General features: G+C 37.9%; 1 protein-coding gene across 1 annotated transcript; it reads left to right on the forward strand.

Moving 5' to 3' along the window:
* The first annotated feature begins 21782 nt into the window (after positions 1-21782).
* On the forward strand, positions 21783-55000 carry LOC127660367 (rab11 family-interacting protein 2). Its single transcript, XM_052150504.1, has 6 exons — positions 21783-21926; positions 22264-22899; positions 29183-29580; positions 30859-31189; positions 33034-33133; positions 50359-55000. Exons 2-6 carry the CDS (start codon positions 22547-22549, stop codon positions 50587-50589), a joined length of 1413 nt encoding a protein of 470 aa, XP_052006464.1. The 5' UTR covers positions 21783-21926; positions 22264-22546; the 3' UTR covers positions 50590-55000.
* The last annotated feature ends 17089 nt before the right edge of the window (positions 55001-72089 follow it).

Below are 72089 nucleotides of genomic sequence, written 5' to 3' on the forward strand. Positions count from 1 at the left end.
AAAACAGGAAGTAATTTGCCTAATACTGACCTCAAGCATACCTGGTTCTTCTCATCATAGGAGCTATGTTTCCCATTACAGTTCGGTACAGGCGTCGGAAATGCCGTTAGCCGTCCTTGCAGCCTATCTTCATTTGTGTGTGCAACGGAGGAATTCCTGGAGCTGTTTTGACTCCTTTTCACATTTTATTGGCTCTTCGTTTGTTCTCATCTGGTAAAAATAACACCATATATACATATAAATATGACAAGCGCATTTCACCCAGCAGCCAGCATTGTTTTGTTTTTCCATCAGAAAATACGATGCACTTGGTTAAGTTCTGTGTTAAAAATACCAGTTTGAACTATAAGCGAACCAGGACTAAATGTATAATTTTCTTTTTTGGTCCGGAACAAGAGGACCAAGAGAACCAATCTACAAGTGTGAACACACCCTAAATCACTGACATACATTTTTTTCCCCATTCTGACCCGTTGACCTGTATCTGCCTGATGTTATACATTGCACTGCTGCCACATGATTGGTTAATTAGATAATAATGACAAAGAAAAAACTTTGCAAATGTATTAAAAAGAAAACAAAAATTAAAGATCACATTGACATAAGTATTCAGAACTTAGTTGAAGCCCCTTTGGTAGCAATTACAGCCTCAAGTCTTATGGGTATGATGCAAAAAAAGAATTCACACCTGCATTTGGGGATTTTCTGCCATTCTTCTCTGCATATCCTCTCAAGCTCTGTCAGGTTGAATGGGGACCATTGGTGGACAGCCATTTTCAGGTCTCCTCAGAGATGTTCGATTGGGTTCATGTCCGGGCTCTTGCTGGGCCACTCAAGGACATTCACAGAGTTGTCCCTAAGCCACTCTTGCGTTGTCTTGGCTGTGTGCTTAGGGTCATTGTCCTGTTGGAAGGTGAACCTTCAGCCCAGACTGAGGTCCTGAGTGCTCTGGACCAGGTTTTCATGAAGGATATCTCTGTATATTGTTGTGTTCAGCTTTCCTTCAACCCTGACCAGTCCCCCAGTCCCTGCTACTAAAAAACTCCCCCACAGCATGATGCTACCACCATGCTTCTCCGTTGGGATGGTATTGCACAGGTGATAAGTGGTGCCTGATTTCCTTCAGACCTGACGCTTGGAATTGAAGCCAAACAGTTCAATCTTTGATTCAACAGACCAGAGAATCAGGTGTCTTGCACTGAGGAGAGGCTTCCGTCTAGCCACTCTGCCATAAAGCCCTGATCTGTGGAGTGTTGCAGTGATGGCTGTCCTTCTGCAAGTTTCTCCCATCTCCACACATGATCTCTGGAGCCCTACCAGAGTGACCATAGGGTTCCTTGTCACCTCTCTTACCAAGGCCCTTTCCCCCCAATTGCTCAGTTTGGCTGGGCAGCCAGCACTAGGAAGAGTCCTAGTTGTTCAAAACTTCTTCCATTTAAGAATTATGAAGGCCACTGTGCTCTTGGGAACCTTCAATGCAGCCGAAATTCTTTGTAGCCTTCCCCAGATCTGTGCCTCAACACAATCTTGTGTCTGAGCTCTGCTGGCAATTCCTTTGACCACATGGCTCGGTTTTTGCTCTGATATGCATTTTCAGCTATGATACCTTATATAGACAGTTGTGTGCCTTTCCAAATAATGTCCAATCAATTTAATTTGTCACATTTGGACTCCAATCAAAGTGTAGAAACATCTCAAAGATGATCCAGAGAAATGGGATGCACCTGAACTAAATTTCAAGTGTCATAGCAAAGGGTCTGAATACTTATGTCAATGTGATATTTCAGTTTTTCTTTTTAATAAATTTGCAAAGTTATTAATTATCTGTTTTTTGTTTTTTCATTATGGAGTATGGAGTGTAGATTAATGTGAAAAAATAATATCTAAAGCATATTAGCACAATGCTGCTATATAATAAATGTGTAAAAATGAAGGGGTATGAATACTTTCTGAATGCACTGTATGTATAGTCATATGAGATGAAGAATCCAGTCATATCATGTTGAGATCACATGACCAACCAAATAGTACTTGCTTCATCTCTGTAACCTCCCTATTATCACTTAGTGACACTTTTGCTCATAGAAAAAAATCATCATGGCTGACCAACCCGGTCTGATGACAAGAAAAATATAATTATCAAAATAGTAAGAAATTGTGGTAGCACTTAATTTTAAAGTACTGTTCTACATGTATGTACTATATAATAACAACAACAATAGTAATTACTAGGTACTAACCCTAAACCTAACCTTAACACATATTAAGTACATATACTGTAGTTACGTAATACCACTCAGTATTTTCTTGGTTAAGTACACTGTAAGTATACTGAAAGTACACATACTGTAAAATAAAGTGCAACCGAAATGGTACAAGTTGCCTCATAGAAGAAGTTACGTTTAAGTTTAACCCCTAGCCCTAACCTAAACCTAACCATAAAGTCTAACACCTTATCCAAACCCTAACCTGACCATGAGTTTAATAGGAAAACAAATTATGTGTAACACGGATGTAAGGAAACATGGTTTGGAATGGGACAAGGGCAGCATGTCATAGGTTATTCATATAGATCAGTCATTTGCATTGCATAAATAAAATATAACTAAATTTGTTTACTACCATTTTCTTTCTTAAAATAAATTGTTGGATTGGAGGCTAACATTTGATACCTGTATTGTATCCATTTGAAATTCTGTTTGTTGATTGGTTGAATAAAAGTTGTATGCTTTTGTACGTTGACAACATATCTTACACTTTGCCCGCTTGTACAAAAAAATATTTTGAGTAGTCATAAGACAGTGGCATGGGTAACTGAAAATTATTGCTTTTGATTGATGCAGCATTGTGATCACTAGGAATGAGTATAAGTCCAAGATGATGTGAACGTGAAAGTGTAGATTTATAGTCAAAAAGGACTTAAATATTGATCTCTTTCTCACCCACACTTATCAAATCACTTCTAATGGTTTGGATTTAACCACTGGAGTTTTATGGATTACTTTTGTGTAGCCTTTCTGTGATTTTTGGAGCTTCAAAGGTCTGGTCACCATTCACATGCAGTTTAAGGACCAACAGAGCTGAGATATTCTTCTAAAAATCTTAATTTGTCCTCAGCAGAAGAAAGAAACCATACACATCTAGGATGTCATAGGGGTGAGTAAATGATGAGAGAATTGTAATTTTTGGATGTAATATCCCTTTTTATTTAGTGGGTGTACAGAACTCACAAAAAATAAATCTATAAATAAATCTGAATTTAGTAATAAATAAATCTAATCCTAGTCCATTTTTTTCAGTTTGGCATGTGACAGCTACATTCTATGACTTTTTCTCCATGTTTGTTTAATGTGGGTACAGAAACTGTAATACACTGAAATTAAACAAATAAGTATAATAGCAATATATTTAAAGACTTTGAAGAATAAACTTGACATAAACTTATTTGATACAAACTTGTGAAAATATTTATTGTTTTTCAGATATTTCAAGTTTTGCATTTACTATTTCCTGTATCTATCTGATGACTAAATATTGCTCTCAACACCGATTTGTTATTAAATTCAATATAAGATATCTAGATTACATTATTTATTTGGTCTGTTTAGACTGCATAGTTTTCATTGGTGTGAAACACACAAAATGTCTACATGCACTGGAAAAAGAGATCTGGAAAGTATGCCCCACTATTGCGCTGCCAAATGCATTGCTAAAAAATTACGTCTATTTATGACCACCACATACTATTATTCTGGTGGCATTTGAATAAGGAATGTTTTATTAATGCTCTCAGTGTGAGATTTAAGTGTTGGTTTGCAGGGTAGGGTTAAGAAGCACCTCTACTCACAGGTCTGCACAGCTGCTGCGGGGTAGGAGGAGTGCCCTGGAAAAAGAGAGCATTGTGGGAGAGCTCCATCCTGTCACTCAAACCTCCTCTGATTAAATTTGTTTAAGCTGTGAAAGCACTTTGACAAGAGTTAGACTGTGTGCCTCATAAAATATTCCAAAAGCTAAACCTGAAAATTAGGGATGCTCTATTAGGGATTCACAGAGAGCAGTTTACTGGTTCAAAAGCAAGTATAACTGAGCCCACTTCATCATTCCTGGCGTTCATGTCTTTTGAAACTAATATTTTTGCCACTGTTTTTAATATAACCTCAAAACATATATACTTCTGATCATATATCAAACACAGTTTCTCATACATTATTGTTTTTTGCTGGTATTTGATTATGCTTGTGAAATTCACTAAACTACATGATCACTTTAAACCAGGACAGAGCGCAGTGGCCAGAAAGCACATGTTGGTATGTGAGTGAGATGTACACATGCTTTTATGCCCACTTAAAGCACAGAGTCTTGGATCTCCCCAGATTATTAGATTCTTTGCTGTGGGTTCAGTCTGCAAAACCACATTACAAGGGGCACCATATAGAAAATATGTGGGCCTTCAATTGAGAAAAAAAATGTCTGCTGAGGCTATGAGTGATGTCCTGGTGCATTTTTCAACACTGAGATGAGGACTGATAATCAACCTGAAATAATTTATAGGATTTCATTTTCCAACATCTGCTACTCATTTAGGGATTTGTGTGATACATGATGACCCCTTTGGACAGTCTATATATTTTAATGAAGATCTGACCGCATATGAGTATGTGTAAGGAAGGACATTAGTACAGCATCTTCAGTCAGTGACATTATTTTAACATTTGTTAAACAAGAAAATGCTTTTCTGCTTTCATTTGTCATTTTGATAATTCTTCAGTCAGTCTTTATCTCAATTTTCCAATATTATAATTGTTGTTGTTTTATTTTTTTGTTTTTTATTGTTTACATTTACAAAATATTTAGTGGGTGTACAGAACTCACAAAAAATAAATCAATAAATAAATCTGAATTTAGTAATAAATAAATCTAATCCTAGTCCATTTTTTTCAGTTTGGCATGTGACAGCTACATTCTATGACTTTTTCTCCATGTTTGTTTAATGTGGGTACAGAAACTGTAATACACTGAAATTAAACAAATAAGTATAATAGCAATATATTTAAAGACTTTGAAGAATAAACTTGACATAAACTTATTTGATACAAACTTGTGAAAATATTTATTGTTTTTCAGATATTTCAAGTTTTGCATTTACTATTTCCTGTATCTATCTGATGACTAAATATTGCTCTCAACACCGATTTGTTATTAAATTCAAATGAATAATCCACAATAGAACAGATATGAGCAGAGTTTTTTTTTTGTTTGTTTTTCTCTTTTTTTAAGGGGCTTTAAATGTTAAGAAACAGGAACAGGATTTTTTTTTTTATTAGTTTCTGACTGCCAATCTGTATGGTTTATACCTTTTAAACTCACCTATTCAAAACAAAGATAAAACGTTCTCATTTTGAGGAGAACTGGAATCAATGTAATGGTCAAAAAGCAAAACATTGGACATAACTTCATGCACAATGCACTCATAAGTCATCCACTTCCTCCCAAAATAACAGGCAGTTTCAATAACATATATATATATATATATATATATATATATATATATATATATATATATATATAAACTTGTTTAAAAACCAGCTAAGTGACAATAGTGAAAGCTATAACTTTCAATTTTAGGTTTGTCATTTTATTTACAATATCACGTTATTTTAATCTATTTTGTATCACTCCTTTAAATGTTACACATATTTTCATGTTGTTTGTCTTACTGATGTAGTATGTAAGTACTGCTGAGATTCTCAACATTGCATCAGTGAAATTCTCTGTTACGCCATTAATGCTAAGACTAACATTAGACTACCCACCTTTAATCCTTTTCCTGAGCCTCTGTCCTAAACAAGGGCCTTTTGACCCATTCATTGAGCCAATGCCCTTTGATATTGAGGACTGGTTGTAGAGGAGCATAGCCCCTTTTGCAGTGCCTTAATAAGTAGCTTCAAATGTAAGGTATGGAGATCTGCTATTAAAGGTGAAAGGTTAGCATTACTTGGGCATGAGATCAAGCACTGGTTTATCCCAGCAGGCTAGTGAAAAGCAGACCCACTTCAGACACTAACTGCCTGGACAATGTTGATCGGGTCGAAAACCGTTTCGATGAAGTAGCACCCCTTTCACATCCGCAACTAGTGACAAAAGAGCCAGAATGAGAGACTAACCTGCTGTTTAGATAAATAAAGCTATTCTATCAGCTCTCATAATTGCTCTGGCCCCCTTCTCCTCTTCAGAGTCCCAGCACCCCTATTGTCCAGCGGCGAGTGCTGCGTGGCCCCCTTAGATCCTCCTAATTGCTGACAGATTTGATTTCTCAGTGACGGCAGGAGCTCTGTTCGTGGCCTTTACATCCAGTAATTGCTTTCTCTCCCCCCAGACCCCTTCCTTCTTCACTCAGCAGTCCGTCCTCTCCCCACTCTTCTCCTAAAACGGAATTCCCCTCTCCCCGTTCCGAACCCCCCTTTTAATGGTTTCCTTCTATGTTAATAAATCCTCGCCATTTAAATCACATTTAGAGATGTTTTGAATAACTGATTCCAATTACCCCGTGCCCCTCTCGTCGAGGAGCGCAGTGAGAATGTCGGTGTAAGACCAAGCCGTAGTTGGAAAGTGGGAAAAAGTACAGTGTTTAAAGTTAAAGAGGGGTCCTGAAGTCTCTCTTCAACCCTCAATAGTGCATGAGACAGAAGTTTCCACAAGCCCTCTGAACAGAATCACTGACAATTGACTCTCCCCTTGTGAGAACATGGTAAGATTTGAGGAATAGCATTAAAATGACACAATTTTACTCACTTTTTTAAAGAGAAATTCTTCTGTTTGTTGACAAATAAATAAATAAATTATAATGAAAATAATAATAATAATTATTATTATTATTGTTATTATTATTAATACTATTTTGTTGTTGTTTTTGTTACATATCCTAAACCTAAACCTAATAAAAATAATAATATAAGTTTAGAAAATACCATTAAATTCAGCAAAACAATAAAACTAAGCTTGTAGTCGTCATACTGCAAATATCCACCTGTTTTAATGCTATTAATTGATGCAGTCTGTTCAGATTACACAGATTAGCCATTATTCTTGTCTCAAAAAATTATTTTTATCATCTCTTCTGAAACATTAGTTGAAAACTATTTTATTTCTTAGAACAGTGCATCATAACTTAGTTTTTGTTTTGTGAACCAGTTTATTTTATATAATGTCTTCAATATAAAATGATATTTGTTATAACTGAGATGTACAGCAGACTTTAGACATCTTTATATCAGAATCTCACAAAGCACATAAATAAATAAATACATTCAAAAAGCCATTTTGAGCACCTTTGCTCTGTAAAAGTGGTTTAAGCATAGACTAAAATGAAGTTATGAATGTATTTGAAAGAGGCTATTCAAAAGCAACAAAGCTATTAATGCAATTCCATTACATTATGTACAAAACCTCAAGCATAAAATCAAAATGTCTAAACAAACAAATTTGTGTGGTATATGCTGCACTACCAAGTTATTTACATCTAGAAAGCCACTTTCTCACTTATGAAACTCTTAAACACACATACAAATGTGCAAACGGCAAGTCTCATTCCCTTTAGAAAAGCTAGAGGGCCCACTTGAAAAAGAACAGGCGCCAGAACACAGCTCCCACAATCACTCCGGCAAATATTAAAAAGCTAATTATCCCGGGAACAAAAGTGCCAGTTTATTTTCACTTAACACAATTAGTCATAAACTGCATTTTGAGTTGTTAATCCAAGCCAGCTCCCATTCTCTGCCAATTATTCATAGTTGCATATTCATGCCGTATTCAAAGTTTCAAAGCAAATGTATTTTTCTTTTTCCGTGCGGTTGTGTGAGCATTAATCACCCCACCCACACATTGCATGGATTAGCCATTTAGATAGCAGGCAGTATCAGGCCTGAATGCAGCTCTGCCAAGTGCTCCCTTTAATGTATATAGTGTGTATTCTCTTACAGTGGTAAGTGGCTAGGTACTATGTTCTGTGTCAGAATCATTCTAATCCACTCTGAGAGTGGGTGGAATAATTAAATGATTAGCAAAATATAGAAATATTTAATGCCACTTGCCTTTTATTCTTTGAGCATCAATGCAGCCCCTTGAAGTGTCATAGGAGCTTGAAATGCTCAAAATCAAATTGGCTTGACATTCAGTTTCGAATGCTTGAAACTAATTCAAATGAACTCTGTCAACGCATGACCCTGACAACCACTGACTTTTCATTAAAGTCCAGAGATTTTCATGCTCACGAGTACACGTGTGGTTGTTTGCGTGCATGAGTGTGTGCACACCTACGTGAGAAACTGACCAACTGTTTTAATCTTTTCTCCCACATTTTTATACCTCTGGAAATGTTTGATTTAGATTGAAATCTTTAATCAAATGAAAAATAATGTTTAAAAATGTTCTTCATTTGACATCTATAATAACTGCTTTGATTCAAGTCAAAAAATATTATTAAAAACCACTGAATTAATCTGAATACAATCAGGTTATACAAACAAAACTAATTTTAAGGGTTAGATCAGTTAGAAAAAGCTCCATATGGTAACAATTGCAGGTTACCACTCTTTACATTGAAGTGAGAAATATACAAAATAATGAGTTTGGAGGCTATATCACTTTTCATAATTATACAATTTTGATTACCAGTCTCTATTGAACTTCCTGTTCAGAAGCTTTGACACTACTAAAGGTTATAAACCTTATTGCGTCTAAGGAGCATAATGTCATCTTGGTAACCTTTAGTTGTAAGATATAATTTTTTAATGGAAACACCCCTCTAATGAGTGATACACTGACAGCTATGACACCAGCAAATGTACAAATAATTAAAATTGTGTGGCTTGTGATCTGGCAGTCATCAATGTCATGTACCAAAAACAAAAAAAAAAATCATTTTGTCAGGCACACTAATAGATGTGTTTCATATGTAACATCTACTGTAAATTAACTATTTTAATGTGACTAAATCAATCGGATTACTTTAAGTTACACCAACAAAAAGTTAGAAATGGCTCCTTAAGGTAACACTTGCCTGGTTTACCCTCTTTGACAAGTAAAAGGAGAAAAGAAGATAATCTGCAGGACACATTCACTTACAGAGGCACAGAGAATAATAGGTGTACAAAAACATCAAACATGAGGAGCGGAACAAACTGAGTGCATAACATCTGGATAGCGCATTAGAGGTCTGGTCAGATATAATTGATTTTTTTGTAAGGTCACTAACACGTCCTGTGCAGTGTAGGATGAAGAGTGATGGTGACAGTAAAGTAGTGCTGTGACTCACTGACCTGCCTTTGCTACCACTCCTGGGACACCTGAACAGAGTTTATAACATTTCTATTGACAGTCTACTCCGAGGAGTTACTTAAAATATTTTGAAATTTAGAAACTTTCTGTAAAACTTCAAGTGTCCATGTTACACAAAGAAAAGTTACTATAATTAATTACTATTGTAATATAAATATGGAGCGACTATTTGCACTAGGTGTAAATAGCACCTGCCACACAGCATGGCTATTTGCCCCTTCAAAAGTTTGGTGTAAACAGAAAATAAAGTCTAACTGTACCTCAACTGTTGCTGCAGGGGCGTGGGGTATAACAGCGGTGAGGATATGCTTTTTTTTGTGCGTACAACCCAGGTTCGATTACACCTTTTTCCCATCTTGTTATCTTGTCTCCACTCTTAATATTTCTTTTAATACTTCTTAAAATAATAAATACACATGAATATGAATATGTTGATTTGGTTACAGTAAAGGTCAAGGAATTGAGAGAAAGTTTTGATCCAGGTAAAATTAACCATGGTTTTACTATATAGGCTAATATTGTAGTAAACATGGAAGCCAAAGTTGTAATGCAATTAACCATGGTATTACAACAGTAATATGGTGTTAAAATAGTTACCATGTTTAATTTTGTGGTTATGATTTAACTACAATATATCATGGTGATACTATGGTAATTGTTGTAAAACCAGGATTCATTTATGTATGGGAAGGTCAGGGTTAGGGGTTGGTGTAGGCTGTCTGTGGGACTATAAATGAACACAATAATCATGCTGCAGTTATACCACTATACTGTATGTTAGTATTTAATTAGGTGTGCAAATAGTATCTAACACTATTTGCATTTATTTATTTAATTATTATTATTTTTATATTTTTTGCAATACATCAGGGAAAATAGCATCTGCCATAAAAAACAATATGCTATTACAACCAGCTCCTTTAAAGTAAAGTGTGACCAAACTTTCTTTATTTTTGGTGATATCCTTATGGATTTATACATTTTAGGTGACACTTTATTTTACAGTGTTCATGTTAATGTGTATTTCCACATGCAGTTACTTTGTAATACTAATTAACGGCATTCACTTTCTGTGTAAATGTTTTGTGGTGTGATTTGTACTTACATATTGTTATTGTTGTTACTATAGTAATTAATACTTCTTTCTTTTCTTCATCACATGCAGGGACCAGATGGATCAACAAAGCTTGATTTATGACTATATGGCTTTTACAGGTACTTGCAACACCATTTGCAGAATGAATCAAACTTAAATAGATCTGACCCATCCAGTAAGTTTGTACTAGTGCTGTATCTGTCTAGTTCAGACACCAGTCCCAAAACATTAAGAGATGATTTCTAAGCTAGACGAAAGTGTGTCAAGACCCTGAGATGACTCCATCACAGCTGCAGAGTGAAGATGTGTGTACAGTGGTTTTGTACAGTGCTCACTTCTGCATCAGGGATTAGATGAGTGTGTTGCTTTTACTGGAGTAGAATTCTCCCAATGTGCAGCAGTCTACCTGCACTATTCTCCACTCTCACCATGCCCATCTAACAAAGGTAATGGATGCTTATTGCAACATGTTTATCGATATTGATATTTGGTCTATGTAGCTGATAATTAAGAATTATGTTTAGATCTAGCCATCTTGTCTGTGCAGGAAAGTATCTGTGTAGAATTGTATTTTTATTGTTTGTGCTGTAATTTCTTAAATCAGTTATCTCCAGTGAAAGTATATAAAAATATATTTGTAAAGTAGCTAATGTTGTGATAATAATTCATTCTAGCTCCAGATAGCTTTTATTACAGACTATTAGCTGACTGATGGCATATTGCCTCAGAAGGAATGATAAAGAAGATCAGGGTTGAATGAAGCAGCCATCCACAATTAAACACATTTTTAAGTATAAAAGCAGCTGAGTATATTGGTTCTGACCTGTACAACAAAAACAAAAATGCAATATTAGCATGTCAACAGAGATAATGACACAAAGAGATAAGCAGAATGTTCTTCCTTAAAAAAAACAATTTGAATTTAGATCCATCAAATGTATTTAATATATTTATTGACAATGTTACACATTAAACTTGACTATGCAATTAGATACTTTGTCATTACTTCCCCATTTAGAAAATAACAATTTATTTTTATATAAAATCTAATAAAGAAGGCTTACAAGACTGCACACGTTTTGAAACTACTCCTGCTCACAATTAACCAATATATCAGTTATGGTATCTCTCATGTTCATGGCAGGTCGAGACAACCTTTATCGGCTGAACGCATCCCTGTGGGGGAGAGCAGACTTTCACTACAATCCTAACCTTTGGCACCAGGTGCACACAAAGGGCATCAATTTAGCTAAATGTTACCAAAAAGAAGAGATGTATGTACTTATCTCATATTTTACAATAGAAGACTGCACTGACATTAGCAGCTTAGATAATATTTGATGGATAAATATCAGACTGTTCTACATCCAGGCATTTGTTGAATGGTTGTATACAGATTACCAAATGAAGGCTGTCTGTATTGTAAAACGGTATATACATTTTAATAGACCATTTTAGTATGCATTATTTGCAACTGCTATTTTTGCATTAGTGTTATTGTTTGAGAAGGACAGTTTTAGACTGACTATGGAGCAATGCTTGTACATGATTCTGTATTTAATGCATGTCACACTACAGCATTATTTCATCTGCACACTGAGTGCATTGTTGTGTATGTGTATGATTTTGATATCTGTGAATATTTTGAGTATATTCTATTGTGCGTTACTCAGTTACTGCTTAATTGACATGTATTGATTACTGTAATTGTTGTCCTTAATTAATTAAACAAATTGTATTGTTCTTATTTAGAATGTGAAACGTTTTATAACCGAATACACACCATACACTTTCAACAATAAATATGAGCACATTCTAACAAATATCTGCAAGAATTTGATTGGTCTGTTAAACAGATTGAGAAAAGCCTCGTCTTGTGTTCAAATAGATTTTGCTTATTCCGCTGGTCTTTCAATGTGGGTGTCTCTTCTTTGTATACTTGATTAACTGCATGGAGTTTGATTTATATAGATGCAATGTGTTTATTTAATTTATTCGAATATTCTGCTCAGTATGAGCTATTTTCAAGCATCTTAAATAGATAAGGCTTTATCACTAAGGAAAGACATGAAAACAGCACGCCATTTAGCAAAGAGTTGAGCTTCCCAGTGACTGTTAATAGGCTTTCACTAGACTGCTTTAGCACTTTGAAGCCGAGGAGACTTAATGATCCCACATCTGTGTATTTCCAGGCTGGGAAAAGCTGTTTCTCACACATTTTTTTTAACTCATCATTACTTTAGCTGTATATCCTTTTCTCCTGTAACAGTTCTCCTGCATGTAATACATCTTAAATATGTCCCTGGTATGCAAATAACACAGGCTCTTATACTCCTACATGGAAAAAATGGAATGCCGCAACAGATTTTTTCTCCATTTCTCCCACTTCAGGCTATTCTGTGCAATACTGTGGAAAAATAATGTAAAATGCTTATAGAGCTAAACATGTTTGACTGCCTACCTAAAAATGCAGCTCTGTATTTGCTCATTCTTATATTTATATATATATATATATAAACAACAACAAAGGAAACTCATAAAAATGTGTTTGTGATGAATGATTTGCTTTTAAATAAACAAAATATGCTGTATTGAGTGTGTATGTATGTGTTTGTGATTATTAGCTCCTTATTGTAAACCAACAAATTTTATCATGCATGAAAGGATGCATTCATCAATTGTTGAAAGACTTTATTTTCATTTATCTGTTATCATATACAGTATGTTAATTTAAATAATTTGACATATTTGTCTAATTACAAATGCAATACTTATTAATTGAAACCAGTCTGTCCTGAGGCTGTTTGTGTGCATTCTTAGAGTCAATTAATCATTAAAACTCCAAAAAGACAACATTAGCCTGAACTCTCTTCTAAATACATTTTCCGTAGGGAAGATGCCTCATTTTTGGTTCCACAGCTCATGTCATCAGTTGTCAAAATTAGTGGCATGCTATAACTTAACTCCTCAAGTACCAACAGAGAGATCTTACTGGAGATAAACTCACATGTCTCTACTGTTTACGGCCAGCTGGTGTGGATATATAAACAGCTGAGATCTTTGATATGGGCTTGACACTCATGTTTCATTTCATCGAGTATGAAACGGAGATGTGCTTGTGCTTTTTGTTGCGACACAAAAGTTAAGTGGAGTCAGTGTGTGAGAGGTGCTAAAAGTCTATTAATAATAAGCATCTCAGCACCACGACAAATGTTCAAACAGATTTTGAAAGTCAACGTTCAAAGACGAAGTGATTTATAATATGAAAAACAACAATTAACACATTTCTTTAACTGCGTACAAGGCACTAGATCAATACGCTAATCCTATTGGTTATATATTGTTTAATTCTACAGATGTCAACACTGTCAGAGCACCCTCGTAACACCTTCTGTTTGTTATTGTAACATAATTCATATCCACAAAACCTATGATGATATGCCCATAACTTTATCATTACTCTTTTTTTCTTGCAGAATGCCCTGGTGTAGTTTAACACAATACCTTCAAAGCTTCTCTCCATCTATTCCAAACTTATTTCTGCAAGCACATTAGCATGTGTCTGAACTATGGCACTGCATACCTCCACATCACTCTAATATATACATACACACAAGAAGAGAAAGTGGGGCCGCAGGGCACACACATGTGGGTCTTTTCTCTCTCCCGCTCTCTTTTCTATCTCACCAGCTCAGGCTGGGGCACAGGGGACTACCCTTAAACTACAGCAGGAGGGACACCTGTTTGCTCACCCCCTCAAGACATGAGCTCAGTATAGTTCTGTCAATCTCTCAGCATCCTGGCTGTTTAACACATGGCTGCAGCTAACCATTCACTGACTCATTGAGAATGGAATGACTGGGTAAAAACCAGAGAAGTTTGGACATGCTTTACAATTGAAAAGATACCGTGATGTGAAACCTATTTGAAATGAGAAAAGAGGTTATGGTATAATGGATAATAAGCTGAATTGCAAATTTCTGTAGAGGACAAATGATTGATATATACAGCTTTAAATGTGCTCCTTCCACATTCATTAACTGACATGTTTGAGAATGTGTGTGTTGTGTATGTGTGTGTTCATCTAACTGTAGATAACAGTGTTGAGTGTGCTGTCAATTACAAAGTAGTGTAATACATTACATTTTTAATTCTTGTAATCAAATTATAATCAGGCAGTTATTAACTTTCAATTAAGTTATTTTCTTGTAAGTACATTACTTGATTTACACATGTTTCTAAAAAAATATTATTGTTGGTAATCTTTTACATCATCGTTCCCTTTGTTAAAGTTTTATAAAGTGGATCATTATTGATGTCAGTTATTGACAGTTATAACTACATGAATAAAAAGGGCAACCTTCTTGCAATACATATATAGCAAGCATTTTAACTTAAATGTTAGAAATGTTTAATAAATACACTTATTCATACTTAAATTAATCAAATACATAAAATATCATAATTTGTGGTTTATGTCAAAATGCAGCATAAATAGACAATTACATTGAGATTAAAATGGGAAATTAAAAGGGGTTTATATTTATTACTATAATGTCTGAACTCTTGAACTGAAAGGAGCTACTCTGCATGGTTTCCCAACTTAACAGGTCCTAATTACCTTTAGTTATATATGCAAAACTTTCGTTGGTGCACATTCACAGTATATAATATATATAATAAAGCCTGATGACCATTAAACCTATACTAAACTTTATGGACATTGGTTTCTAATGTTGGTAACCATTTAATGTGTCATAATTTTTCACTTCACATAGGTATATTTTAAAATACTAATGTGGAACAAGTGATATTAAGTGTTTATAACATATACGGTAATATGGATAACCATTTTGCGGGTATTGCAAAGTCACCCTTTTATGCATGTTGAATAACAGCATATCAGTTATTTATTTGTAAATGAATTATTAGTCATTAATGAACTTCTGAATAAACCCTTAACCAAGGGAACACTATAAAGTACTACCAGTACCAGTATTATGTAGAATAGACTTTAGTAACCTGCAACCCTTTGGCCTTTACAATTAGTTTTGTTGGTATAACCTAATGTCTAAATGTTTTCATGTTGATTCAGATATGTTAATATTTTTTTACTTTAATCAAACCAATGAATTTAGATGTGACCACATGAAGCACGTGTGTTTTCAAGGTTAACTTGTTTTTCTGTGTACGTTTAAAACATGTATTATATTTACATGCATGTATGTTTTCATTTCTGTGACAGCTGTAGGACATAAGGGAGAAATTGTGGTGCTGAGTTTGACATGCATGTGACAAGATGAACAAGTTTTTAATTTTTAATTCGTTGAGTGGAAAAAAAAAAATCTTTTCTGTAAAAATGTTTTAGAAAGTTACTTTTTGGATTAACTTACCCAAAACTGAAAATTACCAATTAAAAGAAATAGCTGAATGGTAGTGCGCAGTCCTGCGCATGACTGCTCTGCATCATGTTCCAATCCCATTCACCCTCTCTCCCCCATTTTCCTGTCTATTGACTTTCCAACAACTTACAGGCAAAGAGCCCATAAATAAAACAAAGCTATAGAGGAAAATCCACAACTTTTACAAAATCATATCTAAGAAAGCAAATATACTTTGGACATGATGATCAAATCCTAATGCCTAAAAACAAACATAAATGAAGAATTCTTCTTATTACAACATTATGAAATGAAATGCCTTTTGAGCATTTCAACAGGAAAGACTCAAGACTGCAAATGATTTGCATTGGAGAGTAGATCCTTATGAAGACTTCAGCTGAATTACAGTAGGACACAGGGGATTGTATTGCTAATTTAATGTAATATAAACTGCACAGCAGAAACAGCCCACTCAAATTGATGCAACATCGAGTACCACAAAGTGATTGTATCCCATTTGCTATATTTGCATGCATTTGCCTCCAAAATTCCCCGAATTGGTCATGCCATTTGTGGATATAGCTGTTTAAATCACTCTCATTTGTTTAATTTGTCGTATCCCTGGTCTGCACATCCTCTCATGCATACCGAATAGCATCCACTGCATTCTTTTGGATAAAATGCACACAATTTTAATATTTGTGTTTTACAAAATTACAGAATATTTACTGGGCACTTTACAATGTTTGGCATCATGGAATCTGAGCACAAAACATACTACTGACCTGACCTGTTATCTATGTAATGTGATTTACGTTTCCCTTTGGAGCCATAAAAATACAAATAATTATGACTTATTGTCTTTCATTTACCGTGATTGCATCCATACATATATATGGTAAATATATATGGTAACTCTGTTCAATATAATTTTGTGATAACTCAGACAGCAATAACTATGTATACACACACACACACACACACACATGCACAGTTGTATTATGAAGAGTATTTGTGCTGACAAAAGATAAGAAATTGTGCACTCATAAAATATTTTAATGTCACCTTTGACATCGTTAACATTTGTCTTTTTCAAACCCATCACCCAGAGGTTTTCTCTAGCTCAAAGTGCGTTCTCTGTAGCTTTGTTGCTTCTGTGACAGGCATATCTTGTGCAGCCATTAAAGAGGTGAGAGGTGACAGCCTTTAGTGATATTCAAATAAACACTCTTGAAGTATTGTTCCACACAATGAACCTTTTGGCAGCCACACACCCCCTATAGCCAAGCAACACTTCCTGCTTCAGCCATCGCAAGCTGCATGCACATCTGCAGCTCTATATATCACCGTGTGCTGCACACCCTAACATTCCATAGAGCACAGCGCCAGCAGTGATTTGTGCTATTCTCTCCAACAGTTTTATTAAATCTTCATCTGTAATCTAAATGTCCTCTTGACTAAAAGCACAGCCTTTTAAATCAACCTGGCAACCCGACCATAAACCTGAAGCGCAATATGAGCCATACTAATGTCACAATGGCATCCCCCTCACCTCCTTGTGCTCCCTCCACACTTGGATCTCATATATTGTCCTCTGCTAATAGATGGGCAATCTTGCAGCCAGGGATGCTTAAAAGTGTTTAATAAATGTAATACAACCTATATAGTGTTGATAAAAGGGGCCTAAAGCAGAACCAGCTGTCTGACCGCGGTGAGAGACCTTACAGAGGATTCTGGCCCATAAAGATGATGCCTAATACAGGCCAACATGTGGGCCTTGCTGATGTGCAATACAGGGTCCTTTTGTATATTGGACAGTTTATGGGCTCCAACGTCATTCCACTGGAAAAGTGGACTGAGGCCATACGTTACTCTAGGCTTATTTATGACTTGATAGATTTTTTCCTTCATATACTCTATCAGAGGAGAACAATAAAAGGAAGCAGGTGAGGTTGGAATGTAGAGCCTTTCATGTTATTATCCCACTCCAGAGGCACAGAGGCGTATTATGGTCTTAGAAGGTAATACATGAAAGTGTCTAACAAATTGTCAAATTAAGGATTGGTGTCATGACCCATGGCAGTGTCTATTTACAGCCATGAGTCTATTCCACCGCATGAGAAGCTTTAAAACTGAACAGTACAAATGGAGAGGTAAATTTATGGAATGGAGTGGAAAGAACAAACTCTTTATTAATACAGGCAATAAGAATCAGCATCAGGGGTGTCAAGTTCTTGGATAGTTGTACTTCCTTATATCAAAAATATTATGGGGAGTCTATCCTTTACTCAAAAAAAATTTGAAATGGTTTGAAATGTAAACGTTTACTCAATGAAGTCATAGTTTAATCAGAGTTTTTACTCCAATAATTGCATTAGACTTACAAAGTCTAATGCAATTATTGCATTGCATCCAGTGAGTGGCAGTTCTGCGGATGGAAATTCCTTGTTGATGAGAGAGGTAAACAGAGAATGGCCAGACTGGTTCGAACTGACAAAGTCTATGATAACTCAGATTTTGCTCTTATGGAAAGAAATTTGTACTTTTATTCACCAAAGTGGCATTCAACTGGTCACAATTTATAGTAAGGACATTAATAACATGAAAAATTACTATTACAATTTGAAAAAAAAAACGTCAGAACTTCTTAAACTACTTTAAAGAGTTCTCATCAAAAAATCCTCCACATGTAGCAATGATAGCTTTGCAGATCCTTGATATTTTGGCTGTCAGTTTGTCCTGATACTCTGGTGACTTTTCACCCCACACTTCCTGTAGCACTTGACATAGATGTGTCTTGTCGGGCACTTCTCATGCACCTTACAGTCTAGCGGATCCCACAAAAGCTCAATGGGGTTTAGATCCATAACACTCTTTTCCAATTATCCATTGTCCAATGTCTGTGTTTCTTTGCCCACTCTAACATTTTCTTTTTGATTTTCTGTTTCAAAAGTGGCTTTATCTTTGCAATTCTTCCCGTAAGCTTCATTTAACGAACCAAATATCTTTCAGCAGTGTTTGATCAAAAATGACTTTTTTAAAATAGTGATGGTGCTGTTTTTAACATCAGTAATGTCCTGGCTATACTTTGTGATCAGTTGAATGCCACTTTGACGAATTAAAGTACCAATTTCTTTCCAAAACAGCTAAATCTGTACATTATTCCAAACTTTTGGCTGCCAGATATATACACACACACACACATATATACATATATTCAGATAATTAAAATGCATTACATTCTTGTGGCAGAAGAGTTAATCATTAATAAGACAATACAAAAAGCAGCTTTAGAATACAATGTATTGTTTACTACCATATTATTGATCATAAGTCAATCATTGGCATACATGTTCACAGCAATCTATTTCACAAGTGAATTTGTCAATCAGTTCGAGATTTACTATGAGGGCTTGTTTAAAGACCCGTCAATGTACACCTGTGTCAGACATGCTTGTGTAGTGTCTCGGGTGCGTTGCGTCATAAACATAAAATGTTTTAGGTCAAGTTAAATATTATTTAATCCTTAGAACACATCTTGAGATCCCTTAGTTCGAATTTGTGCTCCATCAAATGTTTTGAACGCAAGAAAGTAACGCATGTTTTAAAAAAAAATTGTATTGCAATTTTAACAGAGAATACAATAACACACAATTACGTAACGCATGTTTGTGTTTTACTGTCTGCTGAAGGGTTGTTTTGTTCACTGTATAAACTGCGCATTGCCCATATAGCTGAAGTTTCACTTACTGCCCTCTGGAGTAAAAAGATGGTACTACAAGCTTGCATTTCTCAGGAATCTTCCTTGTTACGGTATATATATATATATATATATATATATATATATATATATATATATATATATATATATATATATATATATACACACACACACACACACACTCACTGGCACACATTAAATCCATGTACATATTTAACATGGATTTAATTGGCTGCGTATTTGAAAGTTTAATTAAATTTAGGAGCTCAATTTCATTACCTTGTTAGATCAGTAGAGTGGACAAAATATTTGGAAGACTGGTCACACATTTTACTCCAGAGAAAGGACCATCAGCCATTTTCAGGGCTTGTATGCAGGTTCTTTCGCTCTGGTTCTCAGCTGTTTCTGGTATTTGCAATGAGGTTTAACTCGAAATGGCAGTGGGAAAGGCCCCTCCTCAGTTTAAGCTGTCTTAAATGCATTTTATATTACCTAATATTTCACCACAGCAGACCCATTTTCATTCTGCGTTACACTCAGATAAGAGTTATAATCTATGTTTGATGAATATGCCAGACTCATGCCTCTGACTCTGGTATGTACACAACACTCGACGTTTATTGCAGGCTGATGGGGAAAAGAAAGAGAGATATAGAGAGTACGAATAAAATGAGAAAGCAGGTGTGTTTGGTTTAGATGTTCCTGTCAAGTGGGGTGACATGCATGTCTGAACTCATTTAAATGAATCTCTTATCAGTACCACAATGTACCCACTTATGGAACATGGAAGACAGTATGTGAACAGGTTTGTGTGGTTTAGCTTTGTCAAGACCCCCAATAGATATTTATTGACTTTATTGGAGTGGATGTTATAAATCGGACAATTGGTCATTCAGGGCACCAGCATGGTTATGGTGAGCTAATCTTGATCTTCCTTCTGAATTCTGTTTGTTTTACTTAATTTCTTTGGACAGTTTAATGCAGAAGAGGCACTCAGTTAATCTTCTCCCTAAAAAGCTGATGCGCATTACCAGAAGATGTGCCTTCATTTGTTGGATGGAAAACAAAAGTAATAGAAATTATTGCCCAATCCAAGCTAGACATATATCCACTCAGAGAAATATCTTGGTATATTTTGTGAAATTTAATTAATCCATGTCCATCTGTATAATTAATTACTGATGACCTGCTGTTAAAAACAGTCTCTAAATGACATTTGTAGGTTTCAATTCTTCAATTATGGCACTTTTGGCCCTGCTTACTTTTAGAAAATAAACTCTTGTAAAACCCACTTTTTACACTTTCACTCGTCATTTTATTTAATTTGTCCACCAACAATGTCCAACAGTTTTTTATGTCTAACATGTGTTTAGATTCAAAGTAATTTACATTTTACATTTCTTAGTATTGAAGATCTTATGTGAAGTTACCTGGCACTGAATGTATTCGATTCAACATATGTTTTTGAGTTGAGGAAGCAAATACACTTGTTAATTCATACAAATTGATACAATGACAACTTAACATGTTAAGTTGACTCTGAAGTTTTTAAGTTATGTCAACTCAAAAAAGCACTATTGTATAATATAAAAAAAAAAATCATGTTCATGTCGTTGTCATTGGCATCAGAAAAAAACAGCTCAGATAAATTGATTGAAATAAAAACATTCCAGTAGAATTAGAGAAATCATGAAAATCATCCACCTAACACAAAACACTCATGTGATAATATGTTAGGATGCTTGTTAAAACAACATTAGGGATAACAGTGCTGAAATAACGCCATAACCATATTTTGTTCACAAGTGTTATTTACACAGAAAATAATGGATTTTGTGGTGAAGTAAATATCACAGAAAAGATTAAGTACTTCCTAAATTGAATATGTTTAAGCGTGAACTTGAAATGACACCATCCCAATGAACCAACAAAAGTGGGTCTGTGCATCCCACTGCTCATGTTTGATTGTTAATCAAATCCTTAATTTTACAAACAAGCTGTTTATCCATTTTCTTATTTCCTTTTCTTACCAAAATTGAAAACAAAATGGAACATGTATTCTATACTTGTGTAACTGTACAAACTATTTGAGCATCACATGAATTCCCAGGAAGAGCGCCGTCGCGTGCTGACCAAATCCTTTGTTTCCACGGTAACAGAGGAGGAGTTTGCACCTCGACCCGTGACCGCATCAGCGGAAATGAGGAACGAGGAAGTGGAGTAAAAGACTGATGTGGAATACCACACATTTGTTTAAGATGAATTAGTGCCGACTACAGCAATTGATCCACTTCCATTCACCACAGATGTAGAGAATTGATACCGATTTACTTAACCGATTATCTCACATCCAATGCCGTCGCCACCCGAGCTCGGAGAAGATGATTCAGAGGTAAAAACCAGTGCCGGTGCAATCTGTATATATTTGACAGAGAGCAGTAACTGTATAGTAAAATGAGCAAGTGGTTTCTGGATGATTCTTTACCTCGTCTTATTGAATGAATGTATAAAACTGGTCGGAATGAAAAACTGCCCGCCCTAGAAAAGTCATAAGATATACATATATTATGATATTATATATTATGATCTCATATATAATATATATATTTTTTATTATTAATATTTATATATTTTTTGCATTGTTAATGTTACTCAGTAGTTTAAGTTAAAATTGTAAATGTATGAATTCAGTTTGTGAGATTGTTTTGTATCTTTTTACTTTTTTACAGTTTTAGGTTACTTGAGTTGGAGAGTGATGAATGTGAGGTGCATCTGCAGTGGTGACGCCATCATTATTTGCTTTATTAATAGAGAGCAATGCCCACACTGTTATCCCTAACTTTCAATTTTATCACCATTTTGGTGACTTATTTCCAGTGATGAAAAGCTAAACAAAATTCCAAAGCCTAATTCAAGTTTAAAGTTCCAAACTTAATGATTACAAGTTATTTATGAGCTTTACACTCATAAAATATTAAGCAAAAAAATCATATTTATACACCTGAAATCATCATGTCACTGGCCGAACAGTCACAGAAGTGGTTTCCAACTCATGTTCAAGCCACTGTCCTCCAAGCAACAGACTTGCAACCAAAGGGCAAGAATGGTACCAATGATGCCTACACCATCATCCAGCTGGGGAAAGAAAAGTACTCCACATCAGTGGTAGAAAAGACCCTCAGCCCAGTCTGGAGGGAAGAGGCCTCCTTTGAACTGCCAGGACTGCTATTGGGGAGCAATCCAGAGGTTTACGAGCTGTGTCTCACGGTGATGCACAGGTCCCTAGTTGGGTTGGATAAATTTCTGGGCCAAAAACTCATAAACTTAAATGAGATATTTGACAATAAAGAACGGCGGAAAACTGAGTAAGTACATTAACTAACTCCTTGAATGTTTCAGATCCCAGATGTTTTAAAGGATTTGTTCACCCAAAAATTAAAATTCTCTCATCATTTACTCACCCTCATGCCATCTTAGGTGTTTGACTTTTCTTTCTTCAGCAGAACACATTTGAAGAAATAAATCTTTGCTCAGTAGGTCTTAAAATGCAAGTGGATTGTGATTCAACCTTTGAATCGCCAAAAAGAACAGACCGTCAGCATGAACATTATTCAAACAACTCCACTGGTTAAATGAATGTATTCAAAAGCAAAATGATTACTTTTTGTGCAAAAAAGTTAAATATTTAAGTACTTTATAACTATAGATCATCGCTGTCGGTCAGCAGCAGTCAGGCATGTGACGTAATCGTGTTGGCACGTTCACGAGAGAACAGACATGCATGCGACATGGAGAAGAGCGCCACTGTTTACAACCGAGTCGGAGAAATGCTGTACATAAGCTGTGCTGGTTTTGGTTTAGATCTATATTTGTATCTGTTTGGTTACTCACAGTGGTGCGTTTGTGTGCTCATCCAGGATGTCTTAACTGAGAAAAAAACGTGAGATTATGGCTGAACATGCCAATGCGAATACGTCACACGAGAGACCATTTGTACTCCACCCACTCATGAATGCTTATACTGCTGCTGACCATAAGTTATAAAGTGCTTCAATATTGATCTTTTTCACAGCAAAAGTGATTGTTTAGCTTTAGAAGGCATTAATTTAACCAGTGGAGTCATATGGACATTTATGCTGACTGTCTGTTCTTTTTGGTGCTTCAAAGGTTGGATCAACATCTACTTGCATTTTAAGACCTATTGAGCTAAGATATTTTTTTCCATTTTTCTCCAAATGTGTTCTTCTGAAAAAAGAAAGTCATACACACCTGCGATGGCATAAGGGTGAGTAAATGATGAGAGAATTATCTTTTTTGGGTGAACTGTCCCTTTGAGGTATGATTAAAGGGATAGTCCACCCAAAAATGAAATTCTGTCATCATGTTCTCACCCCCATGCTGTTCCAAACTCGTATGACTCGTACTTCAGTGGAACTCAAAAGATGACACTGATACTAAAAGGTCTGCTCCTCTTTTGGTTTCTAAGTGAAGTTGGTGACTATAAATTGCAGTTGAATTAGGCTTATGCAGTGGTTCTCAAAGTGTAGGGTGCGCCCTGTAGGGGGGCATTAAGGTGGGACGCGTACGACTGACCCGTTCTCAAATCACTTTCATACACTCAGCAAAAATAGTGATAATACATTCAAGATACAATGTGGTCAATTTCTACACTTCTGTTTTTTCTCCTGCTTTGTTAAAACTTTTGGTAGGCACCTCAGCGCGAACTGCACAATGCATGTAATAGTGTCAGGTGCACTCTCAGCTGCGTTTATGTAAACAAAGATGTCTCACGCTCCAGTTTCAAATGGGGGAAACGATGAATTAACACTGATATTTCGGTCGGTCCCTCCCACAACACTATCAAATGGCTTCAGAAGAATTGATATATAAGACTCAAGAGTTAAGGACGACTTGTATTGTGGTCTTGGAATTGTTATTATCTTAAAAAAAAAAACTATCCAGCGTAAATGACTCCATTGAGAGAAAATCTTTCATCTATTTAAATGCAGATGAATGGAGGATTTGGTTTGCAATGTGTTCATGCCCAATGAATTGCTTCTGCAGCAGTATCCCTTTTTTTTATATATACTTTTCCATCTGTTTTTGTATGGTTTGAACATCTATAGGCAGAATAAAAAAGTTTTATGCATTTATGTAATACAGAAATTATGCATAAAATAACAATGTTGGCATTGTGACAAATGTTCATTCATTCTGACTCTTTTTCAGTGAAGTGTAACTTTTCATTCAGTTTTCATAGTATTTTTAAATCTTTTTGACGTGATATGAAAATGCTATTAATCTTGTACATTGTGATTTCGTAAATTTTTTTTTTGTTGTTTCAAAGAGGGGGCGTGACCAAATAGATTTGAGGCTAATGCTTGGGCTAGCATGGCCTGTTTAATATGCTCATTGCCTTTGTCATAAGAGCAGACCACAAGTCTTACTTTGACATATCATCCTACCTAGGCCCTAGTGAGTGGAATGACTGGCTGCCTGCCTCCGGTGGGCTTTTTCCTCCATAACAATAAGTGATGCAGTTTTTCTTTTGAAGTTCATGGCATGCTTCTGACATGGAGCTCAGATGTAATCCTGTCAGACTCATTAGTCTTTATTTGTTTTTGACACCCATTGTGTGAGTTTCAAATGCTTAAGTACATGGTTGCTGTTCCATAGTAATGCAAAAATGAGGACAACAACTCTGACGAACATCATTGTGTTTTATTTAATAAAAGTCTGTGCTTTTGTTTTAAAGAACAGATACAAAGATTGCTCGCAACAGCTCTGTCATCTTGTCTTGTATCTCATGCGGGCCATTTTTGTTCTGGTATGAAAGTCAGATAAAGACACCTTTTACCTCTTTTTGGCCACAGTATCTATGCAGTCAACTATAGCCTTTTTGAGACACAGTCTCAAGGCAGATGAACAGGTCTAGTGAGGATAATTATTGTATTCTATTATATTTTCCTCTCACTATGGTCTGGTCCTACTGACTAATTAGTGTTTTCTTCAAAGCAACTACATCTTTTTTTAAATATTTTTTCCCAACTTGTTTTGTTAAATATGGTAGAGGCTACTTATTTAAAGGGTATTTCATGGGCATGGTCATAATAGCCAGTAGTCTACATTTTCATAATTCACCTTTTTTGGGCATGTACAGACAAGCGATAGTGTATTCGTGTACAGCAACATGAAAGAGACTAAACAAGAAGTTAAACAAGAAGTGGCAGTGTCAACATCTTGTATTTCTCATGTTAATGAATGCAGCATACAAAAATAAAATACAAAGCCTCGTTATTAGAATACTGACACCTGCTTTGTATCTCAAAGTAAAAGTATTGCAGGGCTTGGACTACAAATCTGCAGGTATTTACATTTTATGCCATAACCTCTTCTGCGCATTAGAACACTTCTTCCAAGCTGGTCATCGTTGTCCCATTATGTCACTATCAATGCCTTGCATTATTTATTCAATAATCCTTCGTTGCTGACATCATTGTTGGCACTCATGACACAAATCGCTTAACCAACCATGTGTCAATGGCAAACCTTTCCCCTGGAATGGCGGGTTAATGCTCCCCATTGACATTGTTCTGCATGCAAGGTTCCTCTAACTGACGCAAGGGCACAAGAGTCAGTTTTGACATTGGAATCGGCAGGCCCTAATTATCACACACCTGTGTTTTTTGATTGTACGGAGGTTCCCAGCGGGTCTCGCAGAGTGGGAGTATTGTGATTCCAGGCACAGGAAGATTTATCTTGGCCTTGACTCCCATGTGAATAACAGGGGTTGGCTTGCTCTCCACATGCCCAGATCAGAGCTGTCTCTCTCTCTCCTCTCTCTCTCTGGGCCTGGGACCAGGTAAACCCCCTTCCCTTGGATCTGCAAGCTCCCCGGTGTGTGGATGGTCTTGGAAAGTAACATAATCGCTGTTCACTAGCTGTGCCATGTTGGAAGAAGAGCACTCAGCGTGATGGCAGCCTGTGACTGCCCTAGAGGGAACCATGATACTGAAGGTGTGTTTATTGTAGTGTTTGCATGAAAGAACCATGTCTAGGTCAGAAGTGGGGAAACTCCATTTCTGGAGGGCTGCTTTTTGAGTATACAGGGTGTCCTTTTAGTCAGTGCTGAGGCCTAGAAATGCAGGTGTCAGGGCCCCAATATTTTTATAAACATATGAATCCTATTCTACTCAACTGATCAGGTTTTTTTAAGTAGTTTTAATAAATATCATTGCAAATCGATTCATACAGCATTGTATAAAAACAACACAAATGCATGTAGCTGTGTTCTCACAGTGCCCTCATTGCCTTTGAAAAGACGTGTGCTGGATCACCCTCTTGATTAAAGGAGTCCCCAAAGATATTTCTTTGTCTTTTGGAATATGGTTTGATACTATAGGTTTAGCAACCCAGGTATAAGGCATGATGTACAACATGAACCATTGAACACTCTGGTCCTATGTTGAATACAAGTCACATTCTAGCATTACTGCTGCATATTAGACCCCATGAAATCAAAACCTGTGTGTTGCTTATGAATGTTCATGTACCCTGAAATCAACCCCATACTGCCGAATTACTGTCAAGCGGCATCTCCTGTCAGACATTTTTGCTTCGATTTAAATTTGTTTACCTTTTCTTGTGGCATTACTGATAGCATGTTACTCAATTAACTCTGAGACATAGGTTCTGGGCCTAAAAGTAATCGTGCTTGCATAAACAATGGTGAGCATGATTCAGATGTTGCATTTTTGCTCATTTCATTAATTTTTTTTATTCCATTGACATTTATGTTTAGGGTTGGGGTGTGGGTTAGGGGGTATGGTAACTAAAATATGCATTCTTGTTGACTATGTACAAATGTGTGCAGCGTTTCTCTACAGCTTGAGATGCACAAAAGCTGGGTATCCTTCTCCAGAAGACAGCAGCGCAAGGCTGTTTTAATGCAATTTTTAAGTGAGAAATATCTTAAGGTGAGATGGGAATAACGCAGGCTGCTTTTGCAAGTGTGCGGGATAGAACTTGCTGTAGGATTTTGCGTTCATTGGGATGGTGTCATGCTTTACACTTGTGGCATCAACTAAAGGAGTTTCTGATGCTTTGTGTTGATATTTTCACTGGAGAGTGTGTCTGATAATTTTGCAATTTGTCAGATATTGGGATGTTTTGACAGTCAAAACCCAGTAATTACCTGCTAACAGAACCCTGGCACCCATACGTTCAACTAGACTTTCAGCTTTGGCCACGGGGGGCAGTGGTTCAGATTTCATAAGCACAGACCAATTTCAGCAGCTGAACGTTTGACCTTCTGTCACCGAATTCATAGTGCGATCAGTCTGGTCTGTTAGCTTTCTGGCTATACATATGCTAGTGCACTCCTAAATGTTGAAAAAATACACTTGGCAGATATACAATTTCTTTTCTGGGAAAAATGGTCTTAAGTATTAATGACTAATTTTGTGCCATTATTACCAGCAATCACATTCCTAAAGTCTATTGGCTGTCTAAAATGAAGGGATGAGCACATTAATATGTCCCACCGTATGTAACAGTGAAAAAACTGCAGTTGTCAAGCCATTTCATGAGGTCTTTAAGTCTTCACAACAATTGTAATTAAGTAATGATCCTGCTTTACGGGTCTTAAATTGCAAAATCACCATTATGCAGCAACTCTCGTGATTCATGCAGCTCTGCTGAAATATTGTTAATTTCATAATCTCCAAATGCTGGTTTGAGCATCAATGAACAAAGGCCAGATTTGTGCAAATGAAAAAAAACAAATTTTTTCAGAGTTACAGCATCAATCACATTACTTCCAGCAGAAAAATGAGCAAGAGGTTAAATAAACAGAAGCTAGGGAATAGCCTAGATGGGGGTGTATTACTTCACATTCTTGATGTGGCCCAAACCTTTGCAGTTACCAGGGAATTATGTTTATCCCTACTCTAATATTCATTCTCAGGATGGGGAAGGCTTTCAAATGAACTAAATGGACTATGCTGTGGATTTGTGTGAAGTGAAATTGGGTTTCTGTCCAGACAAACACATTGCCCCATGTCATTTTTGTATGAATTATACATACAGAGCAAAGCCTGAAAGAGAGTCTTCCCACCATGGGGTTTTCATAGAGAAGGGGAAGTGAAAGAGTGTGGGCTTTTCTCCTGTTTGTTTTGATCAAGCTGTGAAGTATACTGTGCATGGAACATCTGCAAATTACTGGTGTATTGACCACTCTTTTTAATAACACTATATATGCCAACTGCAGCCTACTCTGTTACACCGTGTCCTTACCAGACGCAGCGGAATAAAGCAACAAGTGCTAAAAGGTGAAGTATTTGTCTGTTGTATTCTGTCTTAACCAACCGCTTAGCCCCACCCACTGTGAACTCTCATTGGCCCCAAATCCAACTTCTTATAACTGTACATTAAACATGAAATATGTTCTGATTGGTTGTGATTGGGCTGTGTCACGCAAAAGTGTCAGACACAATTTTTGGTATGTTTTTATATATATATATAATGTGTGTGTGTGTGTGTGTGTGTGTGTGTGTGTGTGTGTGTGTCTGTTTTAATAAGATGGCTTTCAGTATGTTTTACTGACAAAGTTTTGAATTTGACTCATTTTCTTTTTCTTTCTCATCTCAGCTGGTACTCTCTGGACTCACGGTCTGGTAAGAAGAGAAAAGAGCGAGGGAAGATTCAGGTTAGCATCCAGTTTATGCGGAACAACATGACCGCCAGCATGTTCGATTTGTCAATGCGAGACAAGCCTCAGTCGCCATTCTCCAAGCTCAAAGAAAAGATGAAGGGTCGCAAGCATGACTGTGCCTTTTCAGAGACATCTTCTGCCATTATTCCTCCCTCAGGACAGAGCGAGACTGATTCTTTGCCAGACCCGCACCCTCAGACTGCACCTGAACCCAAGCCAAAACGCTCGCTTCTCGCTGGGACGCAGAAACTTTCTGCTGCTCACTCCATGTCTGATCTGATAGGAACCCACTTTAGGCCCAAACTTGACTCCATGAACTCCATTGAAGAGAGTGGTGAGAACATGCATTTTTTCTGTTCAGATAGTTAAATATTTAACTCTAACAGTAAACAGTTCACTATAGCATTGTTATAGATTTCCAGATTGTTTTGATATATTAAAAATTGTGTAATGGCTGTAGCAATTCAATTATATATATATAAAATATATACATATTGTAATTCATTTTTCCTCACAATTAATACTCTAGTTCACTGTAATTGGAAATCCTAAAATATTTTTTGTTAGTATGAGGTGACAAAAAGTAAAACGAACCCTGCAAAAGGGACTGAAACAGACGCTGAGGATCTTTTGTGTTTGGTGCAGTTATAGTTATGATCCAATAATGAATATTGTGACACATTTATTGAATTGTGTCATATCATACAGACTGATCTTATGTAAATTGCATGAATGGCAAAATTTTTGCAATATGACATTACATGGTTAATTACACAAATTGCAGCAGTTTTTACTAGTAGGTATAGCTGCAGGCTGGAGATCTCCAAATGGGGGTGGGATCTCCAAAAGGGGGCAGGGTTTTTCAAAAAGTGGGTTGCATCGACTCCAAAAGGGGACTTCACTTCTACTCATGTTTAGGGTTAGGGAAAGGGTTAGGTTGGGGGCTACCTATATCTTTGCTGGCGGATTGGAGCTCCCGCCCCTTTTTGGAGCTCTGCCTGCAGCTGTTTCCTTCTCCGTTTCTAGGTGACATGTTCACTGTGTAGCATTAAAAGCTCCCAAACAGATGAGGTTCTTAAAGTAATGCTCAATCGAATTTTAAAAGAACAAAGCCTACCTCCATACCCTGAACCTGTGTCATAAAAAGCAAATGAGAGATGAAAAACACAATTGCTGAAGTTTGGCTACCGTGTCCACTGGCATGCTCTTGTGGCTTCCAAGTTATGCACTATAGTGAAAGTATTTTTAGTTTTTTTGTTTTAAGATAGCATCGTGTGAGGAACAGTGTGAAAAGTGTTTATGAACTGATAATGTGTGTGGGAATATAGGGTGAAAAAGTAATTGTGGTCCTGTATTGTTTTGTTTTGTTTTTCTCCATGAAACTGACATGACAAGTACAATGAGCCATGTAAAAAGAATTTTGCAAAAATGTATGTTTAGTAACATGATTCTATGAGACAAGGTTGGTATTGTAATGTGTATCATATTTTGAGGTTGTTGGCAATACCCAACCCTTACTTTATTTACTTTATTTATTTCTGTAATATTAACAGCACAAAATATTGTTCACTCTGAAGCTGTGGTAAGGAAAATGTTATGTCCTTATCCATAGGGGGCACTGCATCTCACCGACACTCTCAGAGTGAAGGATTTGGCTGCTCAGCCAGCGACGTTCCATGTGACCCCTTTTCTGACATCGGAGATAACATGCCCCAGAAATACGCCACTCTCCCGCGCAACCGCAATCCCTTCGAGGGTGATCAGGGGATGCTGTGGGGGACCGAGAAGAGGGAGAAGAAGGACAAGGTTAGTCTTCTGGGGAGAGTGACTGGGAAGAAAGACGGCAAGAAAACTGGTACACGGACAGGTAGCTCTGGCGACCTGCGATCTCCAAACCCCTTTACTACTGAAACCAACCCTTTCCTCTCACACTACAGATCCAGGTACTACTATCTGTCTACTCTGGTATTCAGCCATTTGTTTTTGTTTTATATGTTGTAAGTCAGTGGTTTTTAACTGGTGGGTCACAACCCAGAAATGTGTTGCAGATCTATTCTGATAGGGCAGCATACAGCAGCAAAAAAACAATGCTTAATGCAAATATTAGATGCAACTAATAATATAATCGTGCATAATTAGGATGGCAAAATAAGTAAGCTTATCAACATTTAAAAACACTTCCCATATCTTTTGTTGTTGATGTCAACCCTTACAAAAAATTTAAACTAGCCGCAATTTGCCACTTGTTATTTTTACATGCAAATAAGCTTTTGATTTGAAGCAAATGTTTGCCATACGTTTTCAGCTCTTCACCGGTAGAGGTGAACATCTGACAAACCTTTGGTAACAATGAAGAGTTTGCCACAAAGCTCATTTGCATGTGAACCACTCATGCTGTACATTAATACAGATAACCGATTAAATGGTTTTCCCAGCATTTTCCTTTTTCAAACTGTATGTCCCACTCTCCATTTGATTAATTGCTTTTAGAACATTTACTTAAAAACAAATGCTCTGCATTGGCACTTTGTTCTCATGCAATAATATTTGGTGAGGACGACATTTTCTCTGTTACATCTGCTTGGCATTCCCAGTCTCTCCACTTTTCTCAGTAGAGGTAGGAGGGGACAGACAAGCACTTAATGTTGATCAGAGAAAGTCTGTCATTAGGACCTTATCAATGTCATTAGACTCAATCCAGACTACAGGGGCTTGACCAAGGCAAAGTAATCAGATCTGAATAAGCGATAGACCATTCAATTAACAATTTATCTGCCTGTGGCCTTCTAGTTTGCTCATCCTCTCATCTTACCCTCTCTTCTTGAATCACAGGTCATCCAGGGGTTACAGGTTAGGGAAAAAGACATTTAACAAACCAGCTTAATGTTGTGTAGTGGTCAAAGCTGTGTGTGATCTTTTCACAGCTATAAATTAAATTACATTTAGTAACCCAGTTAATGTGCGATGTATATACAATTTTTGTCTAGCAATTTGCCTTGACACACTGAATATGAACTCTGCTGCACTAATGTTATACACTGCCAATCAGAAGATATTTGATGTTAAAGGAATAGTTCACACAAAAATGAAAATTCTCTCATCATTTAGTCACCCCCTTTAAATATACAGTTATGTGGAGTGGGATTTTGTGCCAATGTAATTTCATATCAGGTGGGGCTTTCAGCAGCAACCGTTTAGAGCAAAAAGAATAGAGTTTTTACCACTTCACTTAATTAAGTCATGTCTGATTAGGATAGTATTGTGTTATACCACTTATTGCTCTTTTCTTTAAAGTAGACTGTAAGCACTATTAAGCCAGTTTACTTTACTGCAAGTCCCATGGTACTTGACAGTTGTGGTATACAATAGCGTGTATGGACTTCACTACTCTCACTGAGACTGTAATTGGCTGCAATGCTCTTGTTGTGGTCAGTGACCTCACTGATTGTTGGTAAACGAAACGTAGACTGGAAGCTTGCTGTATGCGTGTGAGGGGGTGTGAAACCATTTCCTGCCAGAAGAATATGACCTTCTGTTTTTCACATCACTAAAGGTCAGCTAACAAAGTTAAGTTAAAATGTTGCAGGCAAGTTAAGCACATAAATGATTTGCCATGTCTTTCTTGACTTTTCTGTTTGTTAGGGGGAGTTGCTGACCAAGATCTCATTTTCAAAGTTGATTGGTCACAAAGCTAAGTTTCTTTTTGGATGAAAGGGCATTTGCTGATACTTGTAGCATCTGCAAATAAGTTGGGAACTTTGACAGCTTTGTCTTTTTTTTTCTTAAGCAGTGACAACATGAGAAAACCCACTAGTAATGAAGACCTTACTCAGAGATTCAAAACCTCCCCTGAGAAGAAGCACGGCATGAAAAACTCAAAAGTTCATGTAAGTTCATTCAACAGAAATATCCAGTTTAACACATTTTGCACAGGTTTGCACAGCCTAATTTCAAGTTTCTATTGATTATGAGTAAAACATGGCACTTTGCCAATTTCTCAGCTATTAAACTATTTAAAGTTGCATACAATGCTGAATTATATGGGACTACACTAAATTTAAAGGGGTCATGACATGAGAAACCAAATTTGCCTTGATCTTTTGGTATATAAGAGGTCTTTGTATCATTAAAACGTCCTGCAAGTTTAATATTTTAAGACGTCCTCCCCATTCTAAACGAATCATTTATTTAATCAAACTCAAAATACAGCTCGTTCTGGATTCATGGTTAGAAGTGACGTGTCGGTTAGAAGTGACGTACCAGCGTTTGCATATGACCGCCTCCAGCGCAAGACAACTACGCTCATTTCGTATCGCCGTGCGCTTCACAAGTGTTCAGTCGATGGACAGCGAGCTCTGACAGAGACTACTTGTGCACAGGAAAATTACGATGCCACACAGATGTGCTGTTCCTGGCTGTGGTCAAACAAAACCTCTGAATAAGCTGCCGAAAGATCCAGACGTCAGGGAAAAATGGATGCAGTTTATTTTTTGCGGACGTTCCAGTCACGGCAGTGTTAACTTAAGCGTTTGTTCTGTACATTTTAAGGATGACTGTTTTGAGAACAAATCTCAATATGATGCTGGCTTTGCCAGAAAACTGTTGCTCAAAGATAAGTCCGTGCCGACTATTCTGGGAACAACGACGACGCTAAACTGTAAGTAATCTATTTTAAACTTTAAACTACTTTTTAAAGCGCAATTTCATTCATTATGAATAATCACAGTGTTTTTACTTAGTTTACTTGCATATTGTTCTGGCTGGGAGCGTCAATAATTGATACATAGGCACTGACGTTAGCCAATCATAACAGTGAGCGTTGACACTGAAGTCTTAAATGGAAAACGCCCCCAAAACAGACTGTTTGAATCAGAGGATGAGAAACAGGGTGGGAAAAGGTCATAAATCACTAGATTTTAAAAGTTTTTCTTAAAAAAAAATATATTAATACTATAATTGCACCTAAGGGAACATAATAATACAATAAAAAAAACCATGTCATGACCCCTTTAAGTATTTTATTGTTCATTTCTATTTACGATTTAAATTTTATATATTTCTATTTATGAGGGCGTATTTTCACATTAATGCAACTGTGCAGTCTTTCAAAACTATGGTTCTCCTTGTACAGAAATGTGTGATACCTAATATGTAATAATATATGTAATAACATATATATTTTTTAAATGCTATTGAAAAGGCATTTAAAATGTGGGTAACACTTTACAATAAGATTCCATTCACTAGCATTAGTTAATGCATTAGGTATTATGAATAAACAATTACAAATATATTTGTAACATCATTTATTCATCTTTGATAATGTTAGTTAATAAAAATACTATTGTTTATTGTAAGTTCATGTTAGTTCATACTGCATTAACAAATTTTAACATGCATCAAACAGCCACAACATTAAAACCACCTGCCTAATATTGTGTAGATCCCATCTGGGAGCGCTACCAGCCTGTCTGGCACCAACAATCATCCATGCTATTATCTAATCATCTAATCGTGTGGCTGCAGTGCATAAAATAATTGATGTACAGGTCAGGAGCTTCAGTTCATGTTCACATCAACCATCAGAATGAGGGAAAAAATGTTTTATCTCTGTGACCATGGCATGATTGTTGGTGCCAGATGGGCTGGTTTGAGTATTTCTGTATCTCCTGGGATTTTCACACACAACAGTCTCTAGAATTGACTCTGAATGGTGCCAAAAACATCCATTGAGCTGCAGATCTGCGGATGGAAATGCCTTGTTGATGAGAGAGGTCAACAGAGAATGGCCAGGCTGGTTCGAACTGACAAAGTCTACGATAACCAAGATAACCGCTCTGTACAATTGTGGTGAGAAGAATATCATCTCAGAATGCTATTCTGAGATGCGGTTATAATACACAATATTAGGCAGGTGGTTTTAATGTTGTGGCTGATCGGTGTATACAACTTTTGATTTAAAAAATGTATACATTTTATATGTTGAAATTAACATTTACTAAGATTAATAAATGCATATTGTTCATTGTTAGTTCATGTTAACTAATGTTGTTAACGAATCGGTTACCTAACGTAACCTCGGTTCTCTCTAGATGAGGGAACTAGTATTGTGTAAGCTAGCTTACGCTACAGGAAAGATTCATCTTTTCTGAGATATTGAAGCCAAAAAATTATCCTTAATTTTGTATCCATTGTCAACACAGTGCAGCAGCTGCATACCTTGAGCGGGCTAGCTAGCGAGCTCATTGGTTGCTCTGCGGCAACTGCTGCAGCCATTAGACGAACTTGAGTGAACTCGCGTCCAATGAGAGGCGCCCGCGCCGTCACTGTATCAAAGCCCGCCAGAATGGCCGTGGCTAGAGTGCATATAAGCGTAAGTTCGTAGGCTGGAACCCTGGTTTTCATTGAATGAAGCGAAAGTCGCTCGTGGCGCGAGCACGGCCGGCTACGCAATACTCGTTCCCTCATCTAGAGAGAACCGAGGTTATGTTAGGTAACCGATTCGTTCTCTTACGAGAGGTTCTCTCGTATTGCAGTTAGACCACCATTGTGTCCTTGAGCAAGGCACTTAACTCCAGGTTGCTCCAGGGGGATTGTCCCTGTAATAATTGCACTGTAAGTCGCTTTGGATAAAAGCGTCTGCCAAATGCATAAATGTAAATGTAAATGTATTGCGTAAGCTAGCTTACGCTACGGGAACCCATTGTCAATGCCGTGCGCGCCAAGCATCCACTGCATGATCCCCGGGGGTGGGGGGACCCGGGGGAGCCCTTGTGAGTGGGGGAATAATATTTGGCCGGCAAGAGTGCGGGCCGGTGTGTGTGTGTGTGTGTGTGTGTGTGTGTAAAATACATAAGCACATAGTGGGAAGCGAAAGACAGAACGGTGGTGCTGGTCTGTGTGGAATGTGTCCTGTCAGTGCAGCTCACCAGGGGAGCTGTAGCGTATTAAACCGCTAGTAGTTTTGCCTGCAGGGCGGGCACTTCCAGATTGTAAAACCTGACAAAGGTGGAGGGGGAAGCCCAGCTGTTGTGAATGGAAATCCCGCTGGACCATGCCCACGAGGAGGCCATGCCTCTAGTGGAGTGAGCCCTAATGCCTAACGGGCATGGTAGGTCTTTTGACGTGTACGCGACAGCAATAGCGTCCACTATCCATCTAGACAGTGTCTGTTTCGAGGCGGCGAAACCTTTGGTGCGCCCTCCGAACGAAACAAAAAGCTGCTCAGAGCGTCTGAAAGAGGCGGAGCGTGCAGTATACAATCTCAGTGCTCTGACTGGGCAAAGGAGATTGGCGGCGCGTTCGCTATCGGATGCTGGCAGCGCAGATAGGGAAATGATTTGTGCTCTGAAAGGAGTACCGATCACCTTGGGGACATAGCCGTGTCTAGGCTTTAAAATGACCTTGGAGTCACTAGGTCCAAACTCAAGACACGCAGCGCTGACAGACAGCGCGTGAAGGTCTCCCACACGTTTAACTGATGACAGGGCAGTTAGAAAAACGGTTTTGAGTGAAAGGTATTTCAAATCCACGGATTGAAGCGGTTCGAAAGGGGGGGCTTTCATAGCTTCGAGAACTACAGAAAGATCCCAGATAGGAACCGATGGGGGGCGCGGGGGGTTCATCCTTCTAGCTCCCTTGAGGAAGCGGATGACCAGCTCGTTTTTTCCCAGTGACTGGCCGTGCAGGGGTTCAGCGAACGCCGCGACGGCCGCCATGTACACTTTGAGCGTGGATGGGGATCTGCCCTTATCCAGCAGTTCTTGTAAAAACACGAGCAGCGATGGCACCCCACATGTCCGTGGGTCCAGGTCTCTGTCGGTGCACCATTTTGAAAACACAGACCATTTGGACGCATAGAGTCTTCTCATGGAAGGGGCTCTAGCGTGTATGATAGTGTTTATTACTCCTTCTGGCAAAGCAACGGGTAGTCGTTGATCACCCACGCGTGCAGCGCCCAGCGCTCTGGGTGGGGATGCCAGATTGTGCCGCGAGCTTGAGAGAGGAGATCTGCTCTCACTGGAATGGGCCACGGGGCTGTCAGTGACAGCTGCGTAAGCTCCGGGAACCATGTCTGATTCTCCCAGCGCGGGGCTATGAGGAGCACCGAGTGACGCGTTTCCCTGATCCTCTGCATTACCTGTGGCAATAGCGAGACAGGAGGAAAGGCGTAAAGCGGGCGGTTGCGCCAGTCCTGGGCCAGCGCGTCCTCGCTTTTCGAGAAAAATACTGGGCAGTGAGAGTTCTCTTCTGACGCAAAGAGGTCTATCTCTGCTCTGCCGAATATGCTCCATAACTTCTGGACTGTTTGAGCGTACAGGGACCATTCCCCTGGGGAAATATTGTCTCTGGACAGTCTGTCTGGGCCGTCGTTCAGGTGGCACTGGGACCAATTCAGTATACGTTTTGTCAGATAGAAGAGGTTCCTGGATCTGACACCGCCCTGACGGTTTAGATAGGATACCACAGATCTGTTGTCCGAACGGACCAGGACGTGGTGACCCTGAATGACCGGGAGGAAGCGCGCGAGCGCGTACTCGACCGCTATCATTTCCAGACAATTTATGTGAAGGAGCTTTTCCTGAACTGACCATAGGCCAAAAACCGGAGAGCCCTCGCAGACCGCGCCCCAACCCGTGTTGGACGCGTCTGTCGAGATGACTTTTCGGCGAGATACAGCTCCCATCGTCACTCCCCGCTGATACCATTCGGCCACTGCCCAGGGCTGCAGAGCTGAGATACAGGTCTGAGTCACTCTGATCGGCTGGCGGCCCGTGGCCCAAGCCCGGCGAGACGCGCGGTGTTTAGCCAATGCTGAAGCGGCGCATGCACAGTAAACCCAGCTGAAGTACTGCTGCGGCTGAGGCCATGTAACCTAGCATTCTCTGAAATTTTTTCAGAGGCGTGAGGCTGTTCATCTGAAAGGAAGCGGCTAGTCGCTGAACACGGCGTGCACGCTGTGTAGATAAGCGAGCCGTCATCGCCATGGAGTCTAGTTCTATTCCAAGGAAGGAAATTGCCTGACTGGGCTGTAGTGAGCTCTTGGTCCAATTGACTGCAAGACCCAAACTGTTCAGATGACTGAGGAGAACTGTCCTGTGAGACAGAAGCTCCGTATGTGACTGTGCCAAAATCAGCCAATCGTCCAAATAGTTCAGAATTCGCAAGCCCTGACTCCGCAGGGGTGCGAGTGCCGCATCCATGCACTTCGTGAAAGTACGGGGTGCTAAAGACAGGCCGAGCGGAAGGGCGGTGTATTGATAAACCTGGCCGTCGAGGCGAATCTCAAGAATGGCCTGTGACGGGATTTATCTGAATCTGAAAGTAGGCATCTTTCAGATCGAGAGAAATAAACCAGTCCCCCTGGCGCACATGCGCGAGGAGTTTCCTGATTGTAAGCATTTTGAACGGTCTTTTTGCGAGCACCTTGTTCAAAACCCTGAGATCTAATATTGGTCTGAGGCCGCCGTCTTTCTTGCGGACAAGAAAATAACGGCTGTAAAACCCTGACTCGCTCAGAGAATGTGGCACTCTCTCTATTGCCCTTTTGCACAGAAGGTTTGCTATTTCTGAACGAAGCATGCAGGCTGATTCCGTGTTCACAGTAGTTTCGAGCCGCGCTCTGAAGCGGGGAGGGCAGCGATCGAACTGTAGCAAATAGCCCTGTTTTATTGTGCTTAACACCCATTTGGATATCCCTGGGATAGCTTTCCACGCTTTGAAGCGTAGCAGCTAGAGGGTGAATGGCCAAGTCAGCCCTGATTGCCGCACACAGCGAGCTGAACAGAATGTGTGAGCCGCTTACTGTGCTTATGCATGACTGCTCACAGACAGCAGGGACAGGCTGTTCTGTGAGTGACTTCCGATTGAGGTGAATGGGGAAAGAGTCACATCTGTTAAGTAATGCTGCGAGCATAGTCACGGGCATGGGACTTACATACAGAGAGGTGTTTGCTGGCCGTGTGACAGAGCGGGCAGAGAAGGGCGCACGCATGGATTCGGTGGGCGTGTATTGACTCTAACACTCGAGCTGGCTGTGCCCGCTTTATGTGAGTGGGCTCTGATAGGGACACGGGAAGTGTAATGCTTGTGTGTAGGGGTGAACACTGGATTGTGGGCACATTTTCTACACATAAGGCATGGTTTGCTTTTTACAAGATTTCTTTGGGTCGCCGTGAAAACGGCATTTGAGTGCAGGCAAGCAGGCAGTATCACCGGCTTGTTGGCTGCTGAATCCACCACTGCAGTAGCCTGAGAGAAGGGGACTGACAGGGGGCGAAGCTTTGACGGTGGTCCGGCCGCGGCGGGACAGAGCCGTCGTTTCCTCAACAAAGCTAGGAGGACTTCGGTTGCTCAGGTTTCAGCGCAATCTTAGGCCGAGGCCCGCGGGGGGGGGCGGCGGTCTGCGGCGGCTGTCTGAGCGCAATCTAGGGCGGCTGCCCTGTCGACGCTGAGAAGTCTGGCTTTGCTGAGCTGGGCGCTGTGAAGAGGCTCGTGCAGGAGGCTGGTCACGTGGGTGGCCTGCAGAGGAGCTAGCGCAACGAGGCAGGAAGAGATTCATGGCTTGGGTGGCTTTCTGGACTTCCGAGAAACGGTCAACAATGCCACTCACCGCGGAACGAAGAGACCAGACGGAGAGAGCGGCGCGTTGAGGAACGTGGAGCGTTCAGCTTCTCCCATGTCAGCTAGCGTTAGCCATAGGTGTCTCTTGGTCACAGTCAGCGCGGCCATGCACTTCCCTAGGGCTTGAGCTGCAGCTTTGGTGGCGCGAAGGGCGAGATCCGTCGTGCTCCTTAGATCTGAAACAGCCTCTGGGTGCCTGCCTTTCTCATCCCACTCTCGGAGAAGGTCCGCTTGGAGGATCTGCAAAACGGCCATGGAATGCAGAGCAGATGCGGCTTGGCCGGCGGCGGCATAGGCGCGGCCAACACAGGCAGAAGTAGTTCTACAGGCCTTAGACGGGAGCACTGGCTTAGACCTCCATCTCGCGGAGGGCGGGCAAAGATGTGCTGCTACCGAATCCTCGACCGGGGGATGGAAGAGTAGCCCCTCTCGGTGGCGCCGTCCACCGAAGAGAGAGAGGTGGAGACATGGGATCGGTTCCTGGCCGAGAGAGGCGCATTCCACGATTTAGAGAGCTCGGCGTGGAGTTCCGGCAGGAAGGGAGCGGCCCGGGCCGCGGGCGCCGCGCGGCGACGGCTCTGAAGAAAGTAGCCGTCGAGTCTGTTGGGAGCCTGCTCAGAGGGCGGTGACCACTCGAGCCCGAGGCGGGTTAGTTCTTCTTCGACTCCGGCGCGGGTCCTGCTGGATTCCTGGGCCGAGGAGGACCACTCCTCGCTGTCCGAAGCCATGATGGAACAGCAGCCCTTATCCTCCGCCTCGTCATCCGAGATGGCAACAGTGCGGCCGCTCTGCGGCAACTGCGCGTCCCGGGGGGGCGGGGAGGGTGAAAGCGAGACTCGAGGGAGAGGCTCCGGCGAGGTAGTCCCTTCTAACACCGGTTCCGGCAGCCTTTGGGAGCGGCGCTTCTTTCTGCGCGGCGAAACGAAAGGCGGCGCGGCGGCTTCAGTCTTGAGTGCTTCGAGTCGAGCCCTCAGGGTCGATTTCGGAAGTTCCTCGCAGAGGTCGCATCCGCCGTCAGCGAGGGCGAGCTCTGCATGTTCCAGTCCCAGGCAGAGAGCGCAGATGAGGTGGCGGTCTCCGGCGCTGAGAGGGGCGCGGCATGAGGCGCAGGTGGTGCGAGGCATCTTTAAAAAGACGCTCGTTGCTCTTTTTGTGAAGTTCGCTGAGGAACTAGCTTGCTCTAAAAGGATACGTCGCCGGATGGCGTAGCTCGCAGGATGGCTGAAGGTGGCGAAGACGGCCGGCTTCTTCGACGCTGTCCAAGCTTGCTAGATGCCCCTCGAACGGCGACGCGGCTTCTGCAGTTCAGAGATGCGAGCGCCGCTGAATAGATGAAAATCAGGGTTCCAGCCTACTGAACTTACGCTTATATGCACTCTAGCCACGCCCATTCTGGCGGGCTTTGATACAGTGACGGCGCGGGCGCCTCTCATTGGACGCGAGTTCACTCAAGTTCGTCTATAGGCTGCGGCAGTTGCCGCAGAGCAACCAGTGAGCTCGCTAGCTAGCCCGCTCAAGGTATGCAGCTGCTGCACTGCGTTGACAATGGATACAAAATTAAGGATAATTTTTTGGCTTCAATATCTCAGAAAAGATGAATCTTTCCCGTAGCGTAAGCTAGCTTACGCAATACGAGAGAACCTCTCGTAAGAGAACTAATGTTAACAAATGGAACCTTATTTTAAAGTGTTACCAAAAAGTGTAATATTAATATGAATATTAACAAATTAAAATTGTGTGAGTATTTCTAAATTTAAAGCTGATGTAACTTTTTCTGTGTTAAAATACTTTCTCCTATCCCAGCTTAATATTCAGAGACAATTATAAGTAAGCCATTAATGGGTTAATTTTCTTGAAAACTGTAAAAATTGTGTCTTTGTGGCACTATGAAAATTCCTTTTTCGTTTGTTTTGAGTGACACATCTCAAGAGATAAAATTAAATTTGCTCAACCAAGGGCATGAGTGGGGGGTGGAACGATCTGTTTGTTCGATATACGGCAGGTGGTATTCCGAAAGTGGTTTTGAAAACTGTCTTATGAAAATATGTCTTATGATGCACGAGTTCACGTGCACTTACACATGTGAGTGTTTGGTACCAGAGTGCTGTAGGAATGGTTGCTTTTGAAACGGAGTCGATTCTCTGTACTGCCACTACTACAGATAGAATTATTGTATTTTTTCAATTTAATATTAACTTGTTACTGAAATTCTGATACTTTTGACATCCCTAGTCCAGCACAATCTGACCACGTTTGTCACAAGTTTTCAAAACTTGCCCAAACTTTTAATTGGTCATTTATTGCAGCCCTATTATACACAGAAGTGGATGAAGCTGATCTCTGAGCATCACTTGTGGTGCTCTGCTTGGAGGACCATTTATCTAATTAACAGCTGAAATGGGTGGTCATCGTCTTTGATCTGTATGTAATTTGAAGTAGTGTGATGTTATTAGTGTGCTTCCATTTTGTTCGCAAGCCATCTTGGACTGTATGTTTTCTAACTCAATAATAGGAAATCTAATCATTAATAATACACAATTTGTCACTGGTCCAATTTTACACTAAAGGTCAAAGCACGGTCAGCGTTAAACATAGAAAGGGGGCCTCTCTCACTTTGTCATAAATAAACTGATTGTGATCGTCACTGTGTCCATCGTGGAGTAATACGATGTTTGGTTGCCATGTGAGAATAGCCACTGAAGTGATTTTGGAACTGGAGATGCATTGCTGAAAATGGATTTCCTCACCCGTTTACAAGGTTATGGTAGCACCGCATCCGTGAAATAGTGTCTCTGGCACTCTGAGGCCTTAATTAAAGGATGAGGGGAGAAAGCAGCTGAGGCATTTCAAAGGACTTGGAGTTCTAGATTTTCAATGCAAAGGCCCTCATTAGTGCCCATAATGAGACAACTGAAGAATGCCAAGTGGAAGTCTTATCTCTCCCACACTCCTGATTGCCTAAATCAGCTCATCAGCAGCTTGCCAGCCAGTTCATGGTCATTTCCTGGGCTCTTTTCCCTGCCCCCACTTGCTTTTACCCTGGTGCTTTTACAATTCATGCAGTGTATCTTTCTATAAATCTTCCATTCGTGCAGTGGTCATTGGGCTGCATTGGCCAGTAAGCTATTGTTTGGCTTGCATTACATTGTTTTGTCTTTTGACTATTGAATGATGCATCACAGCTTTTGTATTAGCATTACCAAACACTCAAGTGTTAGACCCTCAACTCATCTAGCTGTATGTTAGAGAAAGCACATGATAAACATTTTATTCCTTTAGTTTCTAGACTGGCAGTTTTATGGAGGCAAATTTACTCTGCTGTTTCCCCTGTTTTTATTAATTTTAACTTAAGGAGGTTGATCATAATGAAAGTGTCACATGTAGAAACAGCTGTCCAATATTGTGCATCAAGTTTAAGACCAGAAGCAAGCTTAAACGGTGAGGCTTGTTCCTGCCAGTTATTCCTTCCTTAACAAGTTCAATCTATGAATGCACAAATCTGCCATCAAGGTCATTAATAATCTTCAATTTGATATTTATACATATTAACACAGTTGTTATGCTTTTATATTGTGATTATTGTCACAGTAGATTTGGTGTCATTCTTAAGAGATATTTGAATTGTTTGAAATTAGATCCGTTTATGTGTCCTATTATGTTTATTTCATGAAACATACACTTGTTTGTTGTTTTTGGGTGAAAGTTATTTTGTACTTAACTAAGCGCAAGTAATTAGGTACGACTGCGAGACATTGACTCATATTTGGACACCAATTCAGTGAATAAGCTCTTATAAAACAAACAAGATTTTATCAACTGACAACATTTAATACTTGTTTTCACCTTGACAGCAAAAAGTGTGAATCTGTCAGACAATTGATGGCAGATGAGGACATGTTTCCAAATTGCTGTTCCCACAGTATCTTCATGAAGTCAAATCCTGACACTTTTAATGTTAGCACATAATCACTCCTTATGAGAGAACTGAGGCTTTAGCATTTAGAACAACACCTTTAATGAGCTCATTTATCAAGTAAATCCTAAATTGAAGGAAACATTACAGCATGTTTGTTATATTACTTAAATCTTTCAAAAAAATTCTTAAGTCATTTTCGCTGGTTTTCTTTGGCAGCCCAGTGTTGTTGGTCCAGCTACTACGTGGCAACATTGTTTATGTCCATGTAACGATTTGCAAACTAATGTGAAGTGTTTAAATAAACACGTCATGTTTCATGTGTGAAGTTTCCCCAAGCAGATCAGACCCCAGTGATGCCTAATATTTTGGGCAAAAAGAAGCCTATGACTTATTTAATCAGGGATGGAAACTACTCCCCTTTTGCGAAATTCACTATTTTGAGTCCAAAATATTAATATTTTGTAGATCCGAGGAGTTTTATTTTTACGGTCCAGCTTTTACAGTAATAAATGTGTTTTATAGTTTAACATGTTTTACAGATGTAAACATGAGGCCTCCAAATACTTTTTTTGTGTAGATATACAGTTGAAGTAGGAACTTTACATACACTTGGGTCAAAGTCATTAAAACTTTTTTTTTGACCACTCCACAGATTTAATATGAGCAAACTATAGTTTTGATAAGTCATTTAGGACATCTACTTTGTGCATGACACAAGTAATTTTCCAACTGTTGTTTACAGACAGATTGATTTATTTTTAATTGATTATATCACAATTCCAGTGGGTCAGAAGTTTACATACACATAAGTTAACTGTGTCTTTAAGCAGCTTGGAAAATTCTAGAAACTGATGTCAAGCCTTTAGACAATTAGCATATTAGCTTCTGACTGGAGGTGCACTGAATTGGGGGTGTACTTTCAAACTCAGTGCCTCTTTGCTTGACATCATAGGAAAATCAAAAGAAATCAGCCAAGACCTCGTAAAAACATTGGTGGACCTCCACAAGTCTGTTTCATCCTTGGGAGCAATTTCCAAACACCTGAAGGTACCACATTCATCTGTACATACAATAGTACACAAGTATAAACACCACGGGACCACGCAGCCATCATTTCACTCAGGAAGGAGATGCATTCTGTCTCATAGCGATGAACGAAGTTTGGTGCAAAAAGTGCAAATCAATCTCAGAACAACAGCAAAGGACCTTGTGAAGATGCTGGAGAAAACAGGTTGGCGAGTATCTATATCCACAGTAAAACAAGTCCTATATCACATTACCTGAAAGGTTGCTTAGCGAGGAAGAAGCCAGTGCTCCAAAACCACCATAAAAAAGCCAGACTATTGTTTGCAAGTGCACATGGGGACAAAGATCTTACTTTCTGGAGAAATGTCCTCTGGTCTGATTAACCTGTTGATATGCAATCCACCCCGTATGCGGAAGTGACATCACTCTTCTTACATTTACAATATAATTTATCATCTATAAATTTAATTAATGTTAACAAATTATACATCTTTTCAAAGGTCTAAGGGTTCAACATTGATATCCGATCTCTGTTTCATGAGCAAAATGCTCCAGAAACGGCAATTTAGTTATTTGTGCCAAAATGAAAACATGCAATATCAAAACGGGACTTCATACCTTTATGAAATCACGATCGCCAGATGAATCGAGTTCCCCACACTTGGGTCAATTGTCCATGTCAAGCGTTCATTGAAAAACCTCCAATAGCACTTTTTGTCCATAAAAATGATCAATCTGGGAAATATTGATATATTTTCCATTATTTACATGAGATCTTGCATGAAAGATTAACCTTCATCATCGTTCTTCAACAAACTATGCAATCTGAGCAGCATTCGTGTTGTAAAACTGTATATTATCTTATTTATTGTTGGCAGCCATATCACCCTACAGCTCTTGCCTGGTTGCCCACTAAAGCTAAGCAGGGTTGAGCCTGGCCAGTACCTGGATGGGAGACCTCCTGGGGAAAACCAAGGCTGGAAGTGGTATTAGGGAGGCCAGCAGGGGGTGCTCACCCTACGGTCTGTGTGGGTCCTAATGCCCCAGTATAGTGACGGGGACACTATACTGTAAAAAGGCACCATCCTTCGGATGAGATGTTAAACTGAGGTCCTGACACTCTGTGGTCATTAAAAATCCTAGGACACGTCTCGTAATGTGTAGGGGTGTAACCCCGGTGTCCTGGCCAAATTCCCCCCATTGGCCCCTATCTATCATGGCCTCGTATTAATCTCCATCCCTGAATTGGCTACATCACTCTACTCTCTCTGTGGTGGGCGTTCTGGCCCAATATGGCTGCCATTGCATCATCCATATGCTATGTAAAGTGCTTTGAGTGCCTAGAAAAGCGCTATATAAATGTAAGGGGAAAAAAATAAAATTATATATATATATATTTTAGTCTCATAATCAAAATGAGCATGTCTCCAAAGTCTATTTTAAAAAATACAATGAAGTTTTATTCATAATAGCCGAGCAGTGCAGTCAGATTTTGTTGTCTTGAAAGGCAGAGCCTTAATTTTACTCTGTACACCGGCAGCAATTTTCAGAGAAAAAAGCTAGCTTTAACATAATTATTTGTTAGATCATCTTCAAATTTGAAACTTAACTTCTTTAGACTTGTGGCTTTGAGAATATTGTATTTCTGGGTTGTCCTGGCACAGGAAAAAGGGTGAGGCTTGCAAGCCGAGGAACACCATCCCAACCGTGAAGTATGGGGGTGGCAGCATCATGTTGTGGGGGTGCTTTGCAGCTGGAGGGACTGGTGCACTTCACAAAATAGATGGCATCATGATGAAGGAAAATTGATGTGGATATATTGAAGCAATATCTCAAGACATCAGCCATGGAGTTAAAGCTCAGTCGCAAATGGGTCTTCCAAATGGACAATTTCAAACAACCCCAAGCATACCTCCAAAGTTGTAGCAAAATGGCTTAAGGACAACAAAGTCAAGGTATTTGAGTGGCCATCACAAAGCCCTGACCTCAATCCGATAGAAAATTTGTGGGCAGAACTAAAAAAGCCTGTGCAAGCAAGGAGGCCTACAAACTTGACTCATTTACACCAGTTCTGTCTGGAGGAATGGGCCAAAATTCCAGCAACTTATTTTGAGAAGCTTGTGGAAAGGCTACCCTAAATGTTTTAACCATTAAATAATTTAAAGGCAATGCTGCCAAATACTAATAAAGTGTATGTAAACTTCTGACCCACTGGGAAAGAACTTTTGTGCTGAAAGAAATGAAAGCTCAAATAAATAATTCTCTCTACTATTAATCTGACATTTCACATTCTTAAAGTAGTGATCCTAACTGACCTAAGACGGGTAATGTTTTCTACAATTAAATGTCAAGAGTTTAAATGTATTTGGCTAAACTTCTGACGTCAACTGTATGTTGATATACCTTACAGTTTTCCCTAAAAAAGCTACACTTAAAAATGTATGAATGTCTTTGCATTTTATAACAGAATATCAATCCAATGGCATTTATTTTAAAGAAATGTAGCAAAAACACTTTTCATCATCTAGATTCACTGCATAATGAGACTAGATATGATGACCATAGAATCTGTGGACAAAATGCACAAATAAATTCAAATAAGTTTGAATTCCTATAATAATACTGTAATAATACTGTGGGGCAGTCATAGGACTAAATTGTGTACAGGCATGATGAAAATTAATTGGCTTGTTGAATTTTGGGAGGTTGTAAGAAAAATTTTGAAGACCATCTTTACTGGTCCATTATACTGTATTTATTACATTATATTAACTTAGAAGACTCTTGGACTTCATCTAAATATACTTTAAAGTTATACATTTGATCAGTATTGGGGATTCGAACCCATGAGCATGGCTGTTTCCAGCCTTGCATACCAAAGATTCTGATTTAGAAATGTTGGGAATGATAACATTTGCCGGACAAATTTGAAAAAACAAAACAAAAACGGTTATTTCATTTTTGTGTTAATTTTGCACTGTAACACGATAGACTGCATAATAATATGATATAATAATAACAGCACAATCAAGTTAAATGAACTATAAACGTTTGTTCATTATAGCTGTTTTTTCATAATAAAAAAAAAAAGTGCATTATGGAATTGGCGTCCAATTAAACAAAAAATCAATAGAGCAAAAAGATAAACTTCAATTTGGCTCATATATTTCTTTGTGAAGGAAAAGATTCAAATAAAAATCGCTAGGTGAAATCAGGGGTCGGGAACCCTTTTTCACTGCCAATTTTAAAATTTTTGGTTGATGCATTTTTTTCGAAAGAGCCGACCACAAATGTATGTGCCAGAGAAAATTTAATAGTAAAAAGAATAATTTACTATTTTCATAAACAACGTTTTTCAATAAAATATTTTTTTTATATTGCCCATAGACTAGCTACTCAAAAACAAACAAATATGCAAATATTAATAGGCAACATGTTGCATTATGGAATTGAGTACACGTGTTTGTGCGGGTTTCCATAAAATTACTTGTCCAAAAAATTTTTATTTGCTTTTGGGCTGGGTGATAATTTTTGCTTGATTGATTTTGCTTTAGAAATTAAATCAATTTATTGAAACACAAAAAACTTAAACAAAAGACATTTCTAAATTCAAATGACACTTTGAATTTAGAATGAAACGCGAAAAAAAAAAATGTAAATAACGAAGTGATTAAAGAATCTTATATAGAACAACCTCCATAAATACAAACATTTACGGTCTCCAACGGCCCCATTTGCCATTGCGCAAGTATCAGTATGCGGCAACTGGTGCAAATTAAGAACTAAAGACAATTATAAATGTAAATGTAATAATCATCATAATAAATAATCCTAACGAGTTCTCTTGTGTTCCCAAAAAATGCTGCCAAATGTGTGTTCTTATCGAATGTGTTTGTATTGTGTTAACAGTTTATGCTGCCTAAAGAATAAAAAATAGATCTCAATTTTAGCTTTAATAAAAATATACCTGTATATATCACTGAATCTGCAGAGATGCGTTCACAATGTGTAAGGTGAACTGCTCCGTCACAGCACCTCACAAGGTGATCGGAGATCATTTGCAGCATTTTCATAATTACATTATTCTTCCAAACAGTTTTCAGATTAATGAAACAGGAAAAAGGAGTTATAACTCTTTACATGTGGTTGTTTCACAAGACAGGGTCCCGCCGCACGTCTCTGAACAAACAGTGAATCGGAAACGAGAACTGACAGCTTTTCTTTTGTCTGTTCTTAAAAAACATAATAAAATGTGTTTCTTCAAGCTTGCGTCTTTTTGACTAACAACATTTCTTGTCATGTGTCACTCCGAGACATCTTACAGGACAACCACCTGTTGCAGGTAGATGAGCAAAATTACCCACGCATGAAATACATTTGAACGAGGAGCTCGTGTACTGGATTGAGGCTCATTGCATTTTGCGGGTGGTGGGTGCTAGTTTCACAACCTGGGTGCATATAAAAAGGAGTAGTTGTATGATACAAATATATACAAATTTGGAAGAAAGGAAATCAAAACCGTCATTGACATCAAGCTTTGCGATTGCACCCACACTTTCTGCTGGAAAATTATCTCTAGAAAGTTTTAAAGGTTCATGTGTTGGTGAATGGTGAGACACCCGGCGAGCCACTTGATTTTTAACAAAGAGCCAAATGTGGCTCGCGAGCCATAGGTTTCCAACCCCTGGGTTAAATCATATAATTTCTCACCATGGCTAATTTCTTTCTCTTTATTTTTGACTATTTTCCTCCAATTTTACATAGCACAGAAGTGTTTTACTGCCAACATGAAGTCAAAGGTGTTCAGCATTTCTCTGCAGCTTGAGATGCACATAAGCCTGGTGTCCTTCTATCTAAAATGACAACGCAAAGCTGTTTTAATGCAATTCTGAAGTGAGAAGCTTCTCACTGCGGGCACACGAGGCGGAAATAACACGGGCTGCTTTTGCCAGTGTGCGGGTTACAATGCGTTGTAGTCACGGATTAGGACTTTACAAGCTTTCAAGAAAGTTTAAACCTCAGTGATAACTGGGATGGTTTCACGCTGTGCACTTGTGGTGTCAACTAAAGGGGTTGCTGTCGCTTCATTTTAATATTTTCACGGGACATTGTGTCCAACAATGTTTCCCAGATGACCTACTACGTCTGCTGAGATTCTGAGGTTCACATCCATGGTACCCTTTATGATCCCATTATGTCATAGAAACTGAGGAGCCAACAGTTTCCAAATGCTAAATTTCCACCGTTCGTGCTATATATACCAAGAAAGTTGTTCCTTGTGGTTAATTTTAACTTTTTTAACAAAACAGGGGATTATTATTTTTGCAGTTGTTCTTCCTATGTCATAAATATGTATGTCATGGGAATGCATTTATACTACTCCCAGACATACTTAAAGAGCAATCTTTTTTTAACGTCCCACAAGTGTGTTCTATGTCAAATGCAGTACAAACATTTGAACACATCCCTGATGTTGCTAGCACCTTATTCTACAGGTCCTTTTAAGATAACTATCATTTAACAATTTCCTGTATCCTTCACGCTTAGGAGCCTGAACATCTCCAGGCAAGTATGGCGGCCTACAGCAATCTCTCCTTTGAGGATGTTGTGCAGGAGCTCATAAAGCAGAAAGAGGTGGTGAGAAAAAAAGATGCTCATATTCGAGAGCTGGAAGACTACATTGATAACCTGCTGGTCAGGGTCATGGAAGAGACTCCTAGCATCCTCAGAACACCCTATGAGCCCAAGAGGAAAGCTGGAAAGATCTCAAAGAAATAAAGCAGCCTGGAGTTAGACTTAGCATATCAGATTTCTGGCTAATATATTGTTTGTTAAAGGACATTAAAATGTCGGCAAGTATACTTGTTCACACATGGACTGATTGTAAAAGTTATTCTGGGTTTTCAAGAATAATCAGATTTCTGGTTATTGAAGGATGACGGGCACTAAATGTGGCAATGCCAAACACCCTTTTTAGACTTTTTTTTTTTTTTAGAGAAACTAATACTTGTGAGTGAACCATTTTGGAAAATATTCACAAGTAGCCATTCATGGTTAAGAAAGGCTTTCTTGTGTGATGAGACCAATATTATGTTTGCACTGAAATAGACTATGTAAGTTGACTTCAACTTTGAATTCAGCACTTAATACTACTCAGTACTACTGTGTTTTACAATGATCAGTTTGCAATGGTATCACTGGGATGGACTGTCCATATGAGGCCTTTAAATTGCTGTTACAGCATTCACACAAACACAATTGGATATTGAAAAAACCTGATACATTTAGTTACATGTTTGTCTTATAAAATATGTGGTGAAGCAAGGAAACTCGTAGATTACTGGGACCGCAGAACTTAAAACCTATATTACGTGTATACTGGATGTCTGGAAGACCACGTTGGGTTTGAATGAGTAACTCTCCTTGAGTGTGTTTACATTAGTATGTATGATCAGACTTTTTTGGGGGTACCAGATTGATTAGTTGCAGGTTGGTACATTAACTTTTGGAATTTTTTTCAAATGATTCTACTAAAATGAGATCAGTGTTATAGAATTACACTACTAAATGTTTATTTTGAGCTTGATTTACAATGAACAAAATGTATATGTGAATAATACTCTTCTTTTTTTTTTTTTTTATGTCTAAGAAACAAAGAAACTCCCTCCGTATTATATACTGACATCAAAAGTTTGGAAATGAGCATACATTCTCCAAAGACTTTATATTGAATGCCATGTAGTTCAGCTGGAATGTACTGATGCTGAATTTTCAGTAAACCGCAGGACTGTCTTTGAATACACCAAAGTGAGCCAGTCCGTCAGTCAAGCAGAAGTATTATATAGCCCCTTTTAACAACTTATTTAAACTTATTGGCTAGGTTTTGCTGAGCAGTAAACTAATGTACAATTCTAGCCCATGCTGAACTAAATGAAAACTTCTGCTAATAACTTTTAATTTGGTATATTTGCTTTTATCGTTTGATTGGTGTTAAAATTAATTTTAATGAAAACATTTCTGTCATTCTAGTTCATTACAATGCATTGCATGTTTCATGCAAAAAAATAAAATTAATAAGAGTTATGTTGACAGAAACTAGCTATGTACATTCAAGAAGAAAATGGTTTACAAGTTGAAGGCGGTAAATAGTGTACTGGTTTCCCCATATGTGTGTGCTTTTTTTTTATAGTTTTGCACTGCAGGACACTTCCTGCACTGCTTATTGTGATTTTGCTCATATTCTGTCATCAGTAGTACATATCTGGTGCTAAAACACTGGCTTTCGTTCTTGGTAACAGAGCATTTATTTCGCATCATGGGCTGTTACACTGGAGCATCTGTATAGTGAAATACTGTAAAACAATGGTGCATATTTGCTCCAGTTACTAGTATGAAATATGTACATTTGAGAAAAGAAAGAAAAAAAAAAAGATTGTAATGGTGGTTTAGTATACTGTATTATAACACATTTTAAATACATTAGCCCTTGATCTGAAGAACAAAACTGATACAGGGCAAATATTTAGGCCATAATACCCCTCTTTAGATATTTTTAAGCATGTATATAGCTCAGCAGAAAGCTTCCCAAATGTATTATGTCATAGTACTATGGTAAAAAACAAAATACTGTGCTGGTCAGCCATGCTGGAAAGCAAGTTTAATCTTGCTATAATATTAGGTCACGAAGTGTTGTTTTCTAACTGTACATTTTGTTAAATGTCTTGTTGCAAGTGTTATGTACTTACATGTGTGGAATTTAATATTTATGTTAAAATCATTCAGTGCCATGAGCAGTGTTACACCGTCTTACTGCTGCCATTAGGACCCTGGCTCAATGTATTTTCTTGGGTCAGTTATGGTCAAATTAGAACATTTATTAGATTTTGTACAACCAGAAGCTTAAAAAGAAGTCAAAAGTTAGTTCAGGATTCTTACAAAAGTCACGTTTACATCCTTTTTTTTATTATTTTTTTTTATTGTTAGGTTAATTTATTTAGAGTTCTCACAAATATGCTGATTTTATTACTAGCCAAAAATGTTCTATTGAATGTGATTCAGTTTAGGAAAGTCAAGTGAGCTATAGTTTACTCTTTACCAATTCAACAGCTCAGTTTAGTTACTTTAATTATTCTCTCTTTAAGGAGATGGACTATGCATTTTATGTTCCAAGAGTTTGTTTGTTTTTGTGAGCTGTTTTTTCAAGAGCTCATGATCAAATAAGGCACAAAAAAGCAAGTTTTGATCTGCATGTAATTGCTGAAGCAGTAAGGATATGCTGACTTCCATAAACAGTATAAATTGTGTTTTTATCATATTCAGCAGAGCACTTTCAATTTGTCTCATTGAACTGGAACTGCTGTGTATCTCTCTTTAGAGCAATTCTTTGTGGTACCCTGAATGTATTTTGATCAATCAGCAATGTCTGTAATCAAACACCGTGTTGATCACCCTGTATACAGTAAAAACTGCATCATCTAGCATTACTTTCATCACTTTTGTTTATACAGCTAAAATTATACTGAAATTATTAATTTATTTTTGCTTTCACTTAAACCAGAATATGAGGACAGTAGATTTGTACTTTGTTTCACATTATCAAGGTTTCACTGTGGATGATTATCAAAAATGTGTCAATCAGGCAAGTGTTCTCAGCAGAGGCTATTGAGTCCAATTTAGATTTTTTGATGAATGGCAGCCTAAGAATTAAGTGGGGTTTTTTATTTGTAAATGCAGTATCAAGCATAATTAACTCCACCACAGTCTAAACAATGCAAAATATATCATGCTAAATTAAAATGAAATCCAGTTCTTTAATGGTGGTGTCAATGTCTAGAATATTACACTTTTTTTCCATTTTTATTCATTTTCGTTTCTGCAAAATGTTTTATTTCTACCTGCTCTTCCGATGGTTTATTTGTTATTAATTATTTGTAACCTAATGGTTAATGGTTTGAATTACAGTCATCATACTTTCTGTGTTACTGCTATTTTCCTAAACATTTTGTTGGAAATACTTATTAATTTGTAGCCTGAAAGAAACTATTTAATGTAGATTTTGTTCCTCAGGAAAGGAAATATGGCAATACAAAAATGAAAACATATATGAAAGCAACAGTATCAACACAAATTTAAAATAGAATATATATAAATAGCAGTGATTTTATGTATTGTTGTTTTGTATGCAGTAATCTCTGGTGCTACAATTATTTCTCATATATTCTGTATCATATAGGTTTCCAATGTTTGCATTTATTTTGGCATGCTGCATGAATGAGTGTAGAAGAGAGAGCTGAGTGTATTGTCCTGTGACAACCACATACTGTTAAAGACACAAATTGTGCTACATACACTTTCAATACATTTTCTTTAATTCGTGACACATGTCCTTTGTTGCTTTGCTATACATATCAGAATAACAGCAAGATAGAAAAAAAAGCTTGTATAGTAATGCATGTTTTCTGCATTTTATTCAAATTCAAGACTGGGAAAACTCTGAAGTACAAATATTAATTGACACTGGTACACAATAGCATCAAAAACAGTCTTTATTTCAGTACTATTGTGGGCTGCTGATGTCCATATAAATGCATTAATTATATGAAAATTCATTAGACTTTGCAATTATCTCTCCCAAGCCGAGGGAATTTGGGATCTCCAGCTTTGTTAGCATTCACAGCGAACATTGTGGATATTGTTTTCTTTCAGGCAAATAAAAAGGAAGGAAATTCTCATTCCCACCCAAACAAATAAAATAGCCTCTTAAGCGACAAAGTGGCTTGTTAAACTTCTCACCTCATTTGTTTATGAGGTGTGTGTGTGTGAGAGAGAGAGAGATCTGCTGCATGAACAAGTGCCACTCAAGATGTTTACCATCTCCTTTAGAGGAGTAGTATCATTGCTCTTCATTCAAAAGACTGGTCCCTCCACAATCAGCCCAGAGTCCTCCACAGAGATACTCTCACTCGGCAAAATTTGGATGAAAATGGGGCTTTTTTTCTCGCAATGAGATGTAGATTAAAAGATATCTCTATTGAAACTGAGCGCTTCTCAAAGCGACATGCTGTATTTTCAGTAGTTCCTTCAAAAACACCATCAAAGTAAGCTTGAGACAATATGTTGTGCTAAATACATTCTTCCTGATGCTGTCTCTTTTGCAGTTTTTAGAGTAGAGAGTGGCTTAAAGTATTGATTTTCTTCTTTTTTTTTTTTTTTTTTTTGCTAATGTTATTGTTTTATGAGATTAATAGGAAGTGTATGGCAAAACATCAAGTCCTAGTGCATACATACTGTATTTAGAAATGTAATGGCCTTTGGCTGAGCATTAGGACAATGTTGAGGTTAAATATGTCTAATGTACAGCTAAAGTAACCATTTAACATATAACCCTTTTAAATGAGACATTTTCCTCAACTATAGTGATAGAAAATCAGAAAATTTATAATACGTAAGTACAATGTATTGTATTTCCATCTTTTCTTTATGATTTCATATTATGAGTTTTCTTTCATTCTCATTGAGTTGCCTGGCTTTTTATTTTATTCTATGGCTTTAAAGTAAAGCTTAAATTGTTAATAAAGTCTATCATCAACAATTAAATATCAAACCAAGCGGGATCTACAAATAAATTATTTTAGAGCTTCTGCCAAAAAATTACAAATATTTTTTTGTAAATTTTTGCTGGTTCAACTAGTTAGTGGATGTATAATGCCAATTCCCTCAAGTGCACACAGGTGTTATACAGTAGAGTAACCACAGGTGCAGTTCATTACATTAGCCTGGGACATGTTCCAGCATTTGACAAACAGAAAGTGTCCAAATAGGCTTACTATTTTGAACAGTGTCTATTGTTTTATTTATTAAGACATAAACTTATTTGTATAACAAGTGAGCTTGTGCTATCTTTCTTTTTTGATGTTATCTAATGTAATTACATTTGAAGTGTGGCTTAAGTGACCAAATACATTTGGATGTTCCACTTGTACCACTAGAGTTAATGATTATACAGCATTAGGCACTGAGAGTGGAAGGTGTAATGTTAATGACGTGAACTGTGGGTCATTTTAGATTGGTAATACATTAATTATCCTTTTTGAAGGACATCTAAAAGCCAGTAGTTACATTCATTACAGCAGATCGTTTTCCCCTTTGTATTAGAAATTCTATCTTTGGACAAGTTTAATGTGTACACAGGATTTTGATATCAGCCCACAATATGTGATGTAACCCAAACAAATAAACGAGGAGCACATTTTTTTGCTCACTTTTCATGAATTAGTAATAACCAACGCTTTAAATGTCCTGCTGTAGTTTTATGTCTAATTTTCCTTTGCTCAATAGCTTTAGCACATTCATTGCAAGATACTATTTCATTCTGTCTCATGTATGGTGGACATGGCATGCGCCATATCCCCTTTGCTGGACTCTAAATCCCAAAGGGCATGGTTTTATATGATATGCGATAGCGTCTGCTTTTGATCATGAATTACAGGATGGACAGCAGTGGCTCGTGCCCACCGGACGGTATGCGTGATTCTGGCGACACACGTCCAGGTGGGGGCCACCCACAGTTCATCTGTGCTCATGTTAGAAATGGATAGGCATCATCAGTGGGATCAGTAACACTCGGCACACGTCCATTCAGAGAAACACCCGAAACAATTTCTGTTACAACTTGTTCGACAAGTGAAATTTAACACATGGATGAGCTATTTAGGAATGACAGGCATAGGTGGTTGCTGGCCCCCACCTTACACCCTAAACTTGGTCTGAACCTGACCTATAAGACAGATGTCAAGGTTAGCGTCCACTGAGGCTTCCACCATTGTCTGACACTTTAGGAGAGAACAGTAAATTCATCTGGAAAAGCACATGCTTTATAGGGGAAACCTGCACTCATAGGTGTCAAATGAGCCTCTCAGCACAAGCAGGGCCCCATCAGGTCCTATTGTGTATACCAATGTGTACTTGATTGTTGTCACGCGTCCAGGATCATGTGAACAGAGGCCAGATGACACCCTCAGGTGCCGGACGAAGGGAAATCAGACACAAGAACAGGACAATTAAATGAAAAGGAAATGAAAGGACCAGAGCCAAAACCGAGAACATTGTGAGGTTAAAAAGTTTACAAATTTGTTAGGAACATCAGTACAAGTTTCAATGACACTGTTAGGGAATAACGAGGAATGGCTTCAACTATAAAGATGGTTGAATATCAAAATGTATATACTACTAAAAGAGATGACGTTTTCTAATATGCTGTTATGTGTATGTGCATCCTTATTGCTTCACTCATTTGAAACAATGCTGTACATTAAACAATAGCCTATTACTTGGTTAAAAATTATTTATGTTATCAAGCACCTCTTTCTTTCCCCAGCAGCAAAGAAACACATTCCTTACAACTGGTAAGAAATTAATAAAATATGCATTCCTGTTGATTGCTGTTATATAATTTACAACAAAATAAACAACTCACTTTTGGCAGAACTCTGGAAATATCACCTCGAAACGTACCCATACGTGCCCATACGTTCAACAACACTTCCAGCTTTGGAAACTGGGAGCAGTGGTTAGAATTTCAAACCTAGTCTCATGGAATGAACTCTACTATCACAACATTTTTGCAAATTGAGTTGAACATATTGCTTTCTACATTTTGTTGCAGTTTCCTGGTGAAATTAACACTAGAGGCACAACAAGAAGTGCTTTTTATTCACTTTAACAGAAATCATATGTACTATGGCTGTTTAAGATTTTATAGACACTTATTTTTCGCACTATTACTCAGACCCTGCCATGCTATTATATCAAAACACTTTTACTCCAATGTAAAAGTTAAACGCTTGTATTACAGACCCACCTACATTAACACACTTATTCCAATGTGATTGACTTCTGCTGTAGCTCATCCAATAGTGTGTTGGACTCATTTATCTTTTTGAACACTATAGGTTAGGTTTAGGCATTGGATAAGGGTAAGGGTAAGGATGTCTGTTTTGTTCATCTCTCATTTATCTTTTTGAACATTATAGGTTAGGTTTAGGCATTGGATAAGGGTAAGGGTAAGGATGTCTGTTTTGTTCATCTCTCATTTATCTTTTTGAACATTATAGGTTAGGTTTAGGGTTGGTTAAGGGTAAGGATGTCTGTTTTGCTCACATCTAATGTTTCTTTTAGGACACTACTGTTTATGGTTTAGGCTACAGTTTTAGGAGATACGTTTTACTCATTAAAACATCCATCTAATGTTCACCCATAAACCTTGTCTGAAACATAATTTCACTCGCTTTTGGCATCACCCACTGGAAATTTCACTGGAAACTGCAGCCAAACATGTAATTAAGCACATCATTTTTGTTTGCAAAAATGTTGCCATTTTCACGTAAATTTTATGAGATCAGGCTGAGAATTTCAGCATGTACAGACCAATTTCAGCATCAAAACTTTCAACCTACTGTCAATTCACATTGAGATAAACTGCTAACTGATTACATAATACTGTAGATACCCCCTCTCTGCTATTTTTTTATAAGAACAAATTCCTATTTGTTCTATTTGTAATAAAAACCTATTACCTCAACATATTGATGTATAATCTACTTCAGTGACATAACTAATAATATTACTAATTAATTAAAAATGACAATGATGGCATGAATTATATGCTTGTGAGGAGTTTCATAAAATTATTCTCTGTGCCCCCTGAGCTAAACAAATCATACTATAACTTCTCATAATGTTTCTTATTTTATGAGATAAGATTTGTTTAATGACTCATGTCAGATAATTGCACTTGTTAAGATATGTTGGAATGCTTGACAAATTAAACTTTCAAATGTTTGTTATTGATTAATCGCACGAGTCAGTATGTGTATAAAGTATGCTGATCTGTAAAATGCCTCATTAGTCAGTCTTTACATTCTTCATAGTCTACCCATCTGGCAGCACCAGATTTTCTGGTTTAAGCTGATACGACTATCCCCAAGACCCACAGGGAAGCAGGTTTCTCTCTCGTCCTCTTGAGCACTTTTACTTTCAAATATGCTGCTAAACATGGAGTAATACAGTCAATCAGTCAGTTGTCTGCCTGCCCTTCCTCAAACATAAAAGCTCAGCCGGAGCACGGCTGGACCCTGTACCAGCCAAATTACTTCGCCGGGAATTACCAATTCATAAATTCTAATGTGTCAGATGGGTGGCGATATTTCAGAGGCAGAATTTTTTATATTTTTTGCTGCTTTCCATGTAGGAGCTTGTCATGTTTCAGGCCAGACAAACAGTATCACAAACAGCCAAAATATAATGGTGTTTACATCTAAACACGGCCCTAAATCACAGCAATCTGGGCGGAGGGAGGCGATGGAAGCTAAGCGGCTGAGTGGCTCCCTACCATGTCTTAACAGGTCTCTTCAAAAGCAACATCTGTGATGTGTCAACTCTCAGAGACTCAAATCACCATCCTAAACCATGATAATCCACTTTGTAAATGTGGGGCAAGTTGCAGCTTGTCTTTTTCTATTTCCTATTTCTCTCTCTCACACTCACTTTCTTTCTGTTTTTCTCACCAATATATAAATGTTTATTGTTCCAGCACCTTGCTGACACATTTAGTGTGACAATGTGGTATTTAAATATCTTGCTTTTGCTCCTCAATGCTGTTACTGATAATTGCACATACGGTGAAGAATGGAAGTGAATGGATTTATCAGTATATTAAGGAAAGCTGTTCTGCGCTAAATGTGGTTAATTACATTTTTGCAGAAAGATGTGCAATGAAGAAACTATTAACTGTCTTTTCCCTTCCAAAGGACTTGTGTGAGATTAAATTTCAGGCTTTTAGGGAAGGTTTTGGAGAATTGTTCCAAACACAATGTGTTGTGCAGATTGTTTTGTTTAGATTTTTTTGTTTTTTTAAACAAAGTATACAGAACAGTCATGAAAATGTTTAAATAATGATATACATACAGTAATCATTATTAAAAACTGTGTCATTCTAAATGAAGATCAAAATTATGTATGCGTTTGTTTGTTTGTTTGTTTGTTTGTTTGTTTGTTTGATTGTTTGTTTGTTTGTTTTTCAAACTTATTATACACATAGTCCAGATGCTTTCCTGTTAAAGTATATGTACTTTCTGCAGTGCAACAGCATGTATATGGCAAGATGTCTAATGATGTGAAAGTATATTTACAAAATGGGAGATATTGGTGTGCCATTACAGGAGCTAACAGTGTTACTGAACAGAGTCACTGACTGTCAGGTTTAGTTGCTGTTAATACATCTGAAAAGTGCCTGGATAAATTATGGTGAATTTTGAAATTGTGCTTGTGCAGTCTGGTGTGTTTGAGTGTGTGTGTGTGTAAGATGTCTATCAATGAGCCTCAAATGGGCTGGCAAGGGGCAGTTTCACTTAAGTTCTTTTATTTTTTTACCTTGCCAGTCTGAAAATGTCTTTGAGTGTGCTGCTTGTTTCTCGTTGCAATGTTAACAGAGCACATTCAGATGTCTGATCATGCCAGATGAGCAGTGTCACCATGCCTGCAGTAGACTGTCTGTTAGACTGAAGGATATGTCATCAATCTGCTATGAGCACTGTGTACAACTTATTGCCTTAAGTGTTCTAATAGCAAAGTGTACAGCATACTGTAGGTCTTGGCTGTCACCACATACATTTATAATCAAAGAAAAGAGTGTTCAAATTTATTTGTTTAGCATAGGTTAGTAGCCTCGTGCCACCAGTGACTGGTCACACATTTCTGACATTTTATTTTTCTCCTTTTCCATTGTGATAAATGTGAATTCCCCCCTGGGTAAACCCGGGCATTAATGCTGCCCTGGACCTTGCATAGACCAATTAAAACATTTTGAAGACTGGATCCAAGTATACTTTATATGTGAACAGTCCCTAAATCTACCTCGGGCATATTGACAAACTCGATTGCAGAATGGATTGCAGTGAACTGTAAAAGGACTGAAAATTATTTTCAATTATATGGCAATAAAACAAACAATACAATGTTACCACTATAATGTATGTATTGACTATTCTAAAGAAACCTTTTGTAATTGTGAGTACTGTACTGTAATTTCAATCCTTTACTCATCTGCCACAATAAATTCGGTGCGATTATTTGTGATTAATTTGATTAATTAATCAGTGTATCATGTAATTACTTTAATTTGATTATATTTTCTAATCGATTGACAGCTCTATCATTTTTAAGAGATATTCAGTGCAGGATTAACCATAAGGAAAAATAGAAGCACATTTATGTTTGTTATTGAATCATTGTTATTGTGTTCATATTGAGATAACTGCTTGATTTGAACTGTGTCTTCAAGATTTGCTCAAGGACTTACTCCCCTATCTGTGCACTGATTCGTAAAGACGTATTCATACTTCAGCATCATTTTCTTCATTCATTCATTCTTGTAATTCATTTTTAAGAATTTAGCTGGAACCATTCACTTCCTCACAATGCAATGCTGTAAAATCTCTCTTTATGGGACAGGCCATATTGTGTTGGAAAGCTGTAGGCACAATGATGTAAGATTGGCTTGTAACAATATAAAGTTTTAAAAGATCACAATGGAATGATCCAATCCCTCTAACACCTGCCACCTCAGTCTAACAGGTGCCTAAAATCAAACCATCTTCTCTTAGTGTGAATGTCACTTCACTTTTATTACATCTCACGACGTCTGAAATCTTCATAAAGCTTTAACAGTCAGTCTCATGTGAATACTCTGATTTCTCTGCCTGCATTAGAGGTGTCAAGGTACTTAGAGTAATTTCACTGTAATCCTCTCTGCTAGTCGCTAACAACAGGTGATATGATTTCCCAGCCATACTGGCCTATTTTTTCCCTATTCTTCCCTATTCTGAACCTCAATGGAATCATTATTTGTGATATTTTATATTTGACATTCTTTAGCTTACTTGAGTGCGCTGCATGAATGAGGACTAAATATACTAGCTGTTTTCTTTGTTTAAGGGAATCAAATTCTATTTTGTGTTTGCCGTGGAAAATGTCGAGTGAGTGGAGACATCCTTCTCTCAGTGGTCTCTTATTAAGAAACAGGACAATTAGCCAATTGCCCAATTAATTACAATCCTCTAATCTACAGAAAATGACTAGCTCAGAAGATGCACTGCTGCTTTCCACTGTTCACAAAGAAAAGCTCCATGGGCGCTTCAAAGAAGAGACTTAAAAGCTCTTTAATCAAATTAATCTGAGATAAACAATCATTTACCCACTATAAAACTGCTACCAGTGAGGATTACAGTGATGTTTAAAAAATGAATTAGCTGAAGTCATTCTTTTTCACGTTTGTCTCTCTCTCTCTCGCTCTCTCTCTCTCTCTCTCTCTCTCACACTCTCTGTTGTTTGAGATACTTTCTAATTTTCTCTTTCTCATTCCCTTCCCTACGTGGGGTATGTTACAGTCAAATACTCAACTGATTTGACAACAATTCCATAAACTGTGGATTGAAAATCCCATCTCCTAGTAATCCCAGAGGTTATGAGGTCACCCCAGCTATAATGATACACAATGATGCCAAATCATGAGTGACTTTCTAGTGTAGCAGTGAAGGATTACTAAATATGAGAAAGCTATTCAAGCACAGATAAGGCGCGCATACTTTTACTTTCATTCTTTGACGCTGTAATTATCCTGAGAGCCAATTCAGCCTCACAGTGATTCGTTTACTTTTCAGGCTTTGTGGCAAACATTTCAAATGATTGTGGTGTTGACATGAAGAATGATCATTCAGTTCCCATTCACAGCCAACAACCCCAGGCTCTCACAATCCTCTCTTAGTGGCGTGCTTGCAAACATGCCAAGGTTTATTTTATAAACACACGAACATGGCAGATAATCGAGCAATACTTCTCAAAACAGGCCCACAGCATCATTCCGCAGACCAGCAAAGCAGTTTTTGCCCATATGTCCTCATTAGCGTCTCTAGCGCTCCGTTTCCACGGTGCAAACAAGGTGGAAAGTCTCCAATGTTTTGCAAGTGTCACATAGCTGTGTGATGAGCCATCAAGCCTGAGCTGGCTGGAATATCACTGACCCTCAATGACCCCTCTTTTTTTCCACCCATGTTTTTCTCTGAAATGTTCTCGATTTGCAAGTAAAATGAGTGGCCTTGTAAACTACACACAGGTGGTTCGATTTGAAATGGTGTTTTGATACAATTAGGCAACAGATAGAGGGAACGAGGGTTCAAAGTGGGTCTCTGACTGTGAGAGTTGGGAAAATATGAGTAATTAATTTTGAGGCATCAGTTTTGACATGGCAAGAATTAAGCTGTCAGACTGTAAGATTGGAGATTCTTATAACCTCCTCCAAATGGAGTATTTGCTGGCTGTCAAACGATTAACTGAAAAAGTAAAGTAATACACCTGTATGGTATGGTACAAGCCAAAAAAAAAACATGGCAAAGAAATATGCATCATGTTCGCAAGTCAAAACAATACAGTACTTTGTTGAAATGGAAGTGGAAATTAAAATTATAGGTTCAGGAATGCCTGAATTCAAAAGTGATGAATACATAATATAATTAAAGGAATATTCCAGGTTCAATACAAGTTAAGCTCAATCTACAGCATTTGTGGCAGAATACTGATTACCACAAAAAATTATTTCTTAAAAAAATTTTTTACAGGCACTTACAATGGACGTTAATGGGACCAATTTTTGGAGGGTTTAAAAGCAGAAACCTGAAGCTTATAATTTTATAAAAGGACATATGATTACAAACCATGTATTATTTGAGCTGTCATGGCAACAAAGTTGTAAAATTGGCTATAAGTCTATGACGAATAGGTTAGTACGAATTTGTATCACTAAAATCATGTTAACCCATATATTGTTTAAGTCTTGTGGCTATACTTTTGAAACAGCAAGTATTTTTACTAGGGCTGTCAATTTAACACGTTAATTCAGTGCGATTAATTTTATTAAAAATAGCGCGTTTAAAAATTTTATGCAATTAATCACATGCCCCCAGATTGTAATAAGGATTTGTCACGTTCTTGCATTCAAAACATTTGATGGAGTGCAAATGTGATCTAAGGAATCTCAAGATGTGTTCAAAGTATTAAACTATATTTAACTTGACACAGTGACCTAAAAAGTTTATATTTCTGACGCAACTCACCCGAGACGCTGCACAAGCATGTCTGACGCTTGTTGAAATTGACGGGTCCTTAAATGAGCCCTCATAATGAATCTCAAACTGATTGACAAATTCACTTGTGAAATGGATTGCTGTGAACATTATGCCAATGACTGACTTATGATCAATAATATGGTAGTAAACAATACATTGTATTCTAAAGCCGCTTTTTGTATTGTCTTATTAACGATTAACTCTTCTGCCACAAGAATGTAATGCATTTAATTATCTGAATATATGTATATATATATATATATATATATATAAAAATAGTTTTTTTTATAATTAAAGATAACTGTGTATAATTATGTCATCATTATATATTGAATTATTGTTATATGAGGGGTTTCTCCACAAATATTTGTATAAATTCGATTAAAAATTGTAATCGATTGACAGCCCTAATTTTAACATTTACTGTATGTATTGGCCCTTTACTTCCATTGTATTGTACATCAAATTTCTTGCAGTCTGTATTGGTGGTATTTTCCTGTTCATTGACAGAGAATGTCCAAGGCTTAAGCTTTACATTCTCCAGTGCTTATCAGCACACACAGTCGTGATATACTGTATATCCTGAAAGAGCAGGAAGGGGGCTGAAATGAAAAAGACGGGAGACAGGGATGAGCATAGATACTAAGAGAGAAAGCAGATAGGACAACGGATGGACAGATGGATAGATATGGATGATTTTGTGGCCTGAGTATGGAGTACCCTTTGACTCACTGAACCAGAAACAAGTGAGACTGACTGAGCCATCCACAAGAGCACTATTGTTCTCTTCATTAATCAAACTCCACCAGGGCAGGTAACATTCCCCTTATACACACATACACACTCTCTCACACACAGTCCTGCACACATATTTAAGCACAGACTGCCAGGAGGCATGAATGGGCTGCTTTTTTAGCTGGCAGCGATTGGCGTTTGGGCTGAGGAGAGGATGTGTTTCTGTTTCATTAGTGAGATGAGCTCAGCCCAGGCTCTCCACCATGTTCAACAGCAGGTATTAACCTCAAGAGTTTGACCTCTGCTCAGACTCAACTTCCATTTCGGAATGTTTTCCCTCTCTACTCTTGCTTTCTGGCTCTGAAATTCTCACATTATTTACTCAGCCTTGAGTCGTACCAAATCCATATGACTTTTTTCTGTAGAACACAATAGGTGATTTCACTGTTTCAGATTTCATTAATGAAGGTTCTCATTTAGGTGTAGGGAAAATAAAGTTAAATAGGGTTAAGCAAAGAGAGATTTGTGATAATCACCCTCAAGTGTTCTTCTTGCATTCATTTTAACCATAAAAATGTCCCGTTAACAACATTTGTTAACTAAGCGATAGCAAAAACCATGAAATCAACAGCATGAGTGTCTGTGCATAAATTCCCCAAAAGTAACACACAGCTCTTCTGGCACAGTAAGGCTGTGAGCCTCAAATGTTTGTGCATGATAAAGATCTAAATGGCACACTCATTAACCGATCAAAACAAACAAGAGGGGGCAATCTGCATGCTCAGCCACAAGAAACTAGAGCTTTTTACATGCAAGAAGATTTTTTACTCTCTAAAGATAAAATTATAGTCAAATATTTCGTTTTTTAGAATATAGCTTAAATTAAAAATGAGGTAAATGCAGCCTACATGCTCAAACACAGAAGCAGCAGTAAGTCAGTAAAGAGTTTAAATATATATATATATTATTTATTTGTTTTTTTCTGACAATAGCATGCTGATCATGACCTCCATCTGAAGTAGTAACTAAACCTGTAATCTGTCATCTTTTTTTCTGAGAATACTTTGGAGTTTACTGTATGTTTTCATAAGTGTCACTTATTTTGTCACTGGCCTGCACATGATCATTCAGAGAATTTTCTTTTTAGGTGTAGTATATATTTACAATCCAGAGGAGCATGCTTTTACAAGTTTAGTTTTTGTTGGGTTTTTCTAGTTAATGGAATACATTTCCATTGTTAAAGTAATTACCAAATAGTTGTAATGCATAATACTATCATTTTCTTTAGAAAACAGAGATGTTTGTTAATGGCAAAAATTAGTGGGCATTGAAAATGTTTCCCCCATTTGAGCCTTGATGTGGCTTTTATAATATGTGCTTGAAAATTGCAGCATGGGAAATATATTCTGGGTCAATTGCTAATGTGAATGAAGGGAGGTGAAATTCTGGTCTCCTTCCATATAGAAAGAATGGTAGAATGTATATGCCAGTTTTAATGGTCATTCAAAACAAACAAGATCCCAGACACAAAAGAAGGTCAGTCTATTCAGACCAGTTACTAGAAATGGACAACCAGCAGCCTAAGGCCATTAAACAATGGGAAAGATGTTTGAGTGCGCAATGGGCCATTTGATTTAGGATATGCCAAACTGATTCAGCACTGGATTTTCACACCCACTTTTCTGTAGTATATATGCATGTCTGCACTGTTCATCAAGTGTTTCTTTAATTAAAAGAGTCAACAGTTTTTTCATAGTGAATGTCATACCCTAGTGTGAGTCAATCAAACATGTAAATTGTGAATATTAGATCATGTAGACATAATATGTCTATTATAAATATATTACAGCAACGAAACAGCAACAGTTTCGTTGCTGTAATATATTTATTTAAAAGGATATCCCATATTATGATATCATATCTAAATTTGTTTTAAATTAGATTCGAAAATGTCATCATGTTTTTGTCCACATTTTGTACACTTTTCTGTTTATCATCTGTATCTGACATAATCTGCCTTAACCCTATAATGATTTGCTATGATGAAATATTATCCTAAACTTTTGTTCTAAAATAGATTTGTCAGCAACAGACACAAGGGAAGGTTTGGAATAAAACATTGGATTTCTGTTGCTGGACCTTTCAGTTGCTAATTTGCCCTGTGCCACCTGTCATTAGCCAAACAAGCTCCCACACATCCTGCCCACGGCTCGCTTGCAACCCGATTATTTTTTACCACAGACATTGGAAATGGTAGTCAAGGACTCACCGTTTATGAGTATATTTTTTATGTACCCCCTTTTATATTTTTTTTTAATCTCCTTATTGAATAAGTTAAAAACAATTATTAATGTAAAACAGATACATATATCAGTACATTCTTTGATAAATACATAAAAAAAACACTGAAGTACCATGTACTAAATTCTAAAGTAAATGTTTGAAAAGTGCTCTTGTTAACTGTAACAGTGTTATTTCACAGCAGTTGTGATTTGTTGCATCTGCAGTGAGTATGTGCAGTATTTCACGGTTCCGTTATTCTGGATTGCTAAAATTATTTTCTGTAAATCAGTGGGTAAAATACAGACTAGTCATTTAATTGGCTTTTACTTTGAATGTGCTTCTGAAAATCCAAAAGAAAAAAAAATTCTCTGGTATATATATATCTCTAAAATCCACAAAACAGATGCTCACTTATTTAATTACATGTTAATTCACTTAACCAGAGTGCTCTTTGACTCATGAATTCAAGGGTTCATGGATTTCAAAAAAAGCTCTGCTTCTCTAAAGTACCATGGATTCTGAGGAAAGGCCTTTTTGGAGTCTGGTGCATTAATTAAAAAAGCTTGTGGAAAGTGGATGTCTTATTTTCCTTTAATGAGTGTAGCTTTCATCATCCTGTTTTCCCCAACATGACGCTCCAGGCTTAAGTTTGCTTTTTTTTTCAGCCTTACGTGCAGTGTGCTGATGCTGAGGAAGGCAACAAAGGCCTATGAGTCACAGCGTGTCAACTCTCTATAGCATACTGTTTTTCCTCACCTCCTTTGAAAACAAATTATTAATAGGATTTAGATATTTGCAAAATGATCTATTTAATGGGATTACTAGTGCAATAATGATCTTATTTGAGAGGGAATCCATCCAGGCTTTTGGGGGCGGATTGGTAGTCTGTTACCAGTTCTGCTGTAGTCAATGTTGTGTACTGGGCAAAGATAAAGCTCAGATCGTTGTTTTGTGCATCCGTGCGTGCGTGCGTGCGTGCGTAAGCGTGCGTGCGTAAGCGTGTGTGTGTGTGTGTGCGTGTGCGTGAGCGTGTGTGTGTGTGTGCGTGTGTGTGTGTGTGAGAGAGAAAAGAGAGATGGGCAGTGTACTGAAATGAAGCTGGGCTAGTGAGATTTCGGGCAAATCTGAGGGGACCTCTCACTCACTTGCATCCAGGGGGCCCCTCAGACACTCAGCCACTGAACTCCTGACAAGTTCAAGGTTGGAAAGAGGGAGCGAGAGAGGCACAACTGAAATAAGGGAGAGGGATAGATTCTCTCATGGCTCCATAATGGCCTTTTCTGGCATCTTTATCCAACCTGATATCTGGCTGAAGCTTTAACAGGCCCCATGTCAACTTAAGTGCTGGTAGGTAATGTCTCTTCTCTGTCACTCTCTCTTTCTCCATTTCAGTAATTATTCCCCCTTCCCTTTTCACTTATTTTATCCAGTAATGAATTTAGCAGGAAAATGAGTTGAACGAAGAATACAACCAAAAAGTCAAACAGAGTTTCCCTTGTTTCATAATCTTTCAAAAAAACTTTTTTATATTTATTTATTTTTTTGTTTTGTTAATCTGGAATTTTGTTAATTTGTTAAGCAATTTGGAAACTTTTCTTATGAATGTTCTGACCTAGAATTAGTATGAATATTCACATACGTACATAGCTGATGCCAGAATGTGCTGTGTACTAATTCCTCCACAGTCCACACCACATTTACATTAACATCTGAATATGTTTCTTTAATATAACATGTATTTTAATATGTGCTGTAATCTTTCACTTGGTTTATAAGGATGTAGTCAAATGTGATTATGCTAATGACTCATAATTTGCATAAAACTGGGGGATATATTAAACTAGATTAAAAATATTGAATATTTATGGCATTATTTATTGCTGTTAGTCAACAGACATTTGTATGAATCCTCCAGATTAATTCATAGCATGTTAAATTGTGCAATAAATAGGAATGAGTAAGAAATCTATTATCTCAAAACAATTATTTTTCTTTTTCTTTGTGTGTGTGTGTGTGTGTGTGTGTGTGTGTGTGTGTGTGTGTGTGTGTGTGTGTGTGTGTGTGTGTGTGTGTGTGTGTGTGTACCAATTCTGGGAGGTCAGCCTCTTAATTTGGGACATCTCTAAATTAAAAAAATATATATATTTTCATAAATCTCAAACAAATAACACACTGCATAACATACTATACTGAAGTGAACATTCTGTCAATGTGGCAATAAAACGCCCATTCAAAGTGCCACTGTTCCATGCAATCAGTTTGATATAAATGAAAAATTATACAAGCTTTCAAGCAAGAGTACTCAATTAATCCATTATATCAGAATTGTTTGTATGCAATGTATTACCTTTTCAAAGTGCTGTAAAATCTCTCAAGTGAAAGTACAGTTTACAACAAGTATGTATTTTGTAGTTTGTAGATGATGTTTTGTATAAAACAAAATCTTGGTTGGTGGAATGAAAGCTATCTGCATGTGAGCACGTGCGCAGTGTGTAACAGGAGTGAGTTGTAGGTAATCCTCAGACTTGGTCTTGAGGCCCATCCATCCATTAAGGGCAGTCTCACAGACTGCCATTCAGAACATTAATCTGCAAACAAGTGTTTTTTGTTTCACTCTTCGTGAATTTTCATCGCCATCAATTTGGTACACAGATTGAATGTGATTCAGATCATGCTATCGAGTTCCAGACACTTCTTTTTACTAAGACAGATACACAAACCCCACCTTCACACACACACACACACTTAGTCCATCTGCACACAAATGTACACACACCACCTCTCCCCACATCACCCTTGACCTGCCCTTGCTCCAGCCATGAATTTAAATTGAGTTGGAGGATGAGTAAGACAACAGCATGGATTTATCATGTTCATGGAATGGCTGCCACACATATATGAGGATAAACATTATGATAATCATATACATGCATTCAGGGAGTTTAAACCATATGCAGGAACACATGTGTTTACATACTACAGAGACTTGATAAAAAGAGTTTAAATGCATACACATGCACACGCTCACGCCTATGGAGATGTGAGCAGTATATTTTACATATCTACAAGCACAACCTCAAGTAAATACACACAGCAACAGCATGCACACATAAACATGCATATCCTATCAAACACCTTCATACACATTCAGAAACCCTGAAGTTTTTGTTTTTATTTTTATTTTTATTTTTATTTTTTCGACAGTTTGATCCATCTGTATTAATATGAGCAAACACATGAATGGACATGCAAGTGCACACAAATGCATATTCATTCACTCTCACATCCCATAACTACACATGCACGTTTACAAAAAGATTTGGACATAACTAAGGGGCAATGCCCTACACCTCCATTATTGCTTCTCTGTAGTTTATTTCCTCTGAAACAATCTAATCTAATAAATTATATGCAAGAGCAAAGCTGCCAGCAATAAAAAAAAAAATCAAATTGGCAATATGATTTTTTGAGGTCCCTACAGTCACATTTAATGGCATTTTTGAAAATGAATAGAATCTTATTTAATTTAAATAAGCCCTGGGTGGCATTGGCTAATTTTCCTTTGAGACACTCCTTAGATTGACCGAGACTTGCATGTCACTCAAATCAAGTGGCTAATCAAGTTACACCCTTTAATTTGCCCTGTGGCCATTTCTTTAATCTGCTCATCACTGGGTTATTCCCCCTCCCAACACCTCCAAGATGATGCAATATGCCTGCCTGCATTTAAATGGCAAATAGCCTGCTTGGACTGCTCCAATGTTCTATTCTAATCATATTAAATTTAACTATATTAAATAACATTTAACATGTTCAAACACAATATAATTTTTTTCTCTTTTAACACAAAATAAATGTCCTTTAATACTTTAATAATATGCTTCTTCACTGCAGAACATAAAGCATATTGCAAGAATAGTGTTATGATTGCATGCAGTGCAATGGGTAACTATATTTAGGTGTTTAACATTTTGTTGTGTGGCATTGATATACGTTTGGGTCACACTTTACATTAAAGTTCATATTACAATGTAATTACACAATAAGTTCTGAATAATAATGGTGAACAACATACACTTAATGTAATTATGTTACTGTCAACCTTGTCTCAAAGAATCACATTACTATACATCCATTGTCCATCCAATATTGTTTTTTACATGGCTGATTGCACGTATTGCAACAGTTTCTTGGTGAAATGAACACTAGAGGCGCTGCAATTTGTTGCTGGCTGATTTCCAGCCCTCACACGTATGTGTGTGCATGCAAGAAAAGATTGTTTAAGGAGAGTTGCAGTTTTGCGTAAACGGTCAAAATGCTTGTCTTCTCTGGGAAACTGTGTTGAGTTGGTCCATCCAGATGCAGGTCGAAGTTCCATCGTTACAACATAGTTTTGTGGTCCGTTCTGCATAACGCGGAAGATTATTTTAGCTTATCGCCCATTCAGCCCGTTTCGCGGGTGACCCAACAGCCCGCTCTGTTCTCCCAATGGCCAGTCTGCCCTTGATCGGCCCCAAAGTGCCCGGTATGCCAGATGACCAGTCCAGCCCTGCTTGTTAGTCTGTGGACATCATTTCATTTAGCTGAGGATTCTGTATATTTTATTCCATACTGTATATATATATATATATATATATATATATATATATATATATATCATTCTTTCAAGACTTTGACCCCATTTACACACACTTAAGAAAACTGCTTATTCCGGGGTTTTGCAGAAAGCAGTGTTTTGAAACTTCACATAAATGCAAATGCAGCCGTTAAGAGAGTTAAAGGCTGTTAGAGAAAGTGCGTTAAAAGATTATTTCACCCAAAAATGAAAATTTGCTGATAATGTACTACCCTCAGGTCATCTAAGATGTATATAACTTTCTTTCTTCATCAGATCAGGATTTAAGATTTTTAGGAAAGTATCCCAGGTTTTTAGCTTCATTCAATGCATGTGAATGGACACCAATTTTTGACTTCTCAGCATCAAAGTAATCCACACGAAACGTAATGTCTTCTGAAGTGAATCAATACATCTGTGTGAAAAACTAATCGCTAATTAAAACTTTATTAACTTTAAAAAATCGC

The sequence above is a fragment of the Xyrauchen texanus genome, chromosome 20, assembly GCF_025860055.1.
Source record: "Xyrauchen texanus isolate HMW12.3.18 chromosome 20, RBS_HiC_50CHRs, whole genome shotgun sequence".
NCBI classification, from domain to species: Eukaryota; Metazoa; Chordata; class Actinopteri; order Cypriniformes; family Catostomidae; genus Xyrauchen; species Xyrauchen texanus.

Bases quoted from the DNA above. Each gene is read 5' to 3' on its own strand.
- LOC127660367 (XM_052150504.1), top strand. From the start codon at position 22,547: ATGTCACTGGCCGAACAGTCACAGAAGTGGTTTCCAACTCATGTTCAA. The intron at 29,581-30,858 runs GTGAGAACATGC...CCTTATCCATAG, and splicing joins GAACTCCATTGAAGAGAGTG to GGGGCACTGCATCTCACCGA. The intron at 33,134-50,358 runs GTAAGTTCATTC...CTTCACGCTTAG, and splicing joins TGAAAAACTCAAAAGTTCAT to GAGCCTGAACATCTCCAGGC.